Source organism: Dicentrarchus labrax, unplaced genomic scaffold (genome assembly GCF_905237075.1).
Source record: "Dicentrarchus labrax unplaced genomic scaffold, dlabrax2021, whole genome shotgun sequence".
Lineage (NCBI taxonomy): Eukaryota > Metazoa > Chordata > Actinopteri > Moronidae > Dicentrarchus > Dicentrarchus labrax.
The window spans coordinates 1-58,775 of record NW_026136910.1 but is presented as its reverse complement, the minus strand read 5'-3'; the positions used below and the strand labels follow the sequence as shown (position 1 = coordinate 58,775).

General features: G+C 42.4%; 2 protein-coding genes and 2 long non-coding RNA genes across 5 annotated transcripts; all 4 read left to right on the top strand.

Annotated features, from left to right (window-relative positions):
* The first annotated feature begins 13,354 nt into the window (after positions 1–13,354).
* LOC127360652 (uncharacterized) lies at positions 13,355–17,461 on the top strand. Of its 2 annotated transcripts, none has more exons than XR_007883871.1 (9): positions 13,355–13,444; positions 13,536–13,747; positions 14,182–14,303; positions 14,460–14,511; positions 14,630–14,816; positions 15,139–15,246; positions 15,540–15,666; positions 17,001–17,196; positions 17,383–17,461. It is a non-coding gene; the product is annotated as an uncharacterized LOC127360652 (long non-coding RNA). The 2 variants fall into 2 exon arrangements; XR_007883872.1 differs by having other exon boundaries at positions 14,182–14,347.
* Positions 17,462–17,522: 61 nt separating this feature from the next.
* Positions 17,523–40,000, top strand: LOC127360653 (uncharacterized). Its single transcript, XM_051395102.1, has 10 exons — positions 17,523–17,808; positions 22,499–22,540; positions 22,677–22,969; positions 23,125–23,362; positions 23,469–23,672; positions 31,171–31,242; positions 31,392–31,448; positions 33,154–33,219; positions 33,523–33,567; positions 39,704–40,000. The coding sequence occupies exons 1-10, from the start codon at positions 17,658–17,660 to the stop codon at positions 39,709–39,711; spliced, it is 1,176 nt and encodes a 391-aa protein (XP_051251062.1). The 5' UTR covers positions 17,523–17,657; the 3' UTR covers positions 39,712–40,000.
* Positions 40,001–41,571: 1,571 nt separating this feature from the next.
* Positions 41,572–43,074, top strand: LOC127360654 (programmed cell death 1 ligand 1-like). The gene is made up of 2 exons (XM_051395103.1): positions 41,572–41,714; positions 42,659–43,074. The coding sequence occupies exons 1-2, from the start codon at positions 41,678–41,680 to the stop codon at positions 43,057–43,059; spliced, it is 438 nt and encodes a 145-aa protein (XP_051251063.1). The 5' UTR covers positions 41,572–41,677; the 3' UTR covers positions 43,060–43,074.
* A 65-nt stretch (positions 43,075–43,139) lies between these two features.
* Positions 43,140–43,711, top strand: LOC127360655 (uncharacterized). The gene is made up of 3 exons (XR_007883873.1): positions 43,140–43,158; positions 43,355–43,382; positions 43,523–43,711. It is a non-coding gene; the product is annotated as an uncharacterized LOC127360655 (long non-coding RNA).
* The last annotated feature ends 15,064 nt before the right edge of the window (positions 43,712–58,775 follow it).

Here is a 58,775-nt window from a genome sequence, read left to right as displayed (position 1 = left end):
TATATTTGGATGCTGGCGTACACAGTCTGGCCTTAGTTTCCGGTAAGAAAAACTGCAGCTACTCCAGAGAATTATGTTTTCCTTCTTTATTCATTCCTCACATGAACAACGTACAGGATGTGTCTTGTTGTGGTTTCCTGAATTACACAAAATAAATAAACAGCAAATATATTATTATTTTAACGAAATAAAGCAATAAGACTGTGAACTAAACAGATACACAGTACTATGCAGTAAAATAACATGAGGTCGGAATGACACTCCGTAATAGCCGCACGTGGGCGCCTCAGACCACATCATTACACTGTCATACACAACAACTGTACTAAACGTAAATGTCGTCGGGTGCAGAGCCCGTACGCAATATTAAACACACAATGAAATAGTATTATATGTCTAGAACATATATATTAGGGAATTCAAACATATTAACCAGACTCTGGTAATATATCTAATGTACAAAAAAACGTGTGTGCGTCAGTACTTTTACAACATAGCAGCTAACATAACAATAAACAGTGAATATAAACTTACTCTGCACTCACGCACAACGGACACAAGTTATTTGGCTCTGCTCAACGCTCTCGTAACAGAGAAGGAGGTGTGCAGCACGCGACGGGTAACTTAGCTACCGTCGGGACGGTTCTGACGTTCCTTCGGGACAACTCGGGTCCTTCCGGTTGCGATCGGCTCTTCCCGTACACGGCAGAGCAGGGAAGTTTGCACAGCCGCCCCCAAATTCACCTAGTGAATTTGCAGTTTCCCAAAGGTCCCTGCTGTGTTGTAAGATCAGTCTAAGTCCTCTGGCATTTCTGGCAGGGGGATGAGTTTAGCCACTGGCCGTGTGTATGTAGACCCTTTAATGTTCACCTCAGCTGTGCGTATCCGGCCGTCATCACTGGGGATCACTTTGGTGACTCGTCCAACTGGCCACAGTGCTCTTGGCAGCTGTGGGTCAATGATCATGACCACCTGATCTGGAGTGAGGTCCACAGTAGAACTATGCCACTTCCGACGATGTTGAAGGTTGGGGAGATAGTTCCTTGTGAACTGGAGCCAGAAGTGATCTGCCAGCACCTGGCTGTGTTTCCAGCGACGACGTCCAAGCAGGTCACTGTTGTGATACACGACTTGTGGTAGTGATGCATCCCGCCGCCCCATGAGTAGGAGATTTGGCGTTATGGGGTCAGGATCTGCGATGTCTGACGTAGCATAACCAAGGGGCTTTGAGTTAAGAATCCCCTCAACTTCTATAAGGACCGTCATGAGGACTTCCTCTGGGAACACTTGGTCTTTCAAGACTACTTGCAGGGATGCTTTAACAGATTTGATTTCTCTCTCCCAAACACCGCCAAAATGAGGTGCTAATGGTGGATTGAATCGGAAGTTGATGCTCTGCTCAGCAAGCTGATCCTTTAGTGATGGCTCAAGTGCGGCGAAGGCTTCTTGCAGCTCTCTGTCTCCTCCGCGGAAATTAGTGCCTCGGTCACAGAGAATCTCAAACGGCTTCCCTCTTCTTGCCACAAAGCGCCGTAAGGCGAGCAAAAAGGAGTCAGTGTCCATGCAGCACAAAGGTCCAGATGCACACACCGAGTGGTGAGGCATTTAAAGACAATACCCCACCTCTTCTCATGTCTGCGGCCTATTTTGATGGTGTACGGGCCGAAACAATCCACGCCGGTAGACCAGTATGGCGGTTGGTTGATGCGCAACCGTGCAACTGGCAGGTCGGCCATCTGGGGAATGACAGGTTTGCTGCGCCATTTGCGGCACTCTGTGCAGCTATGCTGATGTTTCTTGACAGCTTGACGTCCACGAATAATCCAGTATGTCCTCCTTATTTCTGCAAATACACGGTCAGGACCTGCATGAAGCAACCGGTTATCATAATCCTGTATGAGCAACCGCGTGACATGGTGGTTTGGTGCCAGGATGATAGGATGGATGGTGTCCTCCCCTAGATTCTCTGCCTTTCGAAGTCGACCTCCGACCCTTATCAACTCCACATTTTCGTCGTAGACAGGGGATAGAGACAGCAAGCTGCTATTAGAGCTGAGAGGTTTACCAGCTTGCAGGGCAGTAAACTCCGCCGGGAAACACTCCTGTTGTGCTCTCTTCAAGATGACAACTTCTGTATTGACTCTGTCGGCTGCAGTCATGGGAGGAGCAGCCGCCCCGTGTAGGGACTGGAATGTGGCACCTACCAGTTCTGACCATGAGTTCACCTGAGTTACATCTGGGACTGGAAGGCTGCTTACTGTGATATTACCACAGAAGATGGTATCACGTATTTCTTCAGCTGGTGTAGGTGTGTAACTTACAGCAGGATCAGTTGGCCACTCGGCTTGAGGCTGGTGGAGAAAGGTCGGACCACATGTCCAGCGATTTGGCTTTACTAGTTCCGCCAGGGATTTCCCACGGGTGATATCGTCAGCAGGATTCTCTTCCGAGGGAACATGTCTCCATTTGTCTGCTCCAACTAGCTCTTGGATCTCTGCTATCCGTGTCCCCACAAACACCTTGTACTGCTGAGATTCAGACTGGATCCAGTGTAAAACAGTCGTGGAATCAGTCCACAGTGTTGTTTTATTTACTGGTAGTGTCAACTCTGTGTGTAGGACCTTGGCTAACTGTGCGCCTGACAGGGCCGCACACAGCTCCAGACGAGGTATTGATAATTGTTTCTTCGGTGCTACACGAGACCTTGCCATCACAAATGCCACCTGTACCTTTCCTTCACTGTCTTCAACCCTCATGTATGCTACAGCACCATAGGCTTTCTCTGAGGCGTCGCAGAAGATGTGTAGTTCAACAGGAGTATCAGTAGGAACGTTAGCGGTGTAGCAACGTGGCAGTGTGACGTATTGAAGCTGGGGGGAGCTCGTTCTCCCACGCTTGCCATACAGGGAGGAGACGGTCCACAATGGGCTCATCCCATCCTCTTTCTTGTCTCCATAGGGCTTGAACTATAACCTTGGCACGTGTGGTATACGGTATGATGTAGCCCAGAGGGTCGTATTGACTGGCTAGAACCCGGTATACATATCTCATGGTCGGGTCGGTCGCTGGGATGGTTCGGTGTTTGTATCCAAGAGTGTCAGGTCTGCAGCGCCACAGGAGACCGAGTGTTGACTCCTGTGGGTCGGTCTTATTTGCAGTCAGCCATAACTCACATCCTGCTGATTTGGCTTCGGGAGGTAGATGTGCAATAACCTCAGGCATGTTGCTAGACCACTGTCTCATATCAAAACCTCCACTGGCAAGGAGAGCTCTCATCTTGTCAATGAGCTGTCTGGCTTGAACCGGAGACGGCAGAGACTGGAGACAATTGTCTACATAAAATGATTGCAGCACAGATTGGACCACGTCTTCATTGCCCTCACTGTGGTCTTGCACATGACGCTGCAAAGCATAGGTTGCACAGCATGGGCTACAGGTCGTCCCAAATGGCAAAACACGCCACTCGTAGACATCTGGGCTGTGCTCTTTCTCACCATCACGCCACAGGAAGCGAAGGAGTGGCTGGTCTTCAGGGAGGAGACGCACCTGATGGAACATGCCGCGGATATCTCCACTGATGGCTACAGCTTGTTCTCTGAACCTCAGTAGTACACCAAGTACTGGTGCACTCAAGGTAGGACCAGGAAGCAGGTTGTTATTGAGGCAGGCTTGTTGATAGTTGAATGAACAGTTGAAGACAACTCTGGCTTTACCATTATGATAAACAAGATGGTGAGGGAGGAACCAGGACTCTCTTGACCTGCTCACCTTATCAGCGTTGATCTTGACAGCATATCCAGCCTTCTCCAATTTGTGTATCTCCCTCATTATACACTGAAGATTGTTCAGGGTTAGTAGCAAGGCGGCGCTCTGTTGCTCTGAGGAGAGCCATCACGGCCGTGGGTGGAGCATGGAGCGTGGGTGCATTTGGTTTACGCAACAATGGAGTAGCATAGCGGGACACACCGTCTACTGTGACTCTGATGGTCTTTTGCTCCAGTTGTTCCATAGCTGCTTTATCCTCGCCAGAGCGGATCACCTCCTTACTGTTTCTGAATGGCAACGTGTCTAGCTTCCAAAGTCTTTCAACATTTTGATGTAGTTCTTCAGAAGGGGAGAGGAATGAAGAATGAAGACAGCTGTTCTCACCTGATGAATGCTGCAGGAAGGTGGCAGGTCCCTGCACAGCCCATCCCAGAACCGTGCACACAGCTACAGGTCCACCGATTGGGCCAGACCGGACTGGGGATACTGGTGTTATCAGGTGAGGGTTGTCAGAACCAATGAGTAGCATAGGCTTGACTTTATTGTAGGAGAACAGTGGAATGTCTCTCAAGTGCTGGTAGCTTCGTTTCAGGTTTTCAGCTGCACATGACTGTTCAGCCAGATTGAGCTCTGCTGCTGTGAAGGCATGTTGGATGTCGTGTTTCATCCCTTTCTTCTTCAGGGGTGACACTTTGAGTGAGACTGTAGCTCCCTTTACCTGCACCTTGTCCTGTCTAATTGTCCTCAGGGACAAGATTTCTTCCTTTCCTTTGAGACCAAGGTGATGCACAGCAGCTGGTAATATGATTGTTCGTTCAGATCCGTCATCCAGAATAGCGTAAGTACTGAGTGTTTTCTTCCCATTGTGCAGGCGTACTGGAACAACCTTTAGCATCACTCGACCTGAATGGCTAATTTGGTCTGTGTAAATCATGCTGGGGGGATGTACTCACAGTCAGGACAGTCTCTATTTGAGCCACATCATGGAGCACAGATAAGTGTTGTTCCCCACAAGTTGAACAGGGCTTCTTTAAGGTGCAGTTGTCAGATGTGTGTCCTCTCCCACACCTCCAGCATCTTTTCTTCTCCTTTATCCAGTCAGCCTTTGTATTGTTTGTGAGCTTAGCAAAGTCACTGCATGCGTTGAGGTAGTGTTCTTGGTTGTTACAGTAAGGGCAATAGGGCTTGAACCTATCACGCTTATTAGACTGTGGTGGAGGGATTGATGCAGGAGCTGGATTATGTTGCTGAGCCCCCTGGTGGTTACCGAGTAGAATAGTTGCAGACTTCACTCTTGGCTGCTTCACTGATCTGTACTCCCTGCTGTCAGCATGTGTGGATTCTGGTGGACGTGTACCTATTCGACGGGATACCTGTAGTGTCTGGACTTTCCTCTCAAGCCACTCTGCCAGATCTGGAAGAGTATATGTCCTCTCGCTACCACTCTGGATAATTCCCCTAGTGAAGCAGTATTCAGCGAAGGCATCTCTGAAGTTAGCAGGCAGCTTGGTGAGCAGTGTGTCAACATGAGAACCACACCGCAGCTCTGCAGATGAAGGACCTTGCATTGTGCTTAGCATGCCCACTAGTGTTCCAACTGATGCTGCAAAATCTTCAATACCTTGATAGTCTCCGGCCTTCACTGGTGGAGCGTTTAGGATGGCATTGAGTTCTCCCTGCACAAGCTGTCTGGGCTGACCATATCTTTGCATGAGGGCTTGCAAGGCAGCAGTGTATGGCGTTGCACTATTGATGAACCTCTTGGCTATTTGAAGTGCTGCAGGGAATCTGAGGTGGTCTAGAAGGACTTGATACTTGTAGTCTTCACTTAAGTGTCTATGGGGCCCAAGAACACCGTCCAGGCCCTTCTTAAGCATCAGGAAGTCACTTTCCCTCCCTGAGCTAAAAACAGTCAGTTTGGGCTTGGGAATACCAAATGATGAAGCAATAACCATCTCTAAAACACCTGGTGCATTCGGGTTATCTGGTGGCCGCACAGTTGCAGGTGGCTGCTGAGGATAGTAGTGTTGGACAGGAGTTGCAGGGTATGGTTGAGGAGGAGGCTGCCAATACCTGGGTGCGCTGTATGCTGGTCGTGATGGGGCAGGTGCAGTCTGGACCGGCAGGGCAGGAACTGTGGAGACTGCAGGTGGCACCAGTGAGTTAGAGGGATTTGGTGCTATCATGTTGACTGGAGGCACAGGTTGTGCAGGCAGGGCCCATGATACAGGGATTACCCGGTCAATAGGTGCTGATGGAACAGAGGCTGTGAAGTCCACTCGTGTCATTTGTGAAGTAGGAGCAGATAGTATCGATTCAGCGTCTGAAGCTTGTTCCACATCGTCAACCGGCTGTGCAGCAGAATCTTGTTCCACAGCTTCTGTCAGTTCAGCAGAGAGTGCGTTTTGCATTGATGAGGCAGCAGCTGTGTCCTGATCTTGAGAGAGGGGCACCATTGGGGCTGGAATATGTGATGCAGATGGGTACTGTGCCATCCTAGTTGGACTGGGACACATGTTAATCCTCCCTAGATGGGGAAGGCTACTGTACTGAGGCATATCTGCAGCATATTGGTGTGAGCGATATGTGGGTTGAGTATAGGCAAACTGAGGGTGAGGAGTTAGCCTCACATTGTCCATTTCAGCTTGCAGCTCTCTCATTTGGTGTCTCATAGTCTGCCAGCGTGCCTCTAAGCACTTAAGTCTATCATCTGGGCTCTCGTAGGACTGATATGTGGGCACTGGATATGGAAGGAGTCCTCCCATGTTGGGTGCTGCTACATATGTTGTTGTCATCGGTGACACTGTCCTTGTCATGGTGGGATGAAGGGGTTGGAACGGGTAGCTGAGCTCGTAGTCTTCCAGATGTCCGGGAATGCGTCGCACCCTGCTGGGACGGGGACTCGGTGGCTGCTGCCCATCGTAATAGCCTCTGCTTGTAGCCATGGCGCAGCTTGTGTACATCCGGCTCGAAGGACCACTTGAAGAATATATTTGGATGCTGGCGTACACAGTCTGGCCTTAGTTTCCGGTAAGAAAAACTGCAGCTACTCCAGAGAATTATGTTTTCCTTCTTTATTCATTCCTCACATGAACAACGTACAGGATGTGTCTTGTTGTGGTTTCCTGAATTACACAAAATAAATAAACAGCAAATATATTATTATTTTAACGAAATAAAGCAATAAGACTGTGAACTAAACAGATACACAGTACTATGCAGTAAAATAACATGAGGTCGGAATGACACTCCGTAATAGCCGCACGTGGGCGCCTCAGACCACATCATTACACTGTCATACACAACAACTGTACTAAACGTAAATGTCGTCGGGTGCAGAGCCCGTACGCAATATTAAACACACAATGAAATAGTATTATATGTCTAGAACATATATATTAGGGAATTCAAACATATTAACCAGACTCTGGTAATATATCTAATGTACAAAAAAACGTGTGTGCGTCAGTACTTTTACAACATAGCAGCTAACATAACAATAAACAGTGAATATAAACTTACTCTGCACTCACGCACAACGGACACAAGTTATTTGGCTCTGCTCAACGCTCTCGTAACAGAGAAGGAGGTGTGCAGCACGCGACGGGTAACTTAGCTACCGTCGGGACGGTTCTGACGTTCCTTCGGGACAACTCGGGTCCTTCCGGTTGCGATCGGCTCTTCCCGTACACGGCAGAGCAGGGAAGTTTGCACACGGACCATAATGTTCCACATGTTTGTCTTATTTGAGTCAAAATGAAAATGCAATAATATAATTTACATTTTCTTTTACTTGTATGGGCATTGTATGACCATATTAAAATGAAAATGAAAACAGGATTTGACATTTCATTTTCAAAGACTTAAACTAAAGTGGACATTATTTTAAAGAGCATGTTGACATGCACATGTAAATGCATTAAATGTCAAATGCTGTTTTCATTTTCATTTTAATATGGTCATAGAATGCCCAGACAATTATATGAAAATGAAAATGTAAATAATTATTTTCATTTTCACACAAAATAACACATATGTGGTAAATTATAATGCTATTGTGGAATTAAATTCTCATTTTCAGGTTTACATTTTCATTTAGATTAAGTCCACAATACGCTTCCCTTAACATTAGCATCCCTTTCTACCTTCTGCAACAGGTCAGAAAGTCAAAGTGTAAAAAAGAAGAACCTTAAAAACTACAGTGACATTAGCTCTCTCTGCTAACATTAGAAACAACAGCTAGAATACGCTTCTGACTGCAAACACATCACATAAAAAGTTCATTAAGACGTCACAAAAAACCCATAAAAACCTAATTATCAACCTGAAACTCGTTTTTACAATTTACTCAGTTTTCATATTTTTCCGTCATTGTCGCTCACATCTCTCTTCTGCGCATGCGTCTGTTCTGCGCCGCTCCGACTGACCGTGAGGGGGGCGTGTCATTGAGCGTCATCACAGGTATATAAACTAATGGCTTATAATCTAATAGTATGAATTCAAAAGTTATTAAATAATGGTCAGATAGGAAAGGATTATGTGGGAAGACTATTAAATGTTCAATAGCAATGCCATATGATAAAACAAGGTCAAGAGTGTGATTAAAACAATGAGTTGGTTTATTTACACTCTGACAGAAGCCAATTGAGTCTATTAATGATATAAATGCATTACTAAGGCTGTCATTGTTAACATCCACATGAATATTAAAATCACCTACAATAATTACTTTATCTGATTTAAGGACTAAACTTGATAAAAACTCTGAGAATTCAGATATAAAATCAGAGTACGGTCCAGGAGCGCGGTACACTATAACAAATAGAACTGGCTGCAGTGTTTTCCAGTTTGGGTGAGAAAGACTAAGAACAAGGCTTTCAAATGAATTATAATTTAGTTTAGGTTTAGGGTCCATTAAAACGCTCGAATCATATATGGCTGCTACTCCACCTCCTCGGCCTGTGCCTCGAGGAATGTGAGTGTTAATATGACTGGGGGGTGGATTCATTTAGGCTAACATACTCCTCGTGGGACAACCAGGTCTCAGTAAGACAAAGTAAATCAATATCATAATCTGATATTAATTCATTCACTAGAACAGCTTTAGAGGACAGAGACCTGATATTTAACAGCCCACATTTCATTCTCTTATTTTGTGCTACTGAGGAGTTGGTTTTAATTTTTATTAGATTTTTATGTTGAACTCCTCTTGTTTTTATTTCTTTAAATAATTTAGGTGGTCGGGGGGACAGACACAGTCTCTATGGGGTTTTGGGTGGGTGACTGTTCTAAAGAAAGAGCAGAGAAGTGTGTAAGACAGCAGCTCTGCTTCCTGGTCCTAACTCTGGACTGTCAGGTTTTAGAAATAAACTTCGCCATGTTGCTAGATAAGAGAGCCGCTCCATCCAAAGTGGGATGGATGCCGTCTCTCCTAATCAGACCAGGTTTTCCCCAAAAAGGCTTCCAGTTATCAATGAAGCCCACATCGTTTGCTGGACACCACCTCGACAGCCAGCGGTGGAATGACGACATGCGGCTCTACATGTCATCACTGGTCACATTGGGGAGGGGTCCAGAGCCTAGAAATAGTAAAGTCGGTAGCCTGTCCTCAGCAGCGACGCCTCTGTTCAGGAGAAGTCTGCAACCACCACGGTGCTCCCTTCAATGAGTTCTATTAAAGAACATTTACTGTCTCACATGTTCTTCACACTGTGAACATTTCCATCCTCTTTACCTCAAACTCTGTACAGCTCTTTTAAACCTTTATGTTTATTGTACATTTCTGGTTTATATGTATTATTGTTGACTGTTGCAGTGTTTATTGCTCTGCACCAGAATACCAACACAGATTCCTCCACAATAAACTGATTGTTGTTCTCCTCCCTCAGACTCCTCTCTGCCTGTGCTCAGACTCTTCTGCCATCTAGTGGTCGTCTGTCCGTACTGCGTCTGTACTGCTCTGATGGCGTCCATCTGCTGCAGCAGGAAGACGGGAAACAAAGAGATCGTCTCCATGGAGATGAAACAAATATTCAGTAAGAAGAACATGTTTGTTTTCCTTTTCTTGGTTCAATCAGCTGGAGTCAGATCTACATTAATAGAACAGCCGAACGTTTAAGTTCAGGTTTGTTGAACCTGCCGTGGCCTTTATATTAATGTTGTTGTTTTTACATCATTCAGACATGCAGCCCAGCGACTGCGCTCAATCCAGCCGTGAGTTCGATCCCCGTGGTCAAATCAGCCGCACTTAAATTCAAGTGTACAAGTATTCTCAGTATTACGGTAAATGCGGAGAAACAGCGGATTCACTTCCGGTTTTCAAAATAAAGGTATTCAGAACAGTAAGCTATAATTCAAACCTACATTTAAAATAAAATATGTTACATTAAAGTTTTTTCATGCGCCCATGATGAATAAAAAACACTTAATATCAAGTATCTTTACTGCACCAGTGTGGAGAAATGTCAAAATAAAAGTCCCATATTTATGAGATTGCATATTTTCTTATGTTTCACCGACTGTAAAAACATATTGCTCAATAATTCCTGGCTATGGATGTTATATTTGACTTCTGCATATATAAGACTACACACACACTCAATATCAAGCATTTTTACTGCAGCAATTTGGAGAAATTTAACAATAAAAGTCCCATATTTCCACCTTTCAAGTGGCATATTTGACCATATTTGAGCTACTGTAAAAACACATTGTTCAATATTTAATGGCTATAGGTGATATACTGTATATGATTTCGACACATTTAAGAGTAAAATGTTTTCAAATGTTTTAGGTAAATACATTTATTTATATCTATTTAACTTTCATTTAAATATTTGATACTGTCTTGCGTCTATCTTAATAGATTCCTTTTTCTTCTATCAAACTTAATTATAAAAGTTTTGGAGTTTACCTCAAATGACTGTTAACTTGAAGTGGAGCGACAGATCTTGGGGTTTTTTCACACCTACACAACAAATCCCCCATAATACCTTGAGACAGGTTGTTGTTGTTGACATCACACAGACTGAGCGATAGGTCCTAACGGATCATTTGTTAAGCTGTTTGTATATTGCATGTTTATTACATGACAATGCCTGGAAAGAGCGGGTAAGTTTTGCTTTATTAATTCTTTTTTGATTTGACACTCTGAATTTGAGTTTTTGACTTAGCTTTTAAATTAGGCTACTTAAACTCTGCCAGGTCACCGACGTCCTTGTCCGACATTTTTTTCTGTCTGAGGCCTAAGCTTAGTTTATAATGAGATGATATAATATAAAAATATAAGACATCAGGCAACCACTAGTATCAAAAATGCAATGTTTACTTGTCGGTAGACGCTGGAATGATGCCACATTTTTTTTCCCCTTTAAGTTACTTTTTAGGACTTTTTAATGTCTTTATTTGATAGGGACAGCCGAAGACAGACAGGAAAGTGGGGCAGAGAGTGGGGATTACGCGCAGCAAAGTTTCTTTTAAATTTGAATCACGAACAAACATGCATGGCCATTGTAAAAATTAATTTCACTTCTTACCATAAAATAACGATTGTACCTGACAAATGTCAAATGTTATAATACAAGATTTTCATTTCAGAGAATGCAGTATTCAGTCATTAGCAAATATTTGTATTGTATGACCATTGATTGTGTGAAGTGGACGTTTTCACATATAAATGTTGGTTAGAGTACAAATCTAACATTTGGACGGGGACGTGTTAAGCTATTCCATTGTCAAAAAAGGTCTTGAGCAATATGTTTTTTAATAATTGTGTTTTCTTAATAAATCACTGTTTGTTCTGTGTCCTAAAGTCCAGGAAAATAACAAAAACAGTGGATGAAATCCTATCAAGCATTGGCAGGCTGCAGGCATCAGCTGGTGTGTCCGTTGCTGAAAAAACCTGTTAATGTTCTGTATTTTACATATTTGTAATGTAACACATTTGTAATTTATCCAGTTAATTTGTATTCATGACTATGTTGACATTTATTTTTTCAGCCACCTGTTTTTGCAGTTTATTGAATTATAATTTGAATAGTTAATAATAATATTTATTATTATAATTATCATTGTTATAATTATTACTATTATCATCAATATTATTATTGTTAGTATTGGCATCCGTAATGTCAGCCTTAAGTCAGCTAAGCATGATTTAATGTGTGGTTATGTCTTTAGACGTTTGAAAAGTGTGCTTTACTTAAGATATCATTCATCTTTGGCCTTCTAATTTGCTGAACAAGGGTCTAACAGGAAAAACTCCACCTGACGACGGCAGCACCTTCAGTCCTCCTCCTCTGTCATTTGACAGCAGCACTTCGGGTCCTCCCCCTCTTCTGGTGGAAAGCAGCACCTTAAGTTCTCCTCCTCCATTTGACAGCAACAACACTCCTCCTCCTCCTCTTCCTCCTCATCCTCCTCTTGTTCCTCCTCCTCCTCCTCCTCCTCCTCCTCCACCCCCCTCCTCATCAAGTGGACAGCAGCACTTTGGGTTCTCCCCCTCTTCCAGTCGACAAAAGTACTTTCACTCATTCTCCTCCTCTAGAGGAGGGCAGCACTTTGAGTCCTCGCCCCACTTCAGATGAACATGGCACCTTCAGTCCTCCTGCTCTTCCTCCAGAGGACCAAAGCACATTCAGTCAACCAGACAATACAAACAATCACACAACCTCTTAAGGTAATGCAGAAGATTCAGATACTTTATTTTTTATCAAGAAATTGCCACAGCAGGCGCTTTTTTTTTCATTTCTGCAGAGGACTGGGCATATCAAGAAGACAAGAGACAACACAGACATCAGTTCAAGACATCTCAGTGGACAAATGTCATGTCAAAAGGGATTTGCACAGTTCATCCCTATTGCAGTTTTGCATTTAAACACCACAGTGTCAAACTGATTACGTCGACAAGAGACACCCCACTCTTCACCTGTTTTGGGTACTGTATGTTTGATGACTGTCCTGTATGTGTTGAGGTAAGCAATGTTGACCTTCCAGGGAGACTGTGTCAGACACGATCGTGAGGAGTTGAAAAGGAGGCCTGTCTGTGGGAAAGAAAGGGAAGTCATTGCAAAAACATTGACTTCAAAAATCCCCCGTTCTCTGTACCTGGAAAACCTTAGTGAACTAGATGAGACTGTGGAGGACTCTGGGTGCAGGGATGAAGTACCAACAACGGGTGTCCTGAAAACAATTTCTCGGGGTGCAAGGAAGAAACACCGCAGAGACAAGAATGAAATGATTAGCCTCCAAAAGATCATTGAAGATGAGCTGCAGGAAGGGGGGGTGTAATCCAAAAGGTGATCCAGTACCCAAAGGGAGTGATGCTGTGGTCTCTGGAGACCATTCAGCTTTTTGCTGGAAGGGCTAAGGAGGACATAGTTTATGTTGATGCAACAGGGAGCATCATTAAAAAGGCAAAGGGTGAAATAGTGGTCAGACATCCTTTGAAAGGTGGGTCGCCAGTCCCAGTGGCCACATTTGTCACATGCGACCACACAACTTCATCTGTGTCATTTTTCCTGGGGTCATTCATGACAGACTGCATCAGATGCCATGGAAGGCATATCAAGAAAAGGTGTGTGATGTACATATGTGATGGATCTCTGGTCCTACCTATACCTATTCTACACCGATGCCTCAGCCACATCATGAAAAATGCAAAGGACCTTTGCCGGAAGCAGTAAGTGGTTTGTTTATGTGTATTTCTGTTTGACATGATAAGGTGTTCAAATGTATTTAACTTGAAGTATGTATTTCCTTTTCTTCCACAGTGCTTACAAACAGTACCACCTGGCTATGCACGTCTTCGGGCTGATGACACAAGCCACCACGCTCCATGAGCTTGATGACATAGTCCGCAGCACTAATGTGGTGTTCTCGAGCTCATGCAGTGGACAGCAGGTTGAAAAACATTTTCACAACCTGCAAAGACTTCTGACCCCCTGAAATAGATGAGAGAAAAATAGAGGAGGAAAACTTGGTGGTAGGTAATCAATTTTAGAAATGGCGCATAGCATTTTGCTCTGTTACTGAAAATGTATGATGAAAGAAGAAACAACATTTATGAGAGGGAGCTGTTGCTTTTTCTAACAAAGGCCGGTGTCACTATAGTCCCACTACTGTTCTCAAGTTCTGTGCTGATAAATTCAAGTTTAAAAACAGCTATAAGCTTCCACAGTCAGTTTTAGATTTTTTAATGTTGGCATTGGTTGTGTGATGTTAAGACGTTTAATGGAATAAATATTACTTTTACTTGTTATATGTTACTTGAGTCAGTGTGAATGTACATGGTAATAGACAATAATATAATATTGTACAATATTTAGATGGTTATAAGTGAATTTAAGAAAAGAAAATCATTGCCTGTTTGGTGCTCCACACCACAACAAATCTAAAATGCTACATTTTGTCTTCCAGAAGGATGTGGGACCAACACTATTCCAAAGGCACTTTGATCTTGTCATACATGACGGAGTTCTGGACCAAAATGGTGAACCAAATGTGAACCTCTGCCCAACATTTGTGCCTTCACTAGAGAGGTACTTTCTGCCCCACGCTGCTCTTTGGTCTAGTATCATGCTAGGTGATTTTATCCTCTGCATTTTCTGTCCCATATTAGTTTGAATACTTTTCTCATTGATCTGTCACTATTCCTGTCATGGATACTTCATAATGTAATGTATTTTATTTGCTAGGTGACCTTAGCCGCCATGGTAAAGGCCCTCTGTATCTAACAAAAGAACGCAGGTAAAATCAATCAATTCAATTATTAATGTATGACAAGTGTGTTGCTCTTATGTACAGAGAGCACGTATTGAGTTGATAAAATAAGAACAATAAGTTACAATTTGTTTTGAATTTTTAGGTCATAACAGAACTTCAGAAAGGACAACCGTACCCAGGGGATCATGGAAAAGAGCCAGTGGGACCTGAAAAGGGTCCGTTTCCAACGACGCACTTTTACCAGGCTTGATGACTTTGTCCACGCATATCGGTTGACACATAATGCCCTTTTAAGGGAGTACAAGGACTCTCTGCGTTCCATTCAGAGGGTAAACTACAAACATTGATTTCCAAGTATATCTAAAAGGGAAATAATATTTTTCCTATGTACTTATGGCTACAAAATACATATGCTGCATCATAAAATGTATGTCATTAGTCAGCTTAAAGAGTACATATGTATATTAGTGTTAGATGTTACCAAAAAATGTATTTTGAACTATTCATCTGTTCTTTAGCCAGTAATCACAGATCATGATAAACATTGTATGTTAAATGTGGTAGTATTATCTTTTAACACCTACTATTATAACCTTGACAACTTCAATGATGCAGTGTACAGTAATCATACCTACTCTCTCCTGAAAAAAGAAACACAGAGTTGACCTTGAATGCTGGAAGCAGAGGAAGCACAAGCGAAGAGGAGTTTATGTGACCCCTCTTTCAAAGGCATTTGTTTTCAAGAGCCACAAAGCAAAGGTAACTAGAGCCCATCTACTGATGATCACACCAGCTGTGACACCTGTCAACATGTTGACGTTCAAGCCACGAATAGCAATTGTACGCATATCAGGATTTCATATGAAGCCAAAAAGGGCATATAATGCACTTTTTGGAGATAACCCATTTCATTATGCAATGTCTTTATATAGTGCAACATGTTTTTCAGTATTTCAATATCCAATCCATAAACCTGTGGTCAACACCATCGTCTTACATTGTGTAAATATAATATATGTAAGTTCATCATTAAATTCATTGTTCACACACAGAGACTACTTCAAAATGAGGAGGATCTGCCACAGTAAAACAGACTGGGGGGACATAAAACTGAAAGGGACTGTCATGCACCACCCAGTCCAACAGGACAGCAGCAGTTGTGGTGTCATAGTCACTATGGTAAGATAAAAAATTGAAGATAAAAATATTTTGAGGACAGCTATCATTTTAAGTCTATACATTTCACTATTGTTATTTGATATACATCACATATTGTGTTATTATTTAGATGACGAAGGCACAACCTCCACAACCTCCAATAATGAGTTTTAGAACAGCCAAAAAAGAAATGGCAGTGCAGCGAAAACAATTTGCTCTGCAAATACTGAAAGCCTGAGGTGTGTGAAAGCATTTTGTACAGTAATTGTATTGTGTTGATGTAGTGTTCAAGATCTAAAATTTGCATTTCTGTATTAGTGTTTAACACAGAAAACAACTGTGCCATGTGTGCAGCAACTAAACCACCTGCTCTAGGGCCTTCCTTCACCGACTGGGTAAGGATTATGTAACTCTCTCTCTATCAGCAAATTGTAGCATTTTAACTAAATTGGGCATTAAAGAGAGAGATGACAGTAAATGGTAGAGGGTAAGGGGAAGGTAGACTGACAAAAAAGGACTTTTAAAAAAGGCCTCAACCAAGAGTACACGTTTTACTGTTCTACGTGCCAACATAATAATGCATATTCTTTCAGAAAGTAAATGCTGGACCAAATCGGTTGCACTGACGCCAATGCTGCTGACAGTTCTGCCATTGTTTACCTTTTTCTTCTTCTTCCAGTGCGTAGAAATAGCAAAGTCGGGAGCCTTTCCTCAGTAGCGAGGTGCCGCCCACCACGTGCAAGTATATATAGTTATGGCGCTACTGTGACGTCACGTTGTCGCGCCACAAGTCCAAAAGCGCGAGTATACCGGAGCCTTTACTGTTGTCAATGAACTACAGCACTACTGCTTTTGTCCACAGGGGGCGCCACTGAAGGAAAGTTCACAGCACTGTTGCTGTGTGTTGATTCTCAGAATGGGGAAGTGTGGGTAAAGACAGATAAAGACATGAAAAGAAGAAGTGAGTAGAGAGAAATTATTTTCTCAGAACAGTTTCACACTCATGCTGTGGTTCAGCTGTTAAACTGGTTCTCATGGTCAGATCATAGGTTGATCAATAATCAATAGCATTGCTCCTGCTGCTCTGCTTTGACCAATAAAGGTTGTTCTGGATGAGAATTGGTCCTGTTGCTCTTCCTGTGTGTTCTTTATCAAACAGCTGCAGCAGCTGGAGGCAGTCTGATTTTAATTTGGCCACGCCCACCAGTGATGTCACAGTGCACTGGAGTACACCTGTCCATCACTGCAGTGTTTCTTCATCACCTTTAAACGTGATAGAATCTGTCCTGATAGGAAACTGACAGCCTAGAAATGTTTTTAATGTGTTATTGATCACAGGTGGCCTTCTGTGGCAGAACCGATCAGATCGATCAGAACCTGCTGAAGACCTTTCAGTGTGGATGGCAGCGGTCCAGAGGACCAGAGGCTGGGGTGCAGGACCTGAGGCCAGTGGAGCCAGGGAATCAGACTGCAGCTCAACGGGAACAGGTGTCGGCCGCCGACGAGGAACCAGGAGCACAAGAGGAGGACAACTACAAAATAAAACAGGAAGTAAGACATGAAAACTACAAAGTAAAAGAACAGTAACCTTTCTGACCCTGGGGGTGTGACGGTCCTTGTTGTACCTGGTTGTGGATGATGTCAGAGCGTTCCTTGTACAGGTGTTGCTGATGTGAGTTGATCTGTTAACAATTGATAATAATAAAGTTCTAGTTTAATGTGAATGTGCTCTAAAAGCTACAGGCAGTCCACAGATGATCCAACAGGATGTAAAGAGTTCTGGTCCTGCTGCTGCTGTATGATCCGCTCCACTTTCTGTGGAGTCCCAGTGGGTCTCTAACCAACCTATCCAGTCACCTGACCTGTGGGCCTTGCTGCTGTGGAGAGGTTGTAGCACTGAGGGTGGAGCTACCTGGTTCAGAGGAGGGCAGCTGGTGACTGAATGAGGAAGTGGTGAAGCTGAAGGCGTCACTCTGCTGCTGACACTGACTGACAGTCCACATCCAGACAACATGAAGGCTTCATCTGTGTCTCTGCTGCTGACACCGACTGACAGTCCACATCCAGACAACATGAAGGCTTCATCTGTGTCTCTGCTGCTGACACCGACTGACAGTCCACATCCAGACAACATGAAGGCTTCATCTGTGTCTCTGCTGCTCGGTGAGTCCAACAGCTTCTACACTCATCCATCATCACAGCTCACACACACTGCACACTCTCAGGATCAGCTCTCATTGATCCAGGATCCATACTGACAGTAATAACCATACACAGGTTCTAACACTCCCATTTATTGATAACAGTACACTGGATCTGTATGGATTATTGATCAGTATACACTGTATCTTTATAGATTAATGATCAGTATACACTGTATCTGTATGGATTATTGATCAGAATACACTGTATATGTATGGATGATATTGATCAGAATACACTGTATCTTTATGGATTATATTGATCAGTATACACTGTATCTTTATGGATGATATTGATCAGTATACACTGTATCTTTATGGATTATATTGATCAGTATACACTGTATCTTTATGGATTATATTGATCAGTATACACTGTATCTTTATGGATGATATTGATCAGTATACACTGTATCTTTATGGATGATATTGATCAGAATACACTGTATCTTTATGGATGATATTGATCAGTATACACTGTATCTTTATGGATGTTATTGATCAGTATACACTGTATCTTTATGGGTGATATTGATCAGTACACACTGTATCTTTATGGGTGATTTTGATCAGTATTAGGGATCGACCGATATGGATTTTTTAGGGCCGATACCGATACGGACTGCCAATTTTCAAGAGCCGATACTATATTTGCTCCCTCAATTTACATCATCACATCAAAATTACACAATGATGATAACAAGGTTGCAGCGAGATTTCATTTTTGTCTCAAATCGTAGGCATCTCTCCTTGATCCGCTAGCTGCCTGCCCCCTGAATACACTGTGAAAAAACCCGGTCTCGGGAGACAACACAGGGCTCGTAAACGTCAAACAAACACTAGGGGCGCATGCTGTGCACCAAAATACAACAAACCAGTTCCAGCCAATCACAGACAAGATGGTTGGGAGAGGGGGAGAGAGAGAGAGAGAGAGAGTTGTGTCTGAGAGTAGCTGCACGACTCAATTAGAAAAAAACATGGGGGGGGAGGGGCGAGCTTGCTTTGTTTTGTTTGGTATTTACTTTGAACGACAACAGAAGTGACGTCATGCAGGATCGCATAGTGCACCTTTAAGACTGCCATGGTTTCAATTTTTCTACATAAAATAAAATGAGCATGTCTTAGGCTACTATGCCACCTAATGCAAAGACAACACTAGTAGGTCTAAAGGAAAATGTAAAAGAAGCTGCCAGAATGGCAACCCCATAAATTAGCAGAGGAAAATAACGTGATGTCAGATTCGCATTAAGCAACAAACTGTTCAAGTTTCTGTTCTAAAGTGCGTCAACGTTAAAGGAATAAATATTCAACCAAGTATAAAACTGTTTCTCAAAGTTTTCAAAGCTCTCCTTCAGTCGGCGCAGCACTCTCATATATCGCTGTGATGTCCTACTGAGTGAGACGCACACACACACACACACACACACACACACACACACACACACACACACACACAACTTCAGTTTGGTAGCTGACGCTGACTGAAAAACTGGATTGCTAATGCTAACGTGTGCAAACGGCTCTAAACACTAGTAAGGCCGTCACGGTGCACTGTCTGGTACATGATAACACGAGGGAGAGAGAAACACACACACACACACACACACACACACACACACGTGTCCAAACCTCCAGCCAGGTGGTCGCTAAATAAAACTGCTACAACACCAGGGAACCACGGAACAATGTCGGCATTACTTCATCCTATGACCAGTGTTCACAACAGCTACCGTATGAATACATACAGCCACAATGGCAAGCAGTTTTATAGACTTGTTTAGCTATAGCACATACAGAGCATGCAGTTGGCATTCGTGTTTCCACTTTCAGTGTATGGCAATATTTCAGCTAAGTTAAACAGTTCAAAGATGCTTTGAAAGTGTTGAAGAGCAGACTTCCAGCACTCTCCTAGTGGGGGAGGGGCTGTGCATGGTCTGTACCTGCACTGCAGCGTCTGCAGCAACACGGAGCTGCCTGTGGACGCCTGTCTGTAAATAATGCTGGATCGGCGAACGCAGCAGCCCGCATCGGCCGATGCCGATACACGTAAAACACGCAAAAATTGGCCGATAATATCGGCCGGCCGATGTATCGGTCAATCACTAATCAGTATACACTGTATCTTTATGGATTATTGATCAGTATACACTGTATCTTTATGGATTATTGATCAGTATACACTGTATCTTTATGGATTATTGATCAGTATACACTGTATCTGTATGGATGATATTGATCAGTATACACTGTATCTTTATGGATGATATTGATCAGTATAACTCTGTATCTTTATGGGTGATATTGATCCTGTATTGACAGTCAGACTGTGGACATATGACGGCCTTTAGCTCGTGTTTCTAGAGTTACGTGTTGTTACGAACACGTTAGGAATTGTTAAAATGTGATATTTCTTAAAGGGAGTTTGGTGGAATATTATATAATATATTTAAACCTGTAGTGTATATTTTAAATGTTTTGCCACCATCACAGAGACACTAACGTATGATAAGGTTATCTGTCATTGATTGCTGTTGGTGATTGATTTAATTAATTCTTTACTAATGTGTGTATTGATTATTGATCAGAATCATTATCAGCAGTTTGCAGTAAGTTGTTGCACTTTGTGAGTGTTTATCTGTCACTGACTGCTGAAAGTACAGAACACAGTGATAACATATTGATATATAATAGATCAATAAACTCAGCTTTATAGTGATCAATCACGACTTAATAATCTTACAGCCCCGCCTTTAACTAACGAGGTACCCATGATTCCTATCTCATTGTTCATAAAGCTAATGCTAATGCTAATGCTGCGTTCAGCACAGGCTGCAGTAACAGTACACAACAGCAACATCACTGAAGTCAAGTGTCGACTGTTTAGAGGTCAGATCCACATCACAGTGAGGGTTTCTAGAGAACTCCTTCTATGTGACCTACGCAGAGAACAGTGGTTCTGAGTTTGACAGCAACAGATTGATCAACAGAACATAACCACTGTCACACACACCAATGCTCCATTAGAGTCTGCAGCTGGACGTACATTACAGTGTGAGAGGATCCACAGCTCAAAGTGGTCCTGATGGTCACAGCAGCAGTTTACATGGTAGCCATCAGTGTGTGGATGAGATACAGAGCTACACACACTACAGAGGGCTCACATTGACACCACTGTTTTATCAGCGTTAGACATCAACTGTCACTCTGTCTGCTTTAGTTTGGGAACATTTGACAGAAGGTGAAGCTTCAGTCACTTTCACACTGTGATCATGTGACAGTTTGCTGGAGGCAGTAGGTAGCAGTGTAGAGGCGCACAGATCCAACTCAAAGAGTCCTTGTAAAGGATGAGTTGGTTGATTGTGTGCAGCTCTACAACAGACTCCTGCTAGCATCAGCTGTGTAGTGCAGTGTGTGCTAACATTGTAATGCACACATTGACTGTCAGTGTTCACAGACGGTTCAAAGTAGATTGTGAGTGTGAAATGACAAAGACTGCTGGTTGTTTTGGGGCCTGTACATGTGATCAGAGGTGTTTTCAGCAGCACTGCATCGAAGTGTCCTTTCACACAGGAAAGCTCCGCTGCTGAAACAACAGATAGATTGTGATCTTATCTGAGTTTCATGTGTCACTGCTTCTCTAACTGTGATATTTCCATGGTTATTAATGTCCACACTGAGTTTCACTAAAGCTGATGAAGCCTGCTGAATACTGCAGACACCAGTTCCAGTCAGGTTTCCCTCCAACTGCTGTTGATTATTGCTGCTGATATTTCAGCTTTAGAGCGGGACTCAAACAGGACTTGAACCCATCACACAATAAAAGCACATATATTACAGTTACAGTACACGTTGTAGTCTCCAGTCCTCTCACACAGAACTACATGTTCTAATGAAATCTCATCTGGAGCCTCACTTAGAGAACGGACTGAAGATCACTTCTGATCACTTTTAGTTTGACTTCCACAGAAAACCATGAGTCAGCAGTTTCCTTCCTTTGACCAGGAAATGATCTTTTCTCTCATCAAACTGTGGACGTCAGTGGTTTCCCCTGCTGGTTGTGTCGGGGTACTGCAGGTTGAGCCCAGGCCTGTGGTGAACTTACTAGCATTAGCTTTATGCTACGACACACTCCCGAGCTACGTGTTTCTGTGACAACCAACTATTTAGTCCATGAATAAAACGTGTTGTCTTCAGTGTCCTCGACCATCTCTGGGATCTCCTCTGTTGGTCCAAGGCTCTTCCTTCCTGCCCCTCAGCTGTGCTAGCATTATATAGGATATAATATAGATTGTAACTCTACAGTTATAGATCAGTGTGTCAGTTACCAACGGGCTTTTAGAGCCTGTGTAAGTCAGGTTGATTATCTCAGTATCTTGGCCTCCACTCTCTCTGTTCTTTGGTTCTCCTGATGAGTTCTCCATATAAGGACCCACCCAGACCGTTAGTGTGGACTGGAGATGGCCAAAGAGTGCCAGCTTCACTTTCCCTAACAGTGTTTTTAAGGTGGATTTAAACCCCAGAATGTGAAGAGTAAAGTCAAATGAAACAAAGGAACCATCACCTTCAGTCTGACCTTCAGTCTGACCTTCAGTGACCTTTAGTGACCTTTGACCTTCAGTCTGTCCTTCAGTGACCCTGTCCTCCTGTTGCAGGTGTGTCTGTGCTGCTGCTGTCTGCACTGACTGTTTCTGCAGGTGAGCTGATGGAAGTGAAACAATCACTGACATTAAATCATAATAATAATAATAATAATAATAATAATAAAATACATTTAGTCTCTCTGTCTGTCTGTCTAACTGACTGTCTCTCTCTCTGTCTGTCTGTCGCCAGTCTCTCTGGAGGTCAGTCCCAACCGTCCTCAGTTCTTTAGAGAAGAGTCAGTCTGTCTGAAATGTGTTGGAGATGGACAGACAGCTGATGGATGGATGGTGAAGAGGACAGCAGGAGGACACAATGAGGACTTTGGGAGGTTTGATGGTTCCTGTTACAACATATCGTATCTCTCCCAGTCAGACACTGGAGTTTACTGGTGTGGAACCAGTTCTGGACAGAAGAGCAACCAGATCAACATCACTGTAACTGATTATACAGGCAAGTTGTTCTTCTGTTCACTAACTCTGTCTGTATATGGCTCTGGTCTGATGGTCTAACTCTGTCTGTATATGGCTCTGGTCTGATGGTCTAACTCTGTCTGTATATGGCTCTGGTCTGATGGTCTAACTCTGTCTGTATATGGCTCTGGTTTGATGGTCTAACTCTGGCGTTGTTTCTTCTTCAGGGGGTTATTCTGGAGCTTCCTGCTCTTCCTGTGATGACAGGAAGTGATGTCACTCTGCGCTGTAGAAAGAGAGGTGTCTCCACACTCGAAGCCTTTTTCTTCAAGAATGGAGTCCACATTGGATCTGGACCTGAAGGACAGTTTACCATCAGTAAGGTCCAACAGTCTGATGAAGGTCTCTACTGGTGTTTTATTGATCAGACTGTGAACTCTTCTCGGAGCTGGCTGAGGGTCAGAGGTCAGGACACTGACATCACTTCCTGTTTAAAGATATGAACTAACCTGCTGACCTGATAATAAACTGATGACTGAACTGAACCAGGTTCTACTCTTTTCTCCTACAGGTCCTCCTGCTTTAACTACTCTTCTACCTCCTCCTCCTCCTCCTGTAGCCTCCTCTCCTCCTCCTCCTCCTCCTCCTCCTCCTGCAGACTCCTCCCCTCCCTCCTCCTCTCTCCTCCTCCCAGTTGGAGCAGCTGTGGGTTCTCTGGTTCTGGTTTTGGTTCTGGTTCTGGTTGGAGTTGTGTGGCCCTGCAGGAATCAATCAGGTATGAAAGCTGTCAGACTCACCTGATATGAACAGACTGGAACCAGACTGGGTCTGATCCAGTCAACAGGTCTGTAGTGAACTACAACCTGCAGAGTGAACAGGGTCAGAGTCAGAACAGAAATGAAGAATTCTTCCGTCAGGATGCATAAATATAATTAAGTTTATTTATTTTTGTATTATTGCAGCTCATTTTGATATTTTATATTTCAATATTTACATTCTTTATAATGTATAGTATTTCTAATTAAACAGTGTATAAACTCTAGAGCTATGTTCTATATTCAATCAATAATCTATAATCATTAAACAGTGTAGAAACTAGAGCTATGTTCTATATTCATATATATGTTCTGATAGATCATTTGCTGAACGTTCTGTTGGGGGTTTTTCAGCTGTTACCATAGTAACCACCTGTATGAAGGTGAACTGTAGTGACAGTGGCAGAAAGTTTTATCTTCAATAATTAATACAACTTATCAATAAATGTGTAGAGAGATGGTTTGTATATTCCAGCTGTGTGTCTCAAACTACTAATGGGGCTCTTCCTAAAGTAAAGACTGCTTTATCTCAACAGATATTTAACTGGATTAACATTTTATAAAATGATACCTGTTGCACTGATCGTGGGTATAACTTATTAATAACTAGACAGAGCTAATGCTAATGCAGAGCTAATGCTAATGCAACAACAAAAAGGGATTGTTCACGTAACCAACATCCAGCTTAAATATCTGACTGACTGACGAGGAACCCAAAGATTAAAAACCTGAATGTGTAGAGACAGAACACTGTATGTTCATTTAATGTTATGCAAACAGAGGAAAACTCACATCATACTTCCCTATAGCAGAGTACTGACAGCAGTACAGAACCCCTTCTTAAAAAGCCCACTCTTGACCTAGGGGTTTTAGCCAACTATATACCGATTTCTAACCTCCCCTTCCTCTCTAAGATTCTGGAGAAAGTAGTCACAAAACAGTGACTTTCTACATAGCAATAGTTTATTTGGTTTGACACAAGAAGTTCCTAATTTAGCAGGAAGATGATATGTACTTTATTAATCACCTATTGGGGAAATTGTAGTCAGTCAGTCAGTCAGTCAGTCACACACACACACACACACGTGGAGTGAGTCACTCTTAAACAAAGAAGTGTAAGATTTGCTCAGTTTATCCTTACCTGACTTTAAAAAGCAGGATGACTTGATTCTTCTTGATTTTAAAGGAAGTAAGAATACTTAAAAATATACACAGTAGGCCTTTTCTCAGTGCATCATTCATTACTTACAAGAAAACTAAATTAGTTAAAAGACCAAAGTGTCAGGGATGGTGACCAGGACTCAGACGCAGACTAGAGTGAAGTTTCAAATAAAGAGATTTGTTTGAAAGGCACAAACAAAGTGGTTTAAATGGCTGAGATTCAGATGTGACAGAGAGTGGGAATGGGTTCCGGACTGGGTGTTGTGGTGCTTGCAGGTGGAACTGGGTTCAGGATCAGGGTGAGATGGTCTGAGACGTGACAGGGAAAAAAAACAACAAGTTAGTAAGAGATATTTCAGAGTCGAGAAAGTTCTGGTTGGCTGGCTTGTTCTTATACTAAATGATTCAACGATCCGGTGGGGAATGGAAGGTCGGCCTGGTTTATAAAGGGTGGGTTGATTGTAGATGAGGACCCGGTGTGCTGGTTGGTGTGATGAACCACAGGTGTGTCAGCAGGAGCTGCAGCGACCACGCCCACCAGCGGCTTTCAGAACATGTGGGGAAAGCAAAACACAGAGACAGACACCAAATGTATAGTTTATCAGTTCTTCTGTACCATTATTGTTATCAATTGAATACATTATAGTCCTCGTATGGATGTCTGACTACTTAATCATAAAATTAGACAAAGAACCAGGTCTGAGAACAATTATGTCCTGGTGCCTCCATCTCCACCCTCCATGACATGCCCGACCACTATATAATATTTGCATTTTCTTAACCTCAGATCAACTGGAATTTTTCTGGCATCTTTACAAAATAGTGATTGTTACATTGTTATTTTCAATTATGATTGTCTGATCATTCTCCTCTAATTTGTCCATTATGTTGGAAAGGTGTCAAAAATGCCATTGGGTTTTCATTTTCATAGAAATATTAAGCCATTTTTTATCAGAGAGGCTGAGCAAATACATGGCTCTGAAATTAAATGTCTGCTACTTTGGTCACATATCAATTAAATCATTCATCAACATATCTTATCTGATGATCTATTCAGTGTGAACTAATCACCAAAAGTCATAGTAACTTGATCATTTTTTTAATGGTGGGCTACAGGAAATCATGATACATCCTATATTAATTAATGCAATAAATCATCATGAGTCATGCATTAGTTAAGCATTATTTATGTATATGGTTTGTACCTTATGATAAAGTGTTACACACTATTGTCGCAGTGTGGTATTCAGTGTTGGTCAAGTTACTTGGAAATAGTAATTAGTTACTGATTACTTCTCCAAGAAAGTAATTCAGTTACTTTACTGATTACTTATTTTCAAAAGTAATTAGTTACTTTACTAGTTACTTTACTAACTTACTTTTCAAAAACATGATGCACCACCTGAATACGCTATAAAGCAATTGACCTTTCAGCCTAATTCTATTCTTTCTGCATATTCCATCATCTAAAATTGAATCAAATGAAACACTCTTTTGTAAAACTTGGTTTATTAGTTTCAATCTTTTAACTTTATGCACATTGCATCAAGCAAAAATTAAATTAAATGCAACAGTCTCTGACTTGAAGAAAATTTAAACCTATTTTCTGCACATTCCACCATATTTTAATGAAATAAAGCAAGTCCTTCTTTCTGCATATTCCAACATATAAAATAAAATATTTTTTGTATAATCCTTCATTCGAATAGATGTAAATACAATACTGCAATAAAATAATTAAAATCAAAGTCTTTCCTGACTGTATTCCAAATTATTAACCTTTATGTCTTTTAACAGTTGGTAAAGTGCAGAGAGGAGTAATAATGAGTTTACCAAAACAGAACATGCTGTTGCATGCCACATTTAGGCTGTTAGTCCAGTCTTATTTAATGGCTACCCTGACAAGGCCCTATGTTTTTTTGTTTTCTTTCGGAATGAAACAGTGGTTGTATCGCATCCGCAGAAGCTTCTCAAACCTCCTATCACACAGTCCGTTCCTTTTCGGGGATAGCACCCACGCAGAGTGTACAGTAATGTCGGTACTTCCAAGCATTAAACGCTGCATGGTCCTGCTCTCTCCCGCGCTCCATGTTGTCTCTTGTTGATCACTACACGTGTCAGTGTTTACCAATGACGTCGCAGAGCTCATACGTCATTGTCACTCACGAGACAGTCTCACAAAACAAAATCACGGTTAAGTAACGCAGTAACGCAGCCTGCTTGCGGGAAAGTAACAGTAATCTAATTACTGTTTTTGCAATTGTAATCCCTTACTTTACTCGTTACTTGAAAAAAGTAATCGGATTACAGTAACGCGTTACAGGAGCGTACAGGATCTGAAAAGTTCTTCCGCTGCTGGTCGTCAGTTTCCTAAAATGGACTTGATGTGGTGGAAGAAGTACTTGAAGACTCTTTGAATAAAAGTACATGTAAAAACATTGGATTACAGGTATAAGTCCTGCATTCACATGTTTTTAAGTCTAGAGCAAAATGGACTGAGCATCAAAAACAAAAGAGCTCACTACTGATAATTGTTTATTTTAGTGTTAAATTATTGATGCACAACCATGAACTAGATAAATTTTTCCCACACATGATTTACTCTGATTTAATTTTTCTTTAGGCACAACAGAGCCTCTAGTGTTTTGTCACTTTGCTGGTGTCCATAACATACCGTCCAGAGTGAAGATGATCATCGACTGGAAAACATTAGTTTTGCCCTTTTCATGCTTTAAAGGAGAGGACTTAACAGACATAGGGTTATAACTTGCAGGTCAGTGCAAAAACTGTCTCTGGCCCTCCACACCCCTCCCTCCAGCATGTGGCATGATTTCCAAAATAGAATGCAAGATTTTTTCCTAGTTACTTCATATCAATTTTAACTACCCCTTCATATACAATTAAAATGAAAACACAAGTAGTAGTACACAGATGTACACAAGTATTGAATACTGACAAGGAAGAAATTAAGCTATGGCAAAACCATGGGTATTGCCCAATGGTAAGTCTAGGTTTTCCTACAAGTCTGTGAGATGTATGCAGTGGTAACTTCAAATAATTGATGCAGGTGTGCGATGGGTGCTTTAGAAGGGGTTCCTGTGTTATGCTGCTGGTGAAGAAATTAAATTAAAGATTGTAGAGAGAAACCAGTTGGTGGAACAGTATTGGCTCCAGTGGCAAAGATGAGAATTGGCCACAGCTTCTGTACTTCCTTTTGACCTAGAGAAAAAGCAATACATCAGAAATTAAATTTAGAAAAAATATGCAGTACATTATTAATTTCAAGTGAGAATATATCTCAGTTCATTTAAAGAAACACTTAAATGTTTCTACATTAACCTTCTAAATCAGTAATTTCTCCACAAAGGAACAACAACTTCCTCAGCACACCTTCTATTGCTACCAACTGGAGATAGGCAGATGGTGAAGAGGCTGTCAACCAGGGATTATGAGACCAGCATAGAGGGAAGTGAAGATTCTCCAGGGGAGCTTGGATTTTGTCCAGGACACTACGTCCATCAGTCCATCCCAAAATCTGAGTAAAAATAAACACACATTTTGATTGGCTCGCTGTAAGAATCAGAAAATTTAATAATTTGAAAAAACTCACATTGTGAGTATTATTTATTTATGTATATTTCAATATGATTCACAATTATTGGGAATGATTCTTTTTGCATCAAAATATTTATTTTAACTGAAAAAACTAAAATCCTGATGTGAGATTTGTTGGGGTCTGTACCAAACAAACATGTTTTCTAATATCTGGAGAATAAGATTTGCATGCCAGGAAAGCTCATAGCAGAGACTAAGAAGGCTGTCCCACAACAAACTACTATAAAACTCTTTTTACTTTAAATGAGGCACTGTCAATATCTTAAGAGGGTTTGTTTATGGCATCAAATTAAAAGTAGTTTATTGTTAGAGTAAGTATGCTTATCTGTCTTACCTTGCAATTTCTCCTCACAAGGTCGCATGCAACTCTTCTCAGATTGTACCCATCAGAAAGCATACCTAAGCTGTGCGCTTAGCCACTGAATACCAGCGTTTGAATACCTTCTTAATTGATGCCTGTAATCACCAGGTGAAAGTATGGCGTGGGTTTTAGGAGGCAGGAAAATTCAAGCATGCTTCAGTAGTAGTACGGCATGTGAAAGGATCCATGCACGTCTCTTTTAATATAGCCTTTCCTGAATGTCAACATCGTTTTGACCATAGCGTAGAGCCTCCTTCTGAAAATCAAGTGTTAGCACATACTGTCTCGTACTGAGTCTGAAAATGTTTTTTTCCTCCGATTGGTCCCTCATTGTAGCTCTAGTTGTTTGGGAAGTTGAAACTTTGGGGAAAATAACCCTTGATTTTATCTAAACCTAGGGCCTCGGGTATGTCTGCTAATCGCATGGTAAGAAAAGACAGAAAGTCTTTGTAATTTTGACCATAATCAGGTTCCCTGAAACAAAAGAGTCTGCTCTCTTACATTACCAAAGAAGGTTTTAAACCCTGTTCAACCATTGAGAAGGAGGTAGTTGTCAAAACCTCTAGCACTGTGGGTGAGAAACACAGCGTTTTTTTGTACGAAGGTCTCCTAAAGAGTAGGAGAAACTCTTTGGCACAATCCACACCATGAGCGCACCATCTCGCGCCGTTCATTGTTTTTGTGCAAACCAAACCACCATATCCAAAGTAGTTAAGAATCCCTTTTTTGTTTACAAACCACCAATTTGTTTTTATGCTCCTTTTCTGGCGTAAAAGATATGAAACAATGATGTACCTCTTGTTGAGGGACAGTTTCTCCCCATTGGTTTTACACCTATGCCTGGGACATTGCTAAAGGTCACAGCCATCTGATCAGTAAAACCCACCCCATTTTGAATCTCTCTGCCGAACACAAAGATTTCCCTATCTGTGAGGTTAGGAGGGAGCAGATGGGCTACATTTGTTGAAAGTTTTTTTAAAGTCTTCCTTTAAAGGATTTTGCTGTTTTGCATTTTTTCCGAAATTCTTTGACAGCTGCAGTGAGGGTGATGGACCACCTGTACAACCGCTTCTAGCTCTCCATCTGCCATAACTGTCCACGTTGATTGCACAACGTGGAGCAAGAGAGAGATTTCTGTCATCATCGCATTGTATGACAGCTGAGATATTATGACACAAATGTTTGCCCGTCATCTCTCTCTGTATCGCATCATGACAACTTGCCTGTGAGAAGGCTTGGTGCAACATACCGTCTACAGAGCACATCACATTGTTGAAATAGGTTCAGATGTGTTTATATTGTCAGATTTTGTCTGGGTCCATTCATCATTTGACATATCACAAGGATCCATATTGTTTAGTTTTTTTAATGTATCCAGTAATTCTACCGGTATTTTAATTTGAAGATCTGAAGATTTTGGGAAGTGGAGGGTTTATCGCATCCTGTAATTCTGATGGTATTTTAATTTGGGAACGTCGTAGCATGAAGAGCATTGTGTACTCAGATGGTCTGAGAATTGACCCGATATTGGTTCGGAGCTGGCCATGGTGCAACGAAATAATTCAACATCTTACAAAACTCTGAATATTTCACCCGGAAAACATAATTGATTAATCAATAACTTAATAATACACCATAAAACAAACACACAACAACATCATCATTATTCTAATGATTCACCCTTATAGAATTAAAAACATTGACTACGTACAAAAGTTTATTCCATTGTTTTTATTCTAAAACAGAAATTTCTAACAGATTGTTCACACTACCCGTGTCTGCGAGGTGGAATGTCTGGATTTCTATTTTGCCGCCCATAAATCTCTCTCTCTCTCTGTGTGTGTCTCTCTGTGTCTCTCTGTCTTTCAGGTAAACACTTGCTTTCTGGTTACTCTTCACATTTACATTTAAACTATACTACAGTGTAAATTAAACAATGTTAAAATTAAGTAATAAAGGCAACAAAGCCTCCTCTTCATTTGGTTTTTCTACCCTGGTGTGGCAAGGTTGTCTGTGTTTTCTTGGGAATATTCCAGATATTCTTTCTGGTTCTTTGAAACCATCCTGACCTCCAATGATTACATAGTGGAAATTGTAAAATGAATTAATCTGCAATGTTGTATAATTGTTGATTTCAAAAGTATGACTGAGAGAAAGAAAACAGTCCAAAAGGATTTCCTCAGCACAGACCGAAAAACAACAAATCCAAAAAGGGATTTAGTGAGAGGATGAGCTCCAGATAAAGTTCATACAGTGAAAATATGAATGAGTTCTGTAGTAAAATACAATCACAGCAGATCTGACTGTCGTCTCCTCCTCAGGAAGAAATCCTGCTCCAGAAGATGTGACCTACGCTGATGTCACCATCAGACAGACAGCCAATAGGAGAGGAGGTAGGCTGAGTGTGTGAGTGAGAAAGCTTGTGTGTGTGAGTGAGTGTGTGTGTGTGTGTGTGTGTGTGTGTGTGTGTGAGTGAGAGAGTGTGTGTGTGAGTGAGTGTGTGTGTGTACTGATTCACTGAATGTGTGTTTTTATCTTCCAGACAAACTTTCTGCAGATCCTGATACTGTCTACTCTGGAGTGAGGACATACACTGCAGGTACACACACACACACACACACACACACGCACACACAAACACACACGCACACACAGACACACACACACACAGGTTGCGATACTGGGAGCTGTGGCATTGTGGAGTCTGATGGCAGATGGTACAAATTAGCCTCCAAACTGCTTTGAGGCTCGGGGCTGGGTCAGTCTGTAGCTGAAGATGCTCCTGAGCTGCCTGAGCTCAGTGTAGAGAGGATGAGAGGGGTTGTCCATGATGGCTTTCAGCTTCCCTCTCATCCTCTTCTCAGTCACAGCCTCCACACTGTCCAGCTCCATCCCCATCACTGAGCTCGCCTTCCGCACCAGCTTGCTCAGCTTAATGGCACCCGTAGTCCCGATGCCTCCCCCAACAGACCACCGCAAAGAAGATGACACTGGCTACTACAGACTGGTAGAACATCTGTAGTTGCTGAGTGCACACGTTGAATGACCTGAGCCTCCTCAGAAAGAACAGCCTGCTCTGTCCTTTCCTGTAGAGGGCCTCAGTGTGATCTGTCCAGTCCAGTTTATTGTTGGGTGTCACCCCCAGGAACTTGTAGGTGTCCACCATCTCTACCTTCTCCCCCTAATCTCAACTGGGGTGGGGTTCCTCTTGCCCCGCCGGAAGTCCACCACCAGCTCTTTGGTTTTTCCTGTGTTGAGCTGTAGGTGGTTCCTATCGCACCATCCAATGAAGCTCTCAATCAGGTCTCTGTACTCCTCCTCCCGATCATCTGTGATACAGCCGACAATGGAGGAGTCATCAGAGAACTTCTGTAGGGGGCACGCTCCAGAGTTGAAGCAGAAGTCAGAGGTGTAGAGGGTGAACAGGAACGGTGATAGTACAGTTCCTTGGGGTGTACCAGTGCTCCTCGTCACCACGTCTGACAAGCAGCTGTGCAGTCTGACATACTGTGGTCTGTCAGTGAGGTAGTCTGTGATTCAGGTCATGAGGTCCTGATCCACCTGCATCACAGAGAGCTTTTCTGCCAGCCGGAGAGGCTGGATGGTGTCGAAGGCACTGGAAAAGTCAAAGAACATGATTCTCACGGTGGTCTGTGACTTCTTCAGGTGGGTATAAGTTCTCTGAGGTGCTGCAGAACCAGTCTCTCAAAGGTCTTCATAACATGTGACATTAAGGCTACAGGCCTGAAGTCTTTGAGAGCTTCCTTTTTGGGAACAGGAACTAAGCAGGAAAGTCTTTCAGATCTTTGGCACCTTCTTCAACCTCAGGGAGAGGTCAAACAGACGCTGGAACACTCCTGCCAGTTGCTCAGCAGACACCTTAAGGACTCTCGGGTTGACGTAATCTGGACCTCTGGTCTTGTTTATCCGGGTCCTGGTGAGCTGCCCTCTCACCTGGCTTCCTTTGATGACCGGGTTGGTTGTGGAGGTGGTGGGGGTGTGACAATCCCCAGGTCTGGGCAGTATCCTTCCCCTGTCCTCAAGGGAGGGAGCTGTGGGGATTGATGAGAGGGGGAGGAGAGGAGGGGTATGAGAGGGTGGAGTGGGGAGAGGGAGGAAGGGGAGGGGGGTTGAGGGGGGTGAGGGCAGATGAGGGGGGTGTTACTGTCGTCTGGGTAAAGAAGAGGGAGACAGGCTGTGGTGGAGGAGGGTGGAGCAGCCAGGGTCTGAATGGAGGTACCTGAGGAGGTGGAGGGGGTTTGTGAGTCAAACCGATTATGATTATGTTCGTGTTTGTCTCTCAGGTCCTTCTGAGGTCACATATGGTCACATCATCATCAGGTCTAAGAGGACAGCTGGAACCAGGACTGGTAACCATGACAACACACTGTACACATACACACACACATTGGACATAAAACACACACAAACACACACACACACACACACACACACACACACACACTGTACATAAAACAGACACAAACACACACAAACACACACACACACACACACACACTGTACATAAAACAGACACAAACACACACACACACACACACACACACACACGCAAACACACACACACACACTGTACATAAAACACACACACACACACACACACACACACACACACACACACACTATATATATAATTCACTATGTTTGTGTTTCAGGTCAGTCAGCTGATCCAGATGTTGTGTATTCTTCACTGAGAGCAGGTGTGTGTGTGTGTGTGTGTGTGTGTGTGTGTGTGTGTGTGCTGTATGTACAGGATCCATACCAGTGACGGCTGGTGGTGATTTTGGGTGGGGGGCTAACAAATGCATTACACTCATCAATACGTTACACAGCAGCAACAACAGCATCACATCAAGTTACAGCAACAACATTGCAACAGTGGGGATGCATACCCAAATGAATGACCTGATGCCAAATCTCTCTCTCTCTCTCTCTCTCTCTCTCTCTCCTCTACGGTGTCGGACAAGGGCAAACACGCCGCAAACGGCAAAATGCTGCAAACACAGGAATGATGCAAAACCAAAAACACACAAAGACATAAAACAAATGCAACAGAAAAATGCTGCAATCACAGAAACGAAGCAGAAGCAAAAACTTACAAACCCACAAAACAACTGCAAGAGAGAAATGCTTCAAATTCACATGAAGGAAAACATACCTTTTTACTCTGCTCTCAAAACTTACCCAACTTTCTTCTCCTTCTTCATGTCTTTCGGGTCTGGTCCCACAGGACTGGTCCATCCCTCAGGTCGGGTCCCCCCCTAGTGGCCTGGCGCACTTCCGTTTTGTGGAGTGAATTTGCGGCGTTTCTCTCTCGCAGTTGTTTTGGGGTTTTTGTGTGTAACCCTAACCCGTGACCGGCGCGGTAGAAAGAGTGAACACTAACGCTGGTCCCAGTGCTATTCTCACCACCCCCGCTACTTCTACCACATCCATTAGCTCTCCTACTGATACTACGAGTTCGTGTATCATTTCCACTCCCACCTATGTTGGGCAAAGGGTCGTGTGTTTATGCTTGTATCTTTTCCTCGCTTTGCCTGGCAGCGCCATTGCTATGCAAAGACGCACCGTGACTATCACGCTCACTAAACGACCGGCCGTCATCTCCCAAAGGTAGATTTTCCCGTTCAGAATCAGAGTCAGTGAATAGGAGACCCATCACTTCCCTAAGCGTCAACTTTTTGCTTGCCATTGTCGTTTATTTCGTCTCAATAACTCCTAAATCCAGCAATACCGCTTCAGCATAAATAGCGCCCTGGCACACTATCTCCGATTTCTCACCCAACAGTTTGGACGGGACTTCCTCGAACATTTTGCATTAAAGCATGACGTATTTCTGAGCTAAGGTCTAAGTACGGGATGTCTGCTGACTAGTGGAGGGGGAGTATGAACGAGATATAACACTCTATACGGAGAAAACAGCTGTTTGATTCAGTACCGCGTCGTGTCGCTATTTTGCGACTTTGGCGCTTAAAGGGTTAATTGTATGGTATGAACAGACCGATGTGGGGCTAACTGTTCAGAGTTTTTAAAATGTGACAATAGATTGGACAAAAAGATGTTTGCAATTGAAAAAAACTGTAATGTTCACATGCAATGTCACGGTGCTTCTGCGGGAAAGTGTTCTTAAACAGCGGAAAGAGTTCAGGGTCAATAAGTTCCAAAGACACCAAGTGCCTGGCTTTCTTAAAGCGAGCCTTTGACCATTATGTCACAGCACTGTGCGGCTACTGACACATTATCTGACCGCTGCATCCTGCGGCGTTGCAGGGGTTGCAGCTGTGTCCGCATCAGGATGTGGCTGATTGTCATCTGCGGTCAGCAGTTCAGATATGAAGCATGAAAGATTCTCCAGACAATTTAATACAGCGATGCGGTGACTCTCATTAAGCTGACAGCTGATAATAATAATAACAATAATAATACATTTTATTTATAAGCGCTTTTCTGAATACTCAAAGACACTTTACATAAAAAAATAAAATAAAAAATAGAATAAACATAAAAGCAGCCAAATAACATCGAATAGTAAAACATTAAAAACACATCAGACTTAGCTAAACATTAAAAGCAATTTTAAAAGGTGAGTTTTTGTCAGTGATTTGAATATTGGAAGGTCGGTACAGTCACGGATGGGTTTGGGGAGAGAGTTCCAGAGGGAGGGGGCAGCTACAGAGAACGCTCTGTCGCCCCAGGTTCGGTGCTTGGTCCGGGGTGGAGGAGTCAGGAGGTTTGCTTCAGATGAGCGGAGGCTGCGGGATGGATTGTGGCGATGGAGCAGGTCAGTGAGGTAGGAAGGAGCCTGGTTATGGAGGGCTTTGTGTGTAAGGAGGAGGATTTTGAACTGAATGCGCTGTGGAACTGGGAGCCAGTGGAGGGTCTGGAGGACGGGAGTGATGTGATCACGGGTGCGGGTGTGGGTGAGCATACGTGCAGCGGAGTTTTGGATGTATTGTAGCTTATTTAGAGTTTTGGATGGTGTGCCATAGAGGATGCTGTTGCAGTAGTCGATTCTGGAGGTGATGAAGGCGTGGATGAGGGTTTCAGCAGCAGAGAAGGAGAGTGATGGGCGAAGACGGGCAATGTTCTTGAGATGAAAGAAGGCAGTTCTCGTGATTAGGTTTATGTGATGTTCAAAGGAGAGGTTAGTGTCAAAGATGACTCCGAGGTTGCGACTGTGGGGGGATGGAGACAGGGTGGAGTTGTCAATGGTGAGGTGGAAACTGTCTGTGGTTTTGGTGAGGGATTTGGGGCCGATAATGATAAGGTCTGATTTGTCACAGTTGAGTTTGAGAAAGTTGGAATGCATCCAGGATTTGATGTCGGTGAGGCAGTTGGAGAGAGTCGAGTGAGTGGCCGGGGTGATGGATTTGGTGGAGATATAAAGCTGGACGTCATCGGCATAACAGTGGAAGTGGAGACCATGGTGGCGAATGATGTTGCCAATGGGGAGCAGGTAGAGTATGAAGAGGAGAGGACCAAGCACCGAACCCTGGGGGACGCCTTGGGACAGGGGGAGCAGTGGAGGAGGTGCAGTTGTTGACATGGATGAATTGTTGTCGGTCTGTGAGGTAAGATTTTAGCCAGGAAAGTGCAGTGCCAGTGATGCTGAGAGAGGACTCAAGACGGGAGAGGAGAATGGTATGGTTGATGGTGTCAAAGGCTGCAGTGAGGTCCAGGAGGATAAGGATGGTGAGGTGGCCGGAGTCAGCGGAGAGGAGGATGTCGTTGGTGACTTTCAGGAGGGCTGTTTCGGTGCTGTGTTGGGAGCGAAAACCGGATTGAAATGGTTCGAACAGTTCATTTGAGCAGAGGTGGGTTTTGAGTTGTGTGGCGACAATACGTTCCAGTATTTTGGACAGAAAAGGAAGATTGGAGATGGGCCGAAAGTTAGACATGATGTCAGGGTTGAGTCCAGGTTTTTTGAGGATGGGGGTGACAGCAGCCAATTTGAGTGAGCGGGGGACTGAGCCGGACTTGAGAGAGGAGTTGATGATTTCTGTGATGAGTGTGGAGATGGCTGGTAAAGAGTCCTTGATGAGGTGAGATGGGATAGGATCCAGGACACATGTAGTGGTTTTCATGCCTGTCATGATTTTGGGCAGCTCCCCTGGTGACACGGGGCAGAACTGAGACAGAGGCTGAGAGGCGAAGGGGGGGGAGCAGATGAAGGAGTGGGATTGCAGGCTGTGGGGGCAGGAGCGGAGGACAGATTGTTATAAATGGTGTCGATTTTTGATTGAAAGAATGAAAGAAAGGAGTTGCATTTGTCAGTGTTGAATGACTTGGAGGTATTGTCGCTGGGCTTGAGGAGTTTATTTACTGTAGAAAACAGAGCCTTGGGGTTGGTGGAGCCAGCGTGAATGAGGTGAGAGTAGTAGGTGGACCGGGTGGTGTTGAGGGCATCCTTGTACTGCAGGAGGTAGTCTGTAAAAGTTTGGAGATGAACAGTTAAACCGGTTTTCTTGTAAAGTCTTTCAAGTTGTCGTTTGCGTGTTTTCATTTTGTGCAGTTCAGGAGTGTACCAGGGGGCAGAGTGGGTGAATGAGACGGTTTTGGTTTTGATGGGGGCCAGCTGATTGAGACAGGAGGAGAGTGTTTCGTTGTAGAACTTGGTGAGGTCAGAGGGGTTGTCAGTCAGCGGTGGGGGGGAGGAAGATATTTTACTTGCAAGAGAGGTAGTAAGAGCTGAAGGGGAGATGGATTTGAGGTTTCTGAAAGATATTGTCCGTTTATCCTTAATGGTGGGAATGGGGATGTCAATGTCCGTGATGATTGCCAGGTGGTCGGAGATGTTGAGGTTGAAGCTGGAGAGGTGAAGTAAGGTGAGACCAGTGGAGCAGACCAGATCCAGGATGTGACCACGGCTGTGGGTGGGAAAGTTGACGTGTTGGGTGAAGTTGAAGCAGTGTAGTAGTTCCAGGAATTCAGTGGCAGATTTGCAGTCATTGTCAATGTGGATGTTGAAATCTCCCAGAAGAAGAACGGAAGGTGAGATGGCAGATAACTGAGTTAGAAAGTCAGAGAAGTCGGTGATAAAGGAGGGGTTTGGTTTGGGGGGGTAGATGATGGCAGTGACCAGAGGAGTGGGACCAGAGAGTTTGAACGTGAGGTGTTCAAAGGAGTGAGCAGCAGGGATAGAGATGGTGGATGTTTTGATGTCCTCCCTGTAGATTGCTGCTACACCACCTCCCCGCCCCTCAGGTCGGGGTTTGTCAATGTAAGTGTATCCGGTGGGTGTGGTCTGGTTGAGCAAAAAGTAGTCCAGAGGTTTGTGCCAGGTTTCAGTGATACAGAGGAAATCCAGGTTATTGTCACTTATGAATTCATTCAGAATGAGACTTTTATTGTTAAGTGAGCGGGTGTTGAGCAAAGCCAGTTTCAGGTGACGTTGCTTCGTGAAAGTTTGAGAGGACCGAGGAAGGGGGCGGAGATTAGATAGGTGCACATGTCGTTTGTTGTGATGACGTAATGAGGAAGTTGCGGTGCGTGAGCAGGACCAGATGGATGGGATAGAGTTAGGAGTTGAACAGTTGTAGATGAACATACGACCAGAGCCTCTGTGTGGAGGACGGCGAAGTAGTCCAGTTTCACGGAGGATGTCGGTGCAGTCCGGGCGTTGATGGTTGTTGAGTGAGTGGAGGACGGAGGTTCACTTTCCCCAGCAATGACAACTTTACGCTGTTTCCAATGTAGCTCGTGCTGCATTTATGTTTCCTAATTTTGTCGGATAAATATTTTAAATCCACAATTCCTTGTTGGGTCCAAGCCGTGTCTCCTCCAAACAGCAAACATGGAAACAGAAAAGTGAATTCCTAGCTACACTTGCTGTTAGCCAGTCCGTTAGCTGAAACCACGTAACACAAAATTACGATTTTGTCGTTTGTCCTTTTGTATTATTTGAACATCGTTTGGATGATGTGTTCCCAATCTCTGTATTTCCATTTATTCCTCCAAATTGATTAGAAAGTAAATAATCCACCTCGTTAATGTTCATGCTAACGCCCGCCATACTACGAACTAGCCTCACTGTACTGTAGCTACTGCGCTGTGATTGGTCGAAGGTCATTGCACTGTAGCTACTGCGCTGTGATTGGTCGAAGGTCACTGCACTGTAGCTACTGTGCTGTGATTGGTTGAAGGTCACTGCACTGTAGCTACTGCGCTGTGATTGGTCGAAGGTCACTGCACTGTAGCTACTGCACTGTGATTGGTCGAAGGTCACTGTACTGTAGCTGCTGCGCTGTGATTGGTCGAAAGTCACTGTACTGTAGCTGCTGCGCTGTGATTGGTCGAAGGTCACTGCACTGTAGCTACTGCGCTGTGATTGGTCGAAGGTCACTGCACTGTAGCTACTGCGCTGTGATTGGTCGAAGGTCACTGCACTGTAGCTACTGCGCTGTGATTGGTCGAAGGTCACTGCACTGTAGCTACTGCGCTGTGATTGGTCGAAGGTCACTGTACTGTAGCTACTGCGCTGTGATTGGTCGAAGGTCAGCCTTTGGCCTGAATAAATTTAGCCCATTCACAGGAAACAACCCAGGATAAATCATATATCCTGGGTTGTTTCTGTCACTGTTTGGTGCTGTTGCTGCTCTAGGTTCTACCAAAATTCAAAACAATATGTTCTAAGGTTTTTAATAATAGTTTTTCATCTTTACTGTAAAAGATAGGGGGGGCTGGGGGGGCTTAGCCCTGTTAGCCCATATACACAAGTTCTATACTGGTGTGTGTATAGTGTGTGTACAGTGTGTTACAATGTGTGTACAGTGTGTGTTCAGTGTATAATATATCAATATAAACAATCAATAACTGATGTATTTTCTCTCTCAACAGGAAACTGAAGACAATCTGTTGGACAGTTTTTATTTAATACTTTGAACTTCATGTGTTCTTTAATAACTCTGTAACTTGTTCTCACCATTATTGTTTATAGTTTTTCGCAATCACTTTACACACAACTCTGTTATTGATCAGTGGAATAAATAAACCTCTGCAGTGTGTGTGTGTGTGTGTGTGTGTGTGTGTGTGTGTGTGTGTGTGTGTGTCACTGTCCCTCAGCCTGTGTTATGTAGGATTGTAGTCCGTCCACATTATCTGAGGAGCTGAAATAAAGATATTATTGGACATACAGTATGCTCCTGATGGTCTGCTGGATGTGTGACTATATTTCACTGAATAAAGTCACTGTTTTATTGTGATTATGAGTCAGAGGGTTACACTTTAATTTCACACTGCACACTACTACTACTCTCAGAAATATATAATTAAACAGTCTGTTAATAAAATATATAATTAAACATTCTGTTAATAAAATATATAATTAAACAGTATGTTAATAAAATATATAATTAAACAGTATGTTAATAAAATATATAATTAAACAGTATGTTAATAAAATATGTAAGTAAACAAAATATATAATTAAACTGTCTGTTAATTCAGGAGTTTGTAGGTTTAAATTCAAACATCTTTTATTTTATAATGAAGACTATATCCAAACATCAGTGTGTGTGAATGGGAAATGGACCTGTACTTGTATAGAGGCTTTCTAGTCTTCCGACCACATTCACCCTTTCACACACATTCACTCAGTTATGGCAAAGTCCATTAAACGGAAACTAACTTATTCATACACATTCACAGCAATTCCGGTTCAGTATCTTGCTGAGGGTTGAGCGTGAGGATCCGGGAATCGAACCAACAACCTTTCGATTAGTGGACGACACACTCGTCCCCTAATTGTATCAAACAGTGTAATAAATACAGGACAATGATTTTAACCACCATTCTGAAGCATCCTAATGACCCTGATTCATTGGGAACAGCTGTTTTAATCAACTCAACAGGTGAAAAACAGAAGTTCTCTAGAGCTGGTTTGTGGACAGTCATGGCTAAGACAAAGGAGCTCACTGAGAACCTGTGGCTGCGCATTGTGGCTGCTCACTAATCAGGAAAGGGCTATAAAGCCATATCTAAATGTTTTCAAGTTCCAGTGGCTACAGTGCAAAGTATTATTAAAAAATACAAGACATTCCGCACTGTGGGAAATCTCATAGGACGTGGTCGGAAGCCAAAAGTGACACCTGTGCTGGCCAGGAGGATAATGAGAGAGGTGAAAAATAATCCAAGGATCACCACCAAGGCCATCCTGGTGAATCTGGGCTCTGCTGGTGGCAACGTCTCAAGGCAGACAGTCCAACGGACACTGCACAGTGCTGGGTTCCATGGACGCAGTCCAAGGAGGATGCCACTTCTCCAGATAAGGCAAAACTCGTTTTCTGTGCGCAGTGTCTTCACGCAGTCAGAAGCGCTGTTCACAAGTGTCACCGCAGTGAACAAGTCCATATCTTTGGCCTGTAGTAGTCTGTTAGGTGGCTCGAAAAGTGACAACAGTTTCATAACAAGGTGCGCAACGACAACATCCGGCGTCGGTGTCATATCCGATTTGGCAGAGGAGACTGTTGGTGGGCTTTTCAACCACTTACGAATATCCATGATGAACTAGAAATGAAATAGTAAGCCGGCAAAAACTCATTGTATGAATAATTTTGGGCTTGACTGTATGTGGTATATTATTTATATATAAATATGGTATAATGTTCGTTCACACTGACGTCATGTTTTTGTTTGTGACGCTGTGGGAGCTGTCCGCTTGTGCGCAGGCGCAGTGCGCAGTGTTTTATTGTGAAGGCTGAGCGGAAACGCTGAGTGCAGTTTCCGCTTCCTGTGTAACCGAAAGTAAAGTTGAGTTAGTCAGCGGACGGTCCGGAGCTCCGGTACACCGACACAAAGTGAAGAAGAGGAACGATGAAGATGTTGCTGCTGTCTGTGATCCTCGTGCTCGGTAAGCTTCAACTCCCTGAGTGTGTGTGTGTGTGTGTGTGTGTGTGTGTGTGTGTGTGTGTGTGTGAGTGTGAGTGTGAGTGTGAGTGTGTGCGTGTGTGTGTGTGTGTGTCTGTGTGTGTCTCTGTGTGAGTGTGAGTGTGTGTGTGTGTGTGTGTGTGTGTGTGTGTGTGTGTGTGAGGCAGCAGGGCGTTTCCCGCTCAGCGCCCAACGGACGCTCGTGCTCTCTGCTGCTCCCCGGAAACAGCGTGAAGGACGCGTCATCAATATTCTGATCAATAATAATAATGATTCAATAATAATTATTGATGGAAGCCGCTGTGTACATTACTGTCACTCTGGAAACTACTGAGGAAGACTCCTCCTCCTCCTCCTCCTCCTCCTCCTCCTCACAGCCTCTGGCTCACTTCCTGTTAACTAGTTTCCTCACACACACACTCAGTGTTTGTGTAACGGACCAATCAGAGGCAGAGTAACAGCTCTTATAATACACTCAGTGTTTGTTTATTGGACCAATCAGAGGCAGAGTAACAGCTCTTATAATACACTCAGTGTTTGTGTAACGGACCAATCAGAGGCAGAGTAACAGCTCTTATAATACACTCAGTGTTTGTTTATTGGACCAATCAGAGGCAGAGTAACAGCTCTTATAATACAATATGTAATACAGTGTAAGAACATGTACACAGGACTCACCAGCAGGGGGCAGCACACAGTCTACTGATTATAATATGAATGATACAGTGCTTTCATTAACTAGAACACAATTTATTTTTATTTAACAGTGATGTCACACTCTGATTTATTGATTCTACAAACTCATCAATAATCAATAATCATTAATGCAGTTATTGTAGCAGGTCAACCTTTTTAATGTCCCCCCTGCAGCCTGTGATTGGATGAACAACGAGCTCATATAAAGAAACTGTGTGTCTGTCCTTACAGTTACCCAGCATGCCTCTGGAGTGGGGGAGATTGAGGAGAAGGAGGGGATTGAGGGGGAGGAGTCTGTGGTTCTGCCCTGTGAGGCTCCTCCTGATGTCACTGTTAAATCTGTGGAATGGAGCCGCTATGAACTCAATCCCTCCACTGTTCATCTACGTCAAACCATCAATAATACAGAGAGAGATGTTCTTAAAGACCAGAACCCGTCCTACAGAACCCGCACAGAACTACAGACGGACGCTCTGAAGACTGGAGACGTCAGCCTCACTCTGAAAACCCTTCGACTGCCAGACAGAGGAATGTACAGATGCATCGTCCGTTGGGGTATGGGAGAGAGTAAACAGACTCAAGTTTACCTGAATATCATCAGCAAGAGAGAAGGTTGGTTCCACTCCTCATAATCAATGAGTCTGCAGGTATTAGACCAGATCAATCAGTCTGCCGGTAATAGACCAGATCAATGAGTCTGCAGGTATTAGACCAGATCAATCAGTCTGCAGGTATTAGACCAGATCAATCAGTCTGCAGGTATTAGACCAGATCAATCAGTCTGCAGGTATTAGACCAGATCAATCAGTCTGCAGGTATTAGACCAGATCAATCAGTCTGCAGGTATTAGACCAGATCAATCAGTCTGCAGGTATTAGACCAGATCAATCAGTCTGCAGGTATTAGACCAGATCAATGAGTCTGCAGGTATTAGACCAGATCAATGAGTCTGCAGGTATTAGACCAGATCAATCAATCTGCAGGTATTAGACCAGATCAATCAGTCTGCAGGTATTAGACCAGATCAATCAATCTGCAGGTATTAGACCAGATCAATCAGTCTGCAGGTATTAGACCAGATCAATCAGTCTGCAGGTATTAGACCAGATCAATCAGTCTGCAGGTATTAGACCAGATCAATGAGTCTGCAGGTATTAGACCAGATCAATGAGTCTGCAGGTATTAGACCAGATCAATCAGTCTGCAGGTATTAGATCAGATCAATCAGAGAGTTCAAAGGTCAGTGAAGGTCTCTCTGTGTGTTTCTGTTACAGTCGAACTACAACTACAGAAGAGAACCAGAGACACAGTGATCGGTGTCAGTGTGCCTCTGATCTTTATCATTGTGGTTGTTGTTGTTCTGTTCCTGGTATATCGTCATGGATACATCAACTTCAAAGGTATGTGTGTGTGTGTATGTGTGTGTGTGTGTGTGTATGTGTTATAGTGTGTGTGTGTGCGTGTGTGTGTATTGTAGTGTGTGTGTGTGTGTGTGTGTATTGTAGTGTGTGTGTGTGTGTGTGTGTATTATAATGTGTGTGTGTGTGTGTATTATAGTGTGTGTGTGTGTGTGTATTATAGTGTTTGTGTGTGTGTGTGTGTATTATAGTGTGTGTGTGTGTGTGTGTGTATTATAGTGTGTGTGTATTATAGTGTGTGTGTGATTATAGTGTGTTTGTGTATTATAGTGTGTGTGTGTGTGTATTATAGTGTGTGTATTATAGTGTGTGTGTGTGTGTATAATATAGTGTGTGTGTGTGTATTAAAGTGTGTGTGTGTATTATAGTGTGTGTGTGTGTGTGTGTGTGTGTATTATAGTGTGTGTGTGTGTGTGTATTATAGTGTGTGTGTATTATAGTGTGTGTGTGTGTGTATTAAAGTGTGTGTGTGTATTATAGTGTGTGTGTGTAGTGTAGTGTGTGTGTGTGTGTGTGAGTGTGTGTGTATTATAGTGTGTGTGTGTGTGTGTGTGTGTGTATTATAGTGTGTGTGTGTGTGTGTGTGTGTATTATAGTGTGTGTGTGTGTGTGTGTGTGTGTGTGTTATTATAGTGTGTGTGTATTATAGTGTGTGTGTATTATAGTGTGTGTGTGTGTATTATAGTGTTTGTGTGTGTGTGTATTATAGTGTGTGTGTATTATAGTGTGTGTGTGTGTGTGTGTATTATAGTGTGTGTGTGTGTGTGTGTATTATAGTGTGTGTGTGTGTGTATTATAGTGTGTGTGTATTATAGTGTGTGTGTGTGTATTATAGTGTGTGTATTATAGTGTGTGTGTGTGTGTGCGTGTATTATAGTGTATGTATTATAGTGTGTGTGTGTGTGTATTATAGTGTATGTATTATAGTGTGTGTGTGTGTATTATAGTGTGTGTGTGTATTATAGTGTGTGTGTATTGTAGTGTGTGTGTGTATTATAGTGTGTGTGTGTGTATTATAGTGTGTGTGTGTGTGTGTGTGTGTGTGTGTGTATTATAGTGTGTGTGTGTGTGTATTATAGTGTGTGTGTATTATAGTGTGTGTGCTTGTGTGCGTTTTTCTATCCTGATGGGGACCACAACCTGACTTTTCACTCACGCGGTGGGGACCAGTTTTCACAGGCACGAGCATTGCAATCAATAGAAAACAGCCTCCTGATAGGCCTAGTGTGTTTTTTTGAAAAAAAATTGGACCCCATGAAGTTAGTTTTCACGACGGGGTGTGTGTGTGTGTATGCGCGCCAGTGGTCATAGATGGTATTGCAATGTGTAAGTTTGCACCGGTGGGGCCATTTTCCTGACAAAGTGTGTAAGTGTGTATATCAAAAAACCTCATATCGCATACAGATTAATGCAATTTTAAGTGATCAAAGTTTGATATTATGAAATTATTTGCAAAAGGGAAGCAATTTAATCACTTTAACTTACTTTGAAAGCAGTCTCATTCTTTTTGTTAGCTGTATGTATGTAAAAGTATAAAACATACTTGCACATACACATTTAGAAATAAATAAAAGGTGGTCAAAGGTCAAGGTCAAAGTGACCTCACAAAACATGTGTTAGTCCATAATTCCATAATTCATACGCTAATTAGCCAATTTGGTACAAATATAAAGTGGTGACATTTTATATCCAAGAGGTCAAAGGTCAGTCTCATTCTTGAAATCTTGCTATCTCAGGAAAGCCTCTAGGGAATTCCTTCAAATTTGGCAAAAAGCATTCACTTGGACTCAAGGATGATCTGATTAGATTTTGATGGTCAAAGGTCAAAGGTCAAGGTCAAGGTGACCACACATAACATGTATCAGGCCATAATTCAAGAATTCATATGCTCATTATGACAAAGAAGTGTCCAATTAGGTAAAAATATAAAGTGATGACATTTCATATCCAAAAGTTCAAAGGTCCGTCTCATTCTTGTGAGCCTGCTAGCCTTTAGAGTATTCCTTCAAATTTGGCACAAGCATTCACTTGGACTCTAATTATGACAAACTTCACACAAATGTCTAAAAGGCTACAGTAATTTTTTGGCTTCACCAGTCAACCATTTCATGAGATCTTCTCTGCAATATGTAATTACTGAGTGGGGATATATCGGTTACAGGTATCACGGTAAAGTACGGTAAAATTCCTGATGGTAAAGTTTTAATTACCATGCTAACCATGGTAGATAATCACAGAGTGGAGAACTCGCGAGAGACTTTATCCAAGTCTCCTACACAGCCGCAGTGTTTTTCTGTCTGAAGTCTGGGCATATTTTGTCGTCTATAAGAATGTCTGTGACATGCTTTGGTCAAAATACCATAAGGATGAAGCACCACAGCAGTTCAATCACCCTGTCAAAACAGCCCTGTTCAGAAAATTCGGGTTTGAGTGCCTGTCTCCAACGCCAGCACGCTTCACGCTACCATGACAACAGTTAAACGTGAACCCTGGGAGAAAGATGGCAACTGGAGGAAACTTTGTGGTCCAACCATATATGTTTGAACCTGAGTCAGACCCTGAACAAGAAAGAGTTACCGAAGTAATTTGTAATGCAGTAAAAGCAAATACTGTCTCATAATGTTTTACTTTGTATCCTTTGTACCGACCAGCTGCATCATAAAGTAACGTAACGTAACGTAACGTAGTTCAACGAGCGGAACAGCTGATGAGGCTTGCCACTACAGTTTGTTAGCTCAGAGGTCACGTCTCTGCTTATTCTAGCAGCGACACACAAGCATAGTACTTCATGAAAAGCATGCACGTTTGCCAAAATACAGACGCACATTAAGTCAATTTCCCCCCAACCACAAAGCACACACAACAGTAACGGTAACTTTTACCGAGTCGTCCTCCTGCACTGAGATACTGGCAGCGGGGTATCACGTATAACGTTGGGTGAATCTCTATAAAAATATCAGCAGGGAAGAATATGGTTATAAGTTACCATAAGTAACCTTATAAGTTTGAAGTGCATCTTGCACACATTTAACAAAATTTAACGTTAACAACAGAATAACTGTTATGTTAGCGTCACTGAGGCTCCAGCAGTTAACAGCAGTTAGCGTTTGCTAGCGTTACACAAACAATGAAAAACAAAGCATAAACTCTTAAAAATACTTAGTTTCTTCCTCTGCCATCTTGCCACAGACAGTTGGTACTGCTCCCTCTTTCAGCAACAGTGTTGGGACAGTCCAGCATTGTACTGACCAAGGTTCATTGCCGTCATATATAAAATTTATCCACAGGACTCCTAAATCCTCTGAGGCTGGGACTCAGAACAGAACAGTTAGCATACTTTTGCTCAGACATAAGGCCGCTCTTCCGCTCCTCTGCTCCCTCGCCGCACTCTCGCCTTTTTATCTGGACAATGGTGGAGCGCTGCTAGGCAACGTCTGCGGTGAAAGTTCGCAATCAGGGAATGTGACGCCACACGCCCTGCGAAGTCAACATTAACTGCTTTATCTCCGGTATTTTGACTGAGGCACCCCACAAAAAAAATACTGGAGTCATCTGTTTTCACACTTTGCCTGCTGATAGGCCCTCCAGAGTCCCAAATGTAAATAATCAATCGATTAAAAGTTGGTTTTACATAATATGTCCCCTTTAAAGTCAGCCAAGTTATCAACCTCATTTACATGTAATATCTAACTGCTATGCTACTGGTCTTGAAATCACTAAATGGTTTAAGTCCAGAATACACAAATGACATGTTGGTAGAGTATAAATCCAGTAGGTCTCTGAGATCTACTGATTCAGGTCAGATAGTGGCGCACAGAGTTCAAACTGGACAGGGTGAAGCAGTATTTAGTTGTTATGCTGCACACAACAAACTACCAGCAGAGCTGAGGGGTATTGCACAAAAGTAGAATAAAGAAATCCAGGATAATTGAACAAGCGCCTTGACCTAGCCTAGTCGGCGCATCCTGGTTTAATTGGTTGCACGTTTGCCGAGCCAGAATTAAAAGGTGCGGCTATGTTAAGCCAGGTGTAGATAGTCAGGATAAGTGCGTGTTCACGGCATACTGAAATAGACCTCGCGATCGCTCACAGAATCACCGACGGGAACATGGATAAGAGTCGCGTTCATATTTCACGGCCGCTCCTGATGGAGTTCTATGAAGAGGTGAAAGATATCATAAGAAAAAAAGGCAATACCAACGCCATAATTAAAGAAAGAGAAAAAAGCCTGGCAGACAATAGTGGACCGGCTTAATGCTTAAGTAGTCCAAAACTGTACAATGAATAAACAGTGCTCCACTGGAACTGTCATCATTAGGCTCCAATTAAAGGACTAAAGGAGTTACTGTAAGTCCACTAATCAACTGTTGTACACTTTGCTTTAAATGTGGCAAGTAGAGGTGCATGTTACTTAAATGTAGAGTATGATTAAGTGCAAACAATTATCTATTTTATCTTTCTATCCTTCATAAAGAACAAACTTGTCTGGCCATAAAAAGACCTGGCAGCAAGTTACATTAAAAATGTTGAAAAAGTTAAATATAAATAACATTTTACAGGCTGGTCAGTGACTATAAAGTAGATAACAGTGAACAAATGAGGTGAATAGATTAGGTATCTGCTGACATGTTGAATGTCTGTATGATTGTAGCAGTTAAAAAAGCCCATAGAACTGGCACAGGGGGCGGCCCACCAAGCCAGGATATGTGCTGCAAATGGTTCCTTTATTGAGGTTCTCTGCATCCCCAACAGAATAAAGGAAGCTCCCACTTGCTAAACATCTCAATGTAACACAGACCATCTGTGGTACAGTGAGAACATGGCTTCCTGCCGTCTGGTGCTGTATTTTTTGGACCCAGCAGCCTACATAAATATCTTAGTCCATCACCTGAGAATCTGTATCTCTCAATGAGATAGTCCTCTCCAACAGCCAATGGGTCTGACCTGTCCCAGAAGACTCTTGCATGACTAAATGCTCGTCTGAGGATTAGGGCTTCCTCATCCAGCACATCCTCCAAGAAAGGGCAAGACATTATGAAGAGGGAACAGGTGAATGGGAGTTGGATGGATGGAAATACAGGTGAATCACTAGGATTAATCTTAGCCCGGCTGTTAGCCTGGTCTGGAGCAGGCTAGCTGCAGAGAATAAATCACCATAGTAACTTGGCCGGGATAAGTTTGACCTGCTTTCATGCAACCGACATGAGGCTAAATTCAGCCGGGATAACCAACATATCCCTTATCTTGGTTTTGTGCAATACCCCTCTGAAATCAGCCCCAACTATAAACATTTTTAAATCCAGGTTAAAAATGTTTAGTTTCTCATGTGCTTATAATTGAGCTCTTTTAAAGCACTCAGTTTTAATCTTTCATTTGCACTGTATGTCCTTTTACTGATTGTAATACAAATCACTATTTTATCCTGCAAACTCATGTTTTATGTTATGATTTTATGTCTTATATGGTCTAAGTTTTATTTTAAATTCTCTCTTCTGGTTTTCTCTGAGGTAGATATAAACAATAAAAGTAAGTAATACAAATATAAACACTACGTATAGGAACAAGCAACAAAACACAACAACACAGATCTCCTACAATGTTCAAACTGATTAGCTGATTGAACAGTGGAATAGGTCCACACCTGTGTAATTAGTCCGGTTTTTAAATTAATGTCTGCTAACAGAGTGGCAGAAATGTTGAAGTTCCTATAATCCTCTTCACATTAAAAGCATCTCGTTCATTCACGAATGGAATACTTTTTATTGTGAAGGAACATCAACAGGAAATAGCGTCATTACGTCTAACAAGTGACGGATGACAGACAGTAAAGGATGTCAGGGTGGGGGAGGGGGACGGTAGCGACGGGGACCGCTGGGTCAGAACAGGTGTGTGTCAGCGCTGAATCAGCGGTGCAGCAGACACACACCTGTCCTGACTCCAGCGGTCCCCGTCGCTACCGCCTCCCCCTCACCCCCCTACCTGGTGATGACGCTCAATGACACGCCCCTCACGGTCAGTCGGAGCGGCGCAGAACAGACGCATGCGCAGAAGAGAGATGTGAGCGACAACGACGGAAAAAGATGAAAACTGAGTAAGTTCTAAAACGAGTTTCAGGTTGATAATTAGGTTTTTATGGGTTTTTTGTGACGTCTTAATGAACTTTTTATGTGATGTGTTTGCAGTCAGAAGCGTATTCTAGCTGTTGTTTGTAATGTTAGCAGAGAGAGCTAATGTCACTGTAGTTTTTAAGGTTCTTCTTTTTACACTTTGACTTTCTGACCTGTTGCAGAAGGTAGAAAGTGATGCTAATGTTAAGGGAAGCGTATTGTGGACTTAATCTAAATGAAAATGTAAACCTGAAAATGAGAATTTAATTCCACAATAGCATTATAATTTACCACATATGTGTTATTTTGAGTGAAAATGAAAATAATTATTTACATTTTCATTTTCATATACCTGTCTGGGCATTCTATGACCATATTAAAATGAAAACAGCATTTGACCTTTAGTGCATTTACATGTGCATGTCAACATGCTCTTTAAAATAATGTCCACTTTAGTTTAAGTCTTTGAAAATGAAATGTCAAATCCTGTTTTCATTTTCATTTTAATATGGTCATACAATGCCCATACAAGTATATGAAAATGTAAATTATATTATTGCATTTTCATTTTGACTCAAATAAGACAAACATGTGGAACATTATAATGTTATTGTGGGATTACAAGTTTACATTTTCATTTGAATTAACGCCACTATTCCAGAGGCTTCTCCAGATGTGCAGCATGTTAATGTAATATTCAACTAATATCATGTTCTTAAGTTAAGGAGCCTAAAAACCTAACACACCTAAAAAAGCAGCTCGTTGAAATGAGTGACAACATCTTAATTATCGTTGTTCAGCCATGTAAAAGCTTCATGATTGTGATTTAAGCCAGTTCATCGTCTCTGTAACACATTTATAAGTAACAGAGATAGTTTTCCTTTTAAAAAATTTTTTTTTTGTTTAAACCTGGACTTGATTTTCCTAATAGACATAACATTTATGAGATTTTATTAACAATGTTTAGTTAAGAAATGATAGCCATCTTTGAAAGATTTTTTAAAGTCATGCATTCATAGGTCAAATATTACATCAGCTAGGTGAACTTGTTTGTGTTTCACATCATGCAGACGGAGTAGACAACTCACAAGGATAAAGACAGGCTCACGTCGCCTGAGAGAGCACCAAACAGAGGTAATACAAGTTGTGATACAATACTAAGATTGCAATACTCTTATCTATTTTGATGAAACATGGAGGATCTGGTAAGAATAGCAGGGATTTTGAATGCCCTAATCTGAGCTGCAACTTACATCACAAATCAAATCAAATTTTATTTGTATAGCCCAGATTCACAAAACACATTTTGCCTCGGTGGGCTTTAATCTGTACAGGGAGTGACACCCTCTGTCCTTCGAGTGAGGAAAAAACTTGCCTCTGCAAAGATATGGCTATGCAATTTATATATTTATATTCATTGAATTTACAGTACTGTTAACTGGATTAGAAATTACCTATTAAGGCATACACTTTTTTGTCATATTGCACAGCCCCTAATATAATGTGATTTACTCTTTTTAAAACTCCCTTGCATCTTTTAATTTTCAATAATAAAAAATATGTGGGAAGGAGTTGAGTGCTCTGGTTCTGCAGCTCTTAGTTAAACTCATTTTGTTGAAAATTGTAGTAAATGTGTCCTGTCTTTGTTGTCTTTGAGGCCTTACCACTGTCAGGACTTCCAGCAGAGACGCAGCTACCTCTACCAAGATCTTGGTAAGGGTCAAACACTGCTTTTAACTTGTTCCATATGACAACCCTCCTAATGGTCAATTCCATCCTGTTATTACCAGTTAGTTACTATATAGGGTCACTTGGAAAGTCATGATAGTAAGTGTGCAGCTGCAGTGAGATAGCACAACTAGATTTAAGTGTTTGAAACTAAATAATTCAACAGCTGTGTGAAAACTAGACTATCCACAAACTTAAAATGGCATGTGGCAAACCACTGTGTACCTGTGTGCAGCCCCTCATTTGTTACTGCATTTGGAACAATAATCATGTTTCTAACAACCTTGATATCTGATTGTATGCAGCGCTTTAACATTTTCATAATGTGCAGGTTTATGTCAAAGTGAGTTATGGTTTTAGCAAAGTTATTCCAACATACAGAAACAGAAGCACTATCAAAAATGGTCGCAACTGTACATTCACCACAGTGTTGTTATTAGACTGTTAGACTGTTCTTAGGTCATGTTCACACCAGCCTTGTTTTGTCTGGTTGAACTGAACCTTGGAGCGTTGCCCCGTTGGTGTGGTTCATTTGGGATGGTATGAACGCCGGCCTCGAACTCTGGTGCAGACCAAACAACCACTCTCCGGTCCACCTTGTAGTCTCGGTCCGTTATCAAGTGAACTGGAGTGGTTAATTTCCTGGTGTGAACCCCATCCCTACCTCAATCCCAGGAAGTACACCTTTTACGGTCACTCACTAATTCATTGTTAAATATGTTGTTATTTAGCCCATATTATTTCATATTTATATGTAGGCTAATATTTATTCTTGATGAAAGGGTTGCAACTTTTGTGTATTGTTATTGTTTGTGTATGTAGTCACAGTATAGGGGTATTCATTCATTCAAGGAGATGGATGGATTCTGTAAACAAGAAAGCTTCTTTTATGATGAGCCAACTTTGTGATTTTTACATGTTTGTGAAGACAGAACTTGGTTATTGTCTAATTACCTCACTGGTCCCGCTTGTATAGCAACAGAAAAGAAGTCGACTCTCAGTAGTGCCTGTAATCTTCTGTGTGACCATCTGATTGCAGAGCGTTAGCGACCAACTGAACAATTGCACCAATGTATCCCTCGCTGGTTCTAATCAGAAAACCGACTTTACATTACTACGGAAGTGGGGGACTGATTTTAGGAAATACTCTTGAGAGATGTTCTGTTTTTTTCCCTAGGAATCAAGCTCAGAATCAGAGGAAACAAGCATCCTTTGAAACTCACACTCTGATCCTGAGGACCCAGATCAACCCCCCTGACAAGAACTGAAAGTGTATTTGTAAGTTTGCATTCTGAAATCAGTAGGACACCTAAGCTCATACAGGGGAAACAAAGATAACAATGATTTAAAAATGAATCCCTCTGTTCTTCTGTGGCTCATAGCTTCGTACCCTAACTCTAATCCTGTGTATCACACAGGGCTGATTGTCATGTTAAGTTGCCATGGTTTAAGACAATTTAAGATTTCTAAATCCAGGTTAGTGTTTCCTTATGCCTTTAACTATAAGCTTTTGGGCACATTTCATTGCAGCTCACAGCCTTTAGAATACCTTGAACAGATTTCCAAGGCATCACACGCCTTTGGCACCTCTATAAGCAGTGGTGATGAATATCTTCTGTCGAAAGCCTCTGTTTATGAAAGCAGTGCAGAAGAACCTGACAGTCCCATGAGCAAGGTTCCAGTGGTGAAGCAGAAGACGTCACAAAGGACATGCAAGAAAAAAAAAGAAGAAACGTCTTCAGATGAAGACAAGAAGAGAACAGGAAGCCGAAAAACTGTGATGACACAAGCCTGGAAAATGTGTCTGTAATGAAGCTGCGAAAAAAGTCAAATGGTGCCAGAGATTACAGTAAGACACATTGTTGTTTGTACTGTCCCATTCACTGCCACAAAATGGCAAAGCATTTAATCCGCAAACACACCAATGAACCTGCTGTGAACTAAAGCAATAAGTTTTGCCCTTTGAAGTCAAAGGAACGTAAGATTACATTTTGACCTTATTAGAAATAAAAGGGGACCGTGCCATAACAATGAGGTCCTAAACACTGGTAGTGGCACATTGGGTGCAAAGCTTTTAGAGCTGCAAAACCAGACGAAAGCAAGTGACTACATGCACTGTACTAAACTGGAGGCCTTGCTCAAAAGAAAGTCATTGTACATAACCAAGTGTAGGCTATCACTTACATGTGAGCACGCTCAAAGGGTGAGGGAGAAGTCGGATCCAGGCGCTCAGTGCGTATGCACAGCCTGCCCAGATGGTCTTAGCCAAAATGTTTGGGAGCTATCAAATGCCATGTGTATCAAGATGAAGTCACAAACATCATCAAAAAAAGAGGCAATCATTTTGAAACCTGGAGAACATTTGTATGCCAAGCATGGACATGACAAAACCAAACATGACTACATTAGACAAAAATGCGGGAAATCAAGCGACTAGTTCAGCAGTCACGGACAGGTGGTAGACTGACACGAATTAAGGACTTCTATGTGCCTTTAAACTTTAACTTTGTGGTTGAAGCAGTAAAAGCTGTGTCTGGCTTTGAGTAGGGAGAAAAACACCTACAAAAGTCCATCGACTGGCTCTGAAGCTGGATTATAGTCTCAATAAGAGTGCAGATATTCTTGGGAGTGTGAGGCGTAGATGGCAGAGTCTGACAATGAGGAATTTCTAAACAACCTGAACAGGAGCAGGGGTCTTTTTGAAAAAAAGGGGGATGTGTGTGTCATCACGTGGCCTACAAACTCTGAAAGAGGTGAAATGGAACACTCCTCAGCTCCTTCCTTTCACTGAGGATGTCAAGAACATGACACATGCACCTCGAAAGTGTTTCAGAGGAGAATACCAAAGGGGGTCTGGAAGAATCACTTAGGCAAGAAGACCTGGACCAAGCTGGCCTGTGTAACGCTGCTGAGGTGATCCTGTTTAACCGCAGAAGAAAAGGTGAAGTATCAAAGATGCCACCCAGTGCATTCTACCCTGAGAGACAGTTCAGAACTTCGATGCAGATGTGGCACTAGGTCTTTCAGAGTTGGAGCAAAAGCTTTGCCAACATTTTCAACGGATTGAAATCAGAGGGAAAAGAAACAGGAAGCGTTCCGATCCTTCTAACACCGGACAGCTGTCATCAATGGAGGCCTTGGTTGCACATCGGTGGACCTGTGGTGTGCCTGATGACAATCCATTTCTTTGCCAGAGGCTGGAGGCGAAAGAGGGTCACTTAAGGGGATCAGATGCCATCAGACAGATGGCAAAGCAATGTGGGGCCAAGCATCCTGAAACTCTGTCCTCAACCAAGTTAAGAAAGCAGGTCTCCACACTGTCCACAGTTCTCAACCTGAAGGGATAATGGGGGGTGGACACACTGGCACATTTTCTTGGCCATGACACTCCGGGTACACAGACAGTACTATAGACTACCTGAAGGGACACTGGAGTTGGCTAAAGTCAGTAAAGTGTTGATTGCCCTAGAACAGGGCCAGGCTGTCAGACTACAAGGGAATGAGCTTGGATCAAATCCAGATTGAGTCCCAGTGGTAGAAAGAAAACTTACTTTTACACAGCTTATTTGAGTGTGATTTCTGAGTAAACGTCCTTTTCTCATATGATATTTTGTTTTTTTTTCCCCTTGTGTTCAGAACAGGTACTAGAAGCTGTGGACAGTGACCTGTCAGAGACAGAGATGGGCGGGGACTCATCTTTTTGCCGCCCTCAGGTGGGTTGGCACATCAGTTGTGTGCATTAAGGTCTCAATCATTTGCTAATCAAGCAACTTTAATGACAAAAGGTCCGTGATATTTAAACCTTTTATTTTTTTCCTTGTTTTTACAAACAGAGAGCAGGATCATGATTTACCTGTTACTTTATCAAAACATCTAACATAATAGAGCAATCTGAGTATCAGTGACAGGTATACTATACACTATCTGTTGGCATTCTATTTGTTAGTCACCTGTCTTTACAAAAAAGGAAATTAAATTAAAACAAATGATGTGCAGATTCTTCCTGCTCAGTTCATCTTTAGCAATGTTAAAACAAACTATTAATGATTAATAATGTAGCAGTCTTCTCTCGTCAGTACTTTTTAGTCAAACAAACTCTAATGATCAGATGACTCTTGTGTATTTACATACACAAAACAGATGAAATACCGTTTCTCTCTAGCTGTCAGCGTACCAAAGGGACATTAATACCTCTTTAAAAATCAAATATAAAACATCATTGAAATGAAGCTAAAACAGTCTACGGTTTCAAACACTGTAGCAGCACATTCACAAAGTGTTTTGTCTCGCTCCTCTCTCCTATTTCTTGTCTCTTTCTCCCTTATCCCTACATCATCTGCCTGAAATCTCCTGCCACCTTTAACCAAAGCAAGCACATAAATGTCATAATACCGGTGGCTTTCAGTCTAGTCAAGATCTGTTGTCAGTTACAGTTACTATCTTGTATTAATGTACTAAGGTATTCCTTCTTTTAACAGCATCCTAAAGCACTAAGAAAGGAAGGCAGCCTGTTGAGTCTGACAGGTGATGACCCTCAAACAGGTATTTAACACACAGAAGATACTAGTTTACTGCTGACAAAAGAGAGAACAACATACCACCATTCAATATTCTACCAGCTGATAACCAACTGCTTTTGAGTGGAATGAAGTTCTGTTTTAAAATCAGTCTGTCAACTGGCCAGTACAGCTGTGCTCTGCTTCACCCGGCTGGAGTCACAGCTAAAAGGAAGAGCTACATGCAGCTGAACTACTGCATGAAGCATCATATCTGCTTTATCTGATAATATATGTTCATTGTGTCTGACCATAGTGGACTGGACTTCATATTTACCAGCTTCCACATGTGGTGCAGTTGAGGTTATGGTCTTGAGTAGAGGAGGATGTGGAATCAAATGAGCTTTTCAACAACAATTTTGAATTTCATAAATTTTTATTCTATACAAGTTATTCTTTTGACAGGGGGACAGCAAAACTGTCATGGAGCCAGGCAGTGTTGAGCATCCCACTAAAGGTAACTCAAAAACTGAGCATTGGCACTTGATTAGAACTTGCCCTGGTTTGGAACCTCAAGGAAATTGAATCGAACACAACTGGACAGGTTCATATGTCTTTAAAGATGAGGCACCTCTCATCCAAGAGTCTTCATCAGTTCATGCTTTCGTCTGACTAGGCTGGACTAGTCTACGACGTGCGATCCAACTCCCCCGAGATAACTATGACCTGGATGAATGAGAAATATTCATAGGCTTGCCCCGTTTGTGTAAAAAAAGTCATGGACAAACACCCAAAGACAATGGGTACCTAATAAAACAAGCTCACTGTAGAACACTCCACGCTGAAAGCAGCTGGACATTTTAAAAAATCATGTGATGTTCTTATTTTCAAAGCTGCAAGCCGAAATGCTCCATGACTGTATCAGCATGTGTGGCCAAGACGAGGGAAAGATTTTGCAGTTTTTACTAATTTTCAGAAATGTGATTGTATACTTCTCCTTCTTGCTCAGTATTACCAATAAAGAGAGACTGACAGCATTGTGTTGTCAGTTAGCAGTTATTAGCTTGTATAACTATATCTAATTATTCCTTCTTTTAACGAGGCATGATGACGGTGACTCTAAACGAGGTATTTCAAACACTTTGGCCATAACTATTACTATTAGATTTACTGAGTTACATTGATTTTTAGAAAAGGGGCAGGAAAGTCTTGGTTACTGACCAACTGCAGGTAACATTAGTGAGTGACGGCACCTCTCTATGGCTGGAGTAACCTTTGACTTGTTGTAAATGCATTCATTGGTTAGCCTTGTTAGTCTGTTGTCAGCCAGTCAGTGCAGACAGCACAAGCACTTAATACATTAATCTGTAATCCTGGAGAGTTCCCAGTTTATTCTATAATATGAAATACATAAAAAGTTGGGTACAGTACCAGGTCTGTAGTAAATAATAATGAGAAAAAGGGTTGCAAATAGTTTTTTTATAAGGCAAAATATCCCTTTTTCAAAATCAAATGAAATTTAATTTATATAGCATCAAATTACAATGAAGTTACCTCAAGCCATTTTTCATATAGGGCAGGTTGAGACCAAATTCTTTGCCATTCCAAAACATCCCACACATGAGCTGCACTTGGTGACAGTGGCAAGGGAAAAGCTTAACTTCGACCAACTGAACAGTTGATGAATTGCCAATTGAATCGCTTGTCTCCACTCCTGAGTTCCTTTTTGCTTTCTTACATAGAAACCTCAAAGAAGAGGAGCTGGTCAGTTGGTGAAGTCCGGGCAGTGGAAAAGACACTTAAAGGTTTCAGCGAAGACCTGGTAAAGTTCCAGGAAAATCGGGACTGCAATGCCTGCATTAAGGCTTCAGCAGAGGCACTGAAAATAGAAGCTGGACTGCGGGTAAAGTTCTATGTTAAAAACTGGGTCACTGCCATTCAGCGTTAAAGAAAGATTTCATTGAAAAACAAAGAGCACTTGAGATGACTTTTTGGTCACGCTACATTGCTGTGATTGTGCATGTTTTGATGATCCCATGTGTTGGGTGTGAGATGCGTTCTTGTTCATGTATTCAGTACTTGGAAACATTTCGCACTAGTTATTGGACATGTTCAACTGGCCATATACCTACCTGTACACACCAAGTGGAGGATAAGTGACCAGATGTTGGCTGTCACTATGGTTACGTGTGAGTAACAAAATCTTATAAGATTAACTAGAAAGCCTGTCTTGTGTGAGATAACATTGCCTTTAAAGTAAAGTAGAGGCTGCTGTTTTTTTCACTTCTGTCAGTATTGATTACAGAAGGCCAGAATTGGCTTTTCCGCCTCTGTGATGTTTATAGACATGATGTAAGTGGGTGTGGGGGTTGGAGGACCAGAGGGGACCAACTGACTGGTCCCCATTGGTATAAAAATTCAGGTTTAAAAATTATGTGAGAGTTTTTGAGGCTTTAAGTCATTTTCCTCCTCACTAGGAATTAAAAAAAAATGTAGCAGTTAAAACCAAGTCTCTAGACCACTCAGAAAGGGTGGATCCACCCAGGACCCACCAGTCAGTGGACCTCACAGGGTAATAAAAACGGGTATGTGTGTGTGT

Bases quoted from the DNA above. Each gene is read 5' to 3' on its own strand.
- LOC127360653 (XM_051395102.1), top strand. From the start codon at position 17,658: ATGAAGGCTTCATCTGTGTCTCTGCTGCTGACACCGACTGACAGTCCA. The intron at 17,809-22,498 runs GTGAGTCCAACA...CTCCTGTTGCAG, and splicing joins ATCTGTGTCTCTGCTGCTCG to GTGTGTCTGTGCTGCTGCTG. The intron at 23,363-23,468 runs GTCAGGACACTG...TTTCTCCTACAG, and splicing joins GAGCTGGCTGAGGGTCAGAG to GTCCTCCTGCTTTAACTACT.
- LOC127360654 (XM_051395103.1), top strand. From the start codon at position 41,678: ATGAAGATGTTGCTGCTGTCTGTGATCCTCGTGCTCG. The intron at 41,715-42,658 runs GTAAGCTTCAAC...CTGTCCTTACAG, and splicing joins GTCTGTGATCCTCGTGCTCG to TTACCCAGCATGCCTCTGGA.